Here is a 72,089-nt window from a genome sequence, read left to right on the forward strand (position 1 = left end):
TATAGATATTACGTTGTGTCCACTTGTGTCCGTCTGTAGTCAATAGTTTTTATATGTTTTATATAGAAATAACGTTGTGTCCAGCTGTGTCCGCCTGAACCCTAAGTTTTATATAAGAAATAGCACTGGGTAACTGTATCCACTCTTATTGATTGTTTATAAATAGATATAACGCTGTTTATATTTGTACTCGTCTTGAAGCCATACATACGTATCCATGTATCCCCAGACACAAAATGCATGCTAACTATATTTTGCACCGAAAAATAGGACATACCTATATGAAATGTCTGGCCTGCTTTAAAAATACTATTTATAATTTATTTTATGCTGATAGTTTTGGGTCATGTTCAGATAAACCAAGCCAGAAAGACACCTTACAATCATTACAAACACCCGGCGGGGAGGGAGTGTTACTTCCTATATTTTTAGAGGTACGCGTGTGGATCGAGCAAAACAGGGTCGCTTTTTCATGCCCTGTTGGTTAGAACAGGGTCCCTTTTCATGCCCTGCTGGTTAGAACAGGGTCCCTTTTCATGTCCTGCTGATTAGAACGGTCGCTTTTTCATGCCTTCCTGGTGAGAACAGGCTTTTACAGGGCCTTTTTTTAAACAAGGTATTTGTCTAGACCAGGATCGCTTATTTAACTGTTTAAGATACAGTCTAGAACCCCGGGTCTAGAACAGCATCTATTCTACATTTTCTTGAGCGTGTCTAGAACAGGGTATGTTTTTCAATATTTCTGTTTAGAACAGGGTATATTTTTCAATGTTTTCTGGTTAGAACAGGGTATGATTTGGCAAGTGCTGTCGGTACAGTTATACCAGAAAGGATAGTCAGTAACCCCACCCGGGCAAACACCAAATATAGTTGACCTACTGCTTATATAGTATACAAGAAACAGACCAATTAATATATATAATTAAATCATGAATACTAGACATCGATAAAAGAACCACGAAAATGAGGAAATCTGCCAGATATGTACACCTTACAATCATTCCCTACATAATTTACACCGATGCATAGGAACTATTGTTTTAAATATGTACTACTTTCCAGTATGTTCATTTTTTTTAACCGGGCCCGATTGGAATGCATCTTGCAATGTATTCCACTCAAACCGCTGCTAGGTGTTATCTTAAACTTGCAGTGCAAGTGAGGCAATTTGTGTTTGCTCTATGTTGAAGGCCTCACTGTGACTGAGATAACGAAACACAATTAAAGCTCTCTTCCTTAAGACTTTCCCAGATTAGGGGAAGGTTGAGCCCTTGTTAAACCCTGCCACTTTCTTTAAGTGCCTGTGACGAAGTCAGGAACCTGTAGTTCTATGGCTGTTGTTGGTTCATGTCTCATATTTGTTTTTCACAAATAGTTTTGTTATAAATTACGTCGTTTGAATTGTTTCATATTTTTCATGTCAGGGCCTTTTAAAGCAGACTACACGGTATGGGTTTTTCTCACTGCTGAAGGCTGTACTATTGCCTATAATGCTTACACCCACTTCATTTGAACTTTAGTTGATAGTTGTCTCATTGACAATCATACCATCTCTCCTTATTTTCATATTAACCAGGAAAACTTAACATTCAGACAAAGAAAATGAGGTCAAGGTCAGATAAAACCTGCCAGACTGACATGTACACCTTACAATCTTTCCATACACCAAATAAAGTTGAACTTCTGCTTACAGTATCTGGGAAGCAGACCAAAATATGTGACTTTCACCTTGATCAATGAGGTTGAGGTCAGGTGAACCCTGTCTGAAGAACATATAGACATTGCAATGACCCATATCAAATCCTATTACTCATCATTGAGAAATTCAAATAAAAAAAAATCTTTTTTTAAGCAGTTGCTGAACCATGAAAATAAAATCAAGGACAACAGACATGTGACAGACGGAAACTTCCAAACATATGGCATCTGTCTGTATTAATGGTATGATTAAATCCTCCAAGCCTATCAATTTCTGAAATATAAAGCTTAATACAAATAACTTCTGCCACCGCCAGATCCCAATGTCTTGCATTCTGAAGTTTTTGTGGCATGTGAGACAAAAACATTTAATACAAATATCCTTAATAACAGAGAATAACCAGAAAAATTTGCATCACATATTATTTTAATACTGAATGGAATTCAAATGTTAAAAGTTAAGAGTTAACAAAGACATTCAAAATCACAATATTGCAGAATTTAAGACACTGTTATACACAGTATAAATATATACCGAGATGATAGGTTTTATCTCAAAACATCTAAAATTGAAAGAATTCTACTTCCATTTAAACATTCAAACTTTAAGGCCATTTAAGATTTCAAAATATACCCACTTTTTACACCACCCTTAATGTTTATTATCTAGAACTCTATTTACAATTTTTTTTTTTTTACAGAGCTCTAGATAATAAAAATATTGGATGTCTGAGGTTAGAGGTATAAGCAAAGACAATTAAATTAAGAATATTGCAAATTAATGACACTTTTAGAGTGTAATAAATGGAGAAGAATAGGTTTTGTCTCCAAATATCTAAAATCAAAACAATTGTACGTCCAATTAAACATTCTGACTTTAAAGTTTTAAATTTCATAAATACATTGGTGAAAAAAAGAAAATTTAAAATATGCCCACTTTTTACACCACCCTTAATGTTTATTATCTAGAACTGTTTAAATTTTGTTTTCATATTATTTTTTACATTTTTTTTAAACAGAGCTCTAGATAATAAAAATATCAGATGTCTAAGGTTAGACACATCAACACAAGCCATGAGTTTGGTTGAAGACAAATTTACCGGTTGCAATAATTGTTCTATTTTTTTCCCCACTCATAATCATAAGTGTTCTCCCTCTCCCACTCTGACCATTCTACATCTTTCTCTCTCTCCCACTGACCATATACAATTATTAAATTTCAGTCATATATTTTCATTGCCAAGAATATTTTGTCTCTGAAGTGTTCATTGTTCAACTATGCTGATAATCTGTTAAGCTTGTTATAAGTTCATCAGTTGAGTCAGTTAGAGACCTAACCTCTGAGATGGTGATGAAGCAGCTGTTATGTTGATTATTGCTCTTGTTAATTTCAAAGTGTTGATAGTTTCGTCTACCCTTTACTCTATGAGTTAATCTTTCTCTTTCCTTATTGTATGTGGTCTGTTTTTACACTTTACTCTATGAGTTAATCTTTCTCTTTTCTTATTCTAGGTGGTCTGTTTTTCTTATGTATACCTTTCAGATGTTTCCAAGTTCATCAGTTCAAAGTTCATCAGTTCAACTGTTCCTCCTCACTACAAACAACAATTTAATTAGTTAATTCAATTGGATAACAAAAATTTTAAAAGAATATGGGAACAGCACTTGAATTTTGAACAAAAAAGTTTTACAGCAATAATGGAGAGCAGTTTAGTACTATTCTGAAAACTTAATGTCACTACCATAGAAATATTTTCCCTGATTTAGGTCCCTCAAGTAGGCTTAGATTAAAAATTCTCAAAACAGCGTCGTTTTGTTCTAATTTCAGATATGCATACAAAAAAGTGAGGTATACGGACAAAAACTAAAAATAACCAAAATACATTGACAATTATTTCATTCTTTTGACGTCTGATAATCTTTTCATAAAATTTTCCTATTTGGTCTCTTTATTTAATACAGCTGATACCTCCAGTTGGAGTCATGTTACCATTATTGCACATATAATGTTCAAGTTGACCATTGGGGTCATCTTGACATTGTTATTAAGTATAAACATTTCAGTTCATAGGTGAATACTCTACAGCAACTGTAGATGAAGAACAACAATAAAAGTAGTTACTTTAATCAACTGGTTATTTCCAGTACATCATGTTCATAAGTTGACTGAGTGAAACAGTTTTTAAGCAGCTCTGTCACATTGCCAACCGAGAAAGATATATTTGTAAACTTCCACATCATTTGGTCTCTGGTGGAGAGTTGTCTCATCGGCAATCAAACCATATCTTCTTTTTATTAGAACATTGTGACATCAGATGGACAGATAATTAATTCGCTAAGGAAGTAAGAATACCAACCTTGTATGAGGTGAGATCCTGCTCCTATGTTTTACTCTCATCAAATAATTCTGCTGGTATGATACTTGTAGCACGATTTGTCGTACATCTGAAACACAGAAAATATGTCTTAGTATTTTGTATCATCTGCATGAACAATATTTATTTATACTTTATACCTTTAAGAATTTTACAGTATTCTGAAAACATTGAGAATACCCTTACAATATTAGAAACAACTTGAGCATATTATTTGGTCTAATACATCACACATTTACCCCAGTAGTACTTTTTTATCAATCCGATCAAATTTGCAAAACAGAATGACAGAATTACAAGAAACTACTAGGTATTTTGAAAATTGACTTTTTTTTGTTTTGAATATTATTATTAATCCGATCAAACTTGAAAAACAGATTGACACAATTTCAAGAAATTACTAGGTATTTTGAAAATATTTTTTGTTTGTTTTGAATATTAAAAGCATATGCTGGCTTCTATTAGAGTGTTGCACAATGGTTCCAATTCCATATTAATTCAGGTGATTGTAATTTTCATCACAATCAACTCACCAGATTCCTTAAGGTAAACACTTACCATTAATTTATCAGAATATTCTTCACAAGTCTAATATCAATATTGTGATGGATCCTTGATATGAGATGTCCAGCATAAATTTTAAGAATTTCTCCTCTCAGGTTGAACATTGAAATCTGGAATAAAAATAATTCATTTTTATGAATTGGCAGTCACATACTTCACATAAAATAATCATTTAAATCAAAACTATTTAATTAAGATTTTTGTATGTTTTTTTTTTTTCAATTTTATAATAAGAAGATAATCAAACTAATTGATTTCATTTGGTCATGCACTGCTATATAGATTTATCCATTGTCAATCCTACCACATCATCTTAATGTCATAGCTAATATGACATTACTGTTAAATACATTTTTTTTCCCTTTTCTATCAATATTATCTATGGCTGTTATTACCCTCCATCAGTGTTATTCAATAAATGATTGTAACAAGATTCTCATTTTGCAAAGAATTCCCTCAGTTTTAACTTGCAGTAAGATGTATGCTTGGTACAGTTGCTACTTTTAAGCTTTTTTCAAGTGCTCACTTGTATTTTTCTTTCACAATTTGATAAACTATTTCCCCTTGTTAGCATTCAATTATTATTTGTTTACTTTGTTAAAAGTTCTGGCTGATTTTACAAATAACCAACAAATCAAAATAACATGCTGCCTTACAATAGATTCTAATGAAATATTAAGCTATTATTTTAATAGGCATTTTCAATGTTTTCAACTGAGGAAATATCAATGTCTTCATCTAAGGAAATGAATTGTCAAAAGTATTTATTGGCAGTTTTGATATAACTTTTCTTTTCGATACATACTAAGTATCTTATCAAGTCATACAAATTTCATAATTCTTCATGTTCAACAATAAAAAAGAAAACCAGAAAAAATTACAAAACATCATCAAAAATATATTAGCCACTAAAAATTTACCTTCCATAAATTTAAATATTCAAGAAGCATCATAAATCAGGAACAAGAAAATCATAAAATAAATCCACACTAACAGGTTTGGCCTTATAATTCAAAATTTAAATTCTGTGCAAATAATACACTTTTTACAGACTTAAACTATATCAATACCTTGTGTTTTTCTTGAGAAAACGTCAGAATATGTAATGAACTGGAAATCTAATCAACTATGTGTTCTGGATAATTTCATTGCAAAAGGAAACGCTGTCTGTCTTCTGAACACTTCATTGCAACTTAGGAACATCTGTTTGTGCTATAGAACATCTGTCTTCTCTATAGAACATTATGTAGGAACATGTCTTCTCTATAGAACATTATGTAGGAACATGTCTTCACTATAGAACATTATGTAGGAACATGTCTTCACTATAGAACATTATGTAGGAACATGTCTTCACTATAGAACATTATGTAGGAACATGTCTTCTCTATAGAACATTATGTAGGAACATGTCTTCTCTATAGAACATTATGTAGGAACGTGTCTTCACTATAAGACATTAAGTAGGAACATGTCTTCACTATAGAACATTATGTAGGAATACGTCTTCACTATAAGACATTATGTAGGAACATGTCTTCACTATAGAACAATATGTAGGAATATGTCTTCACTATAGAACATCTGTCTTCATTAATGTTATTATACAAGCATATAATTTTATTTTAATAGCTATTTAACTTTTAGCATGAGTGTGCCAGTTGTCTGACTGTACATAATCCACCAATCTCATAGAAAACCTTTTAGTATTTCTGTCTTTCGTCTCTTTAGATATCATTGAAAACTTTTGTTGGATCTTTCTTGATATAAAAAAGTCAGTTTCTACACAGAGCTATATTCTATTGTCCTCAATTGCCATGACAATCATTGAAGACTGAATATAGACATCTCAAATAAACACAGTTCTAAAGTTTCACAATTTTCGAAGACTTCACAATAAACATTTTTACAAATTATACAGTGCACTATTCATAATAATAAACAAAATTTTAAATATGCCTACTTTTTACAACATCCTCAATGTTTATTATCTAGAACTCTGTTTACAAACAATTTTGTTTTCATATTATTTTTTGGTATTTTCTTTTTTTTACAGAGCTCTAAATAATAAAAATATCAGATTTTAAAGGTTAGAGGCAAAGTCATTCTAAATCAGAATATTGCAAAATTTAAATGTTAGTTGATTTTCTCAATTTGTTGGTCCATACAGTAACCTATTTTACATCAACATCATTTGGTCTCTGCCAACTGAGAGGAGGATATGTGATATCTTTAGAAGACTTTAAGGTGGGGGTCATAAAAAATAATACAATAATCCCACCTTTTACACCACCCTCAATGTTTATTATCTAGAACTCTGTTTACAAACAGTTTTGTTTTCATATCATTTTTTGGTATTTTCATTTTTTATATTTTTTTTTTTTATATTTTTTTACAGAGCTCTAGATAATAAAAATATCAGATGTTTAAGGTTACAGGTATTAACAAAGTCATTCTAATTCAGAATATTTGCAAAATTTTAATGTTGATTGATTTTCTCATTGTTGAAGTCCATACAATAACCTATTTTACATCAACATCATTTGGTCTCTGTAGGATAGTAATGTCTCGCATCTCTTCATTTCATAACAAATCAATTTGTAGGTTCTATAAAGTGGGCCGATGACGAAGGTAAGGGAAATTTTGACTGCCAACTGAGAGGAGGATATGTTGGCCAGAAATTAAGCCTTGCAACAGGCCACCTACTGACCCCTCAAAGACTTGTGGCAAGGATTCTTTAACATGCAGAGTGGCACTGTCCCTACACATAGGAACTATATACTTTTTAAATTGCCATTCCAATTTTTTGTTTGTTTTAAAAATGATAACTTTAGAAGACTTTAAGGTGGGGGTCATAAAAAATATTACAATAATCCCACCTTTTACACCACCCTCAATGTTTATTATCTAGAACTCTGTTTACAAACAGTTTTGTTTTCATATCATTTTTTGGTATTTTCATTTTTTATATTTTTTTACAGAGCTCTAGATGATAAAAATATCAGATGTTTAAGGTTACAGGTACATGTATTAACAAAGTCATTCTAATTCAGAATATTGCAAAATTTTAATGTTAGTTGATTTTCTCAATTTGTTGAAGTCCATACAGTAACCTATTTTACATCAACATCATTTGGTCTCTGTAGGATAGTAATGTCTCACATCTCTTCTTTTCATAACAAATCAATTTGTAGGTTCTATAAAGTGGGCCAATGACGAAGGTAAGGGAAATTTTGACTGCCAACTGAGGAGGAGGATATGTTGGCCAGAAATTAAGCCTTGCAACAGGCCAACTTCTGACCCCTCAAAGACTTGTGGCAAGGGTTCTTTAACATGCAGAGTGGCACTGTCCCTACACATAGGAACTATATACTTTTTAAATTGCCATTCCAATTTTTTGTTTGTTTTAAAAATGATAATTTTAGAAGACTTTAAGGCGGGGTCATAAAAAATATTACAATAATCCCACCTTTTACACCACCCTCAATGTTTATTATCTAGAACTCTCTTTACAAACAGTTTTGTTTTCATATCATTTTTTGGTATTTTCATTTTTTATATTTTTTTTTTATATTTTTTTACAGAGCTCTAGATAATAAAAATATCAGATGTTTAAGGTTACAGGTATTAACAAAGTCGTTCTAATTCAGAATATTGCAAAATTTTAATGTTAGTTCATTTTCTCAATTTGTTGAAGTCCATACAGTAACCTATTTTACATCAACATCATTTGGTCTCTGTAGGATAGTAATGTCTCACATCTCTTCTTTTCATAACAAATCAATTTGTAGGTTCTATAAAGTGGGCCAATGACGAAGGTAAGGGAAATTTTGACTGCCAACTGAGAGGTGGATATGTTGGCCAGAAATTAAGCCTTGCAACAGGCCACCTACTGACCCCTCAAAGACTTGTGGCAAGGGTTCTTTAACATGCAGAGTGGCACTGTCCCTACACATAGGAACTATATACTTTTTAAATTGCCATTCCAATTTTTTTTGTTTGTTTTAAAAATGATAACTTTAGAAGACTTTAAGGCGGGGGTCATAAAAAATATTACAATAATCCCACCTTTTACACCACCCTCAATGTTTATTATCTAGAACTCTGTTAACAAACAGTTTTGTTTTCATATCATTATTTTGTATTTTCATTTTTTATATTTTTTTTTTATATTTTTTTACAGAGCTCTGGATAATAAAAATATCAGATGTTTAAGGTTACAGGTATTAACAAAGTCATTCTAATTCAGAATATTGCAAAATTTTAATGTTGGTTGATTTTGTCATTGTTGAAGTCCATACAGTAACCTATTTTACATCAACATCATTTGGTCTCTGTAGGATAGTAATGTCTCACATCTCTTCTTTTCATAACAAATCAATTTGTAGGTTCTATAAAGTGGGTAAGGGAAATTTTGACTGCCAACTGAGAGGAGGATATGTTGGCCAGAAATTAAGCCTTGCAACAGGCCACCTACTGACCCCTCAAAGACTTGTGGCAAGGGTTCTTTAACATGCAGAGTGGCACTGTCCCTACACATAGGAACTATATACTTTTTAAATTGCCATTCCAATTTTTTGTTTGTTTTAAAAATGATAATTTTAGAAAACTTTAAGGCGGGGTCATGAAAAATATTACAATAATCCCACCTTTTACACCACCCTCAATGTTTATTATCTAGAACTCTCTTTACAAACAGTTTTGTTTTCATATCATTTTTTGGTATTTTCATTTTTTATATTTTTTTTATATTTTTTTACAGAGTTTTGTTTTCTTATCATTTTTTGGTATTTTCATTTTTTATATTTTTTTTTTATATTTTTTTACAGAGCTCTAGATAATAAAAATATCAGATGTTTAAGGTTACAGGTATTAGCAAAGTCATTCTAATTCAGAATATTGCAAAATTTTAATGTTGGTTGATTTTCTCATTGTTGAAGTCCATACAGTAACCTATTTTACATCAACATCATTTGGTCTCTGTAGGATAGTAATGTCTCACATCTCTTCTTTTCATAACAAATCAATTTGTAGGTTCTATAAAGTGGGCCGATGATGAAGGTAAGGGAAATTTTGACTGCCAACTGAGAGGAGGATATGTTGGCCAGAAATTAAGCCTTGCAACAGGCCACCTACTGACCCCTCAAAGACTTGTGGCAAGGGTTCTTTAACATGCAGAGTGGCACTGTCCCTACACATAGGAACTATATACTTTTTAAATTGCCATTCCAATTTTTTGTTTGTTTTAAAAATGATAATTTTAGAAGACTTTAAGGCGGGGTCATAAAAAATATTACAATAATCCCACCTTTTACACCACCCTCAATGTTTATTATCTAGAACTCTCTTTACAAACAGTTTTGTTTTCATATCATTTTTTGGTATTTTCATTTTTTATATTTTTTTTTTATATTTTTTTACAGAGCTCTAGATAATAAAAATATCAGATGTTTAAGGTTACAGGTATTAACAAAGTCGTTCTAATTCAGAATATTGCAAAATTTTAATGTTAGTTCATTTTCTCAATTTGTTGAAGTCCATACAGTAACCTATTTTACATCAACATCATTTGGTCTCTGTAGGATAGTTGTCTCACATCTCTTCATTTCATAACAAATCAATTTGTAGGTTCTATAAAGTGGGCCAATGACGAAGGTAAGGGAAATTTTGACTGCCAACTGAGAGGAGGATATGTTGGCCAGAAATTAAGCCTTGCAACAGGCCACCTACTGACCCCTCAAAGACTTGTGGCAAGGGTTCTTTAACATGCAGAGTGGCACTGTCCCTACACATAGGAACTATATACTTTTTAAATTGCCATTCCAATTTTTTTTTGTTTGTTTTAAAAATGATAACTTTAGAAGACTTTAAGGCGGGGGTCATAAAAAATATTACAATAATCCCACCTTTTACACCACCCTCAATGTTTATTATCTAGAACTCTCTTTACAAACAGTTTTGTTTTCATATCATTTTTTGGTATTTTCATTTTTTATATTTTTTTTTTATATTTTTTTACAGAGTTTTGTTTTCATATCATTTTTTGGTATTTTCATTTTTTATATTTTTTTTTTATATTTTTTTACAGAGCTCTAGATAATAAAAATATCAGATGTTTAAGGTTACAGGTATTAGCAAAGTCATTCTAATTCAGAATATTGCAAAATTTTAATGTTGGTTGATTTTCTCATTGTTGAAGTCCATACAGTAACCTATTTTACATCAACATCATTTGGTCTCTGTAGGATAGTAATGTCTCACATCTCTTCTTTTCATAACAAATCAATTTGTAGGTTCTATAAAGTGGGCCGATGATGAAGGTAAGGGAAATTTTGACTGCCAACTGAGAGGAGGATATGTTGGCCAGAAATTAAGCCTTGCAACAGGCCACCTACTGACCCCTCAAAGACTTGTGGCAAGGGTTCTTTAACATGCAGAGTGGCACTGTCCCTACACATAGGAACTATATACTTTTTAAATTGCCATTCCAATTTTTTGTTTGTTTTAAAAATGATAATTTTAGAAGACTTTAAGGCGGGGGTCATAAAAAATATTACAATAATCCCACCTTTTACACCACCCTCAATGTTTATTATCTAGAACTCTCTTTACAAACAGTTTTGTTTTCATATCATTTTTTGGTATTTTCATTTTTTATATTTTTTTTTTATATTTTTTTACAGAGCTCTAGATAATAAAAATATCAGATGTTTAAGGTTACAGGTATTAACAAAGTCGTTCTAATTCAGAATATTGCAAAATTTTAATGTTAGTTCATTTTCTCAATTTGTTGAAGTCCATACAGTAACCTATTTTACATCAACATCATTTGGTCTCTGTAGGATAGTTGTCTCACATCTCTTCATTTCATAACAAATCAATTTGTAGGTTCTATAAAGTGGGCCAATGACGAAGGTAAGGGAAATTTTGACTGCCAACTGAGAGGAGGATATGTTGGCCAGAAATTAAGCCTTGCAACAGGCCACCTACTGACCCCTCAAAGACTTGTGGCAAGGGTTCTTTAACATGCAGAGTGGCACTGTCCCTACACATAGGAACTATATACTTTTTAAATTGCCATTCCAATTTTTTTTGTTTGTTTTAAAAATGATAACTTTAGAAGACTTTAAGGCGGGGGTCATAAAAAATATTACAATAATCCCACCTTTTACACCACCCTCAATGTTTATTATCTAGAACTCTGTTAACAAACAGTTTTGTTTTCATATCATTATTTTGTATTTTCATTTTTTATATTTTTTTTTTTATATTTTTTTACAGAGCTCTGGATAATAAAAATATCAGATGTTTAAGGTTACAGGTATTAACAAAGTCATTCTAATTCAGAATATTGCAAAATTTTAATGTTGGTTGATTTTCTCATTGTTGAAGTCCATACAGTAACCTATTTTACATCAACATCATTTGGTCTCTGTATGTAGGATAGTAATGTCTCACATCTCTTCTTTTCATAACAAATCAATTTGTAGGTTCTATAAAGTGGGCCGATGATGAAAGTAAGGGAAATTTTGACTGCCAACTGAGAGGAGGATATGTTGGCCCGAAATTAAGCCTTGCAACAGGCCACCTACTGACCCCTCAAAGACTTGTGGCAAGGGTTCTTTAACATGCAGAGTGGCACTGTCCCTACACATAGGAACTATATACTTTTTAAATTGCCATTCCAATTTTTTGTTTGTTTTAAAATTCATAATTTTAGAAAACTTTAAGGCGGGGTCATAAAAAATATTACAATAATCCCACCTTTTACACCACCCTCAATGTTTATTATCTAGAACTCTCTTTACAAACAGTTTTGTTTTCATATCATTTTTTGGTATTTTCATTTTTTATATATTTTTTTTTTATATTTTTTTACAGAGTTTTGTTTTCATATCATTTTTTGGTATTTTCATTTTTTATATTTTTTTTTTATATTTTTTTACAGAGCTCTAGATAATAAAAATATCAGATGTTTAAGGTTACAGGTATTAGCAAAGTCATTCTAATTCAGAATATTGCAAAATTTTAATGTTGGTTGATTTTTTCATTGTTGACGTCCATACAGTAACCTATTTTACATCAACATCATTTGGTCTCTGTAGGATAGTAATGTCTCACATCTCTTCTTTTCATAACAAATCAATTTGTAGGTTCTATAAAGTGGGCCGATGATGAAGGTAAGGGAAATTTTGACTGCCAACTGAGAGGAGGATATGTTGGCCAGAAATTAAGCCTTGCAACAGGCCACCTACTGACCCCTCAAAGACTTGTGGCAAGGGTTCTTTAACATGCAGAGTGGCACTGTCCCTACACATAGGAACTATATACTTTTTAAATTGCCATTCCAATTTTTTGTTTGTTTTAAAAATGATAATTTTAGAAAACTTTAAGGCGGGGTCATAAAAAATATTACAATAATCCCACCTTTTACACCACCCTCAATGTTTATTATCTAGAACTCTCTTTACAAACAGTTTTGTTTTCATATCATTTTTTGGTATTTTCATTTTTTATATTTTTTTTTTATATTTTTTTACAGAGCTCTAGATAATAAAAATATCAGATGTTTAAGGTTACAGGTATTAACAAAGTCGTTCTAATTCAGAATATTGCAAAATTTTAATGTTAGTTCATTTTCTCAATTTGTTGAAGTCCATACAGTAACCTATTTTACATCAACATCATTTGGTCTCTGTAGGATAGTTGTCTCACATCTCTTCATTTCATAACAAATCAATTTGTAGGTTCTATAAAGTGGGCCAATGACGAAGGTAAGGGAAATTTTGACTGCCAACTGAGAGGAGGATATGTTGGCCAGAAATTAAGCCTTGCAACAGGCCACCTACTGACCCCTCAAAGACTTGTGGCAAGGTTTCTTTAACATGCAGAGTGGCACTGTCCCTACACATAGGAAATATATACTTTTTAAATTGCCATTCCAATTTTTTTTGTTTGTTTTAAAAATGATAACTTTAGAAGACTTTAAGGCCGGGGTCATAAAAAATATTACAATAATCCCACCTTTTACACCACCCTCAATGTTTATTATCTAGAACTCTGTTAACAAACAGTTTTGTTTTCATATCATTATTTTGTATTTTCATTTTTTATATTTTTTTTTTTATATTTTTTTACAGAGCTCTGGATAATAAAAATATCAGATGTTTAAGGTTACAGGTATTAACAAAGTCATTCTAATTCAGAATATTGCAAAATTTTAATGTTGGTTGATTTTCTCATTGTTGAAGTCCATACAGTAACCTATTTTACATCAACATCATTTGGTCTCTGTATGTAGGATAGTAATGTCTCACATCTCTTCTTTTCATAACAAATCAATTTGTAGGTTCTATAAAGTGGGCCGATGATGAAAGTAAGGGAAATTTTGACTGCCAACTGAGAGGAGGATATGTTGGCCCGAAATTAAGCCTTGCAACAGGCCACCTACTGACCCCTCAAAGACTTGTGGCAAGGGTTCTTTAACATGCAGAGTGGCACTGTCCCTACACATAGGAACTATATACTTTTTAAATTGCCATTCCAATTTTTTGTTTGTTTTAAAATTCATAATTTTAGAAAACTTTAAGGCGGGGTCATAAAAAATATTACAATAATCCCACCTTTTACACCACCCTCAATGTTTATTATCTAGAACTCTCTTTACAAACAGTTTTGTTTTCATATCATTTTTTGGTATTTTCATTTTTTATATATTTTTTTTTTATATTTTTTTACAGAGTTTTGTTTTCATATCATTTTTTGGTATTTTCATTTTTTATATTTTTTTTTTATATTTTTTTACAGAGCTCTAGATAATAAAAATATCAGATGTTTAAGGTTACAGGTATTAGCAAAGTCATTCTAATTCAGAATATTGCAAAATTTTAATGTTGGTTGATTTTCTCATTGTTGACGTCCATACAGTAACCTATTTTACATCAACATCATTTGGTCTCTGTAGGATAGTAATGTCTCACATCTCTTCTTTTCATAACAAATCAATTTGTAGGTTCTATAAAGTGGGCCGATGATGAAGGTAAGGGAAATTTTGACTCCCAACTGAGAAGACGATATGTTGGGCAGAAATTAAGCCTTGCAACAGGCCACCTACTGACCCCTCAAAGACTTGTGGCAAGGGTTCTTTAACATGCAGAGTGGCACTGTCCCTACACATAGGAACTATATACTTTTTAAATTGCCATTCCAATTTTTTTTTTTTTTTTAAAAATGATAACTTTAGAAGACTTTAAGGCGGGGGTCATAAAAAATATTACAATAATCCCACCTTTTATACCACCCTCAATGTTTATTATCTAGAACTCTGTTAACAAACAGTTTTGTTTTCATATCATTATTTTGTATTTTCATTTTTTATATTTTTTTTTTATATTTTTTTACAGAGCTCTGGATAATAAAAATATCAGATGTTTAAGGTTACAGGTATTAACAAAGTCATTCTAATTCAGAATATTGCAAAATTTTAATGTTGGTTGATTTTCTCATTGTTGAAGTCCATACAGTAACCTATTTTACATCAACATCATTTGGTCTCTGTATGTAGGATAGTAATGTCTCACATCTCTTCTTTTCATAACAAATCAATTTGTAGGTTCTATAAAGTGGGCCGATGATGAAGGTAAGGGAAATTTTGACTGCCAACTGAGAGGAGGATATGTTGGCCCGAAATTAAGCCTTGCAACAGGCCACCTACTGACCCCTTAAAGACTTGTGGCAAGGGTTTTTTAACATGCAGAGTGGCACTGTCCCTACACATAGGAACTATATACTTTTTAAATTGCCATTCCAATTTTTTGTTTGTTTTAAAATTCATAATTTTAGAAAACTTTAAGGCGGGGTCATAAAAAATATTACAATAATCCCACCTTTTACACCACCCTCAATGTTTATTATCTAGAACTCTCTTTACAAACAGTTTTGTTTTCATATCATTTTTTGGTATTTTCATTTTTTATATATTTTTTTTTTATATTTTTTTACAGAGTTTTGTTTTCATATCATTTTTTGGTATTTTCATTTTTTATATTTTTTTTTTATATTTTTTTACAGAGCTCTAGATAATAAAAATATCAGATGTTTAAGGTTACAGGTATTAGCAAAGTCATTCTAATTCAGAATATTGCAAAATTTTAATGTTGGTTGATTTTCTCATTGTTGAAGTCCATACAGTAACCTATTTTACATCAACATCATTTGGTCTCTGTAGGATAGTAATGTCTCACATCTCTTCTTTTCATAACAAATCAATTTGTAGGTTCTATAAAGTGGGCCGATGATGAAGGTAAGGGAAATTTTGACTCCCAACTGAGAAGACGATATGTTGGGCAGAAATTAAGCCTTGCAACAGGCCACCTACTGACCCCTCAAAGACTTGTGGCAAGGGTTCTTTAACATGCAGAGTGGCACTGTCCCTACACATAGAAACTATACTTTCTAAATTACCATTCCAATTTTTGTTTGTTTTAAACATGATAACTTTAGAAGACTTTAATTGATTGTTGTTGCTTGGTTGCTTAACATCCAGTGGCAAATATTTCATACATATTCAGGACAAGAACAAGTTAACAATAAGTACAATAGGTAGGTTCCGTGATAGGGGCTTCCTGGATTAAGGTGAGAGAAATTTAGACTGCCACGGGAAATGAAGTTATATTGGATAGGGACAGAAATTTAGATTTGCAACAGGTCACCTACGGACCCCTCAAAGAGTTGTTGCAAGGGTTCTTAACGTGCAAAGAGCGAGGCACTCTCTTTACATGAGGCATAGGATTTAAAGTCCTCATTCTTACCGGACGTGGCTGTAAATTTGAAAATCCCGCACAGCCAAACGGACGCCCCACTTTAGCAAGGGTTTTACTGCCGGTCGGAGGAAGACCAATGGTGACCATACTTCTATTCCCCAGTCACCCTTGGGGGTTAGAAGACTTTAAGGCGGGGGTCATAAAAAATATTACAATAATCCCACCTTTTACACCACCCTCAATGTTTATTATCTAGAACTCTGTTTACAAACAGTTTTGTTTTCATATCATTTTTTGGTATTTTCATTTTTTATATTTTTTTTTTATATTTTTTTACAGAGCTCTAGATAATAAAAATATCAGATGTTTAAGGTTACAGGTATTAACAAAGTCATTCTAATTCAGAATATTGCAAAATTTTAATGTTGGTTGATTTTCTCATTGTTGAAGTCCATACAGTAACCTATTTTACATCAACATCATTTGGTCTCTGTAGGATAGTAATGTCTCACATCTCTTCTTTTCATAACAAATCAATTTGTAGGTTCCATAAAGTGGGCCGATGATGAAGGTAAGGGAAATTTTGACTCCCAACTGAGAGGACGATATGTTGGGCAGAAATTAAGCCTTGCAACAGGCCACCTACTGACCCCTCAAAGACTTGTGGCAAGGGTTCTTTAACATGCAGAGTGGCACTGTCCCTACACATAGAAACTATACTTTCTAAATTGCCATTCCAATTTTTGTTTGTTTTAAACATGATAACTTTAGAAGACTTTGATTGTTGTTGCTTGTTGGTTGCTTAACATCCAGTGGCAAATATTTCATACATATTCAGGACAAGAACAAGTTAACAATAAGTACAATAGGTAGGTTCCGTGATAGGGGCTTCCTGGATTAAGGTGAGAGAAATTTAGACTGCCACGGGAAATGAAGTTATATTGGATAGGGACAGAAATTTAGATTTGCAACAGGTCACCTACGGACCCCTCAAAGAGTTGTTGCAAGGGTTCTTAACGTGCAAAGAGCGAGGCACTCTCTTTACATGAGGCATAGGATTTAAAGTCCTCATTCTTACCGGATGTGGCTGTAAATTTGAATATCCCGCACAGCCAAACGGACGCCCCACTTTAGCAAGGGTTTTACTGCCGGTCGGAGGAAGACCAATGGTGACCATACTTCTATTCCCCAGTCACCCTTGGGGGTTAGAAGACTTTAAGGCGGGGGTCATAAAAAATATTACAATAATCCCACCTTTTACACCACCCTCAATGTTTATTATCTAGAACTCTGTTTACAAACAGTTTTGTTTTCATATCATTTTTTGGTATTTTCATTTTTTATATTTTTTTTTTATATTTTTTACAGAGCTCTAGATAATAAAAATATCAGATGTTTAAGGTTACAGGTATTAACAAAGTCATTCTAATTCAGAATATTGCAAAATTTTAATGTTGGTTGATTTTCTCATTGTTGAAGTCCATACAGTAACCTATTTTACATCAACATCATTTGGTCTCTGTAGGATAGTAATGTCTCACATCTCTTCTTTTCATAACAAATCAATTTGTAGGTTCTATAAAGTGGGCCGATGATGAAGGTAAGGGAAATTGTGACTCCCAACTGAGAGGACGATATGTTGGGCAGAAATTAAGCCTTGCAACAGGCCACCTACTGACCCCTCAAAGACTTGTGGCAAGGGTTCTTTAACATGCAGAGTGGCACTGTCCCTACACATAGAAACTATACTTTCTAAATTGCCATTCCAATTTTTGTTTGTTTTAAACATGATAACTTTAGAAGATTTTAATTGATTGTTGTTGATTGTTGGTTGCTTAACATCCAGTGGCAAATATTTCATACATATTCAGGACAAGAACAAGTTAACAATAAGTACAATAGGTAGGTTCCGTAATAGGGGCTTCCTGGATTAAGGTCAGAGAAATTAAGACTGCCACGGGAAATGAAGTTATATTGGATAGGGACAGAAATTTAGATTTGCAACAGGTCACCTACGGACCCCTCAAAGAGTTGTTGCAAGGGTTCTTAACGTGCAAAGAGCGAGGCACTCTCTTTACATGAGGCATAGGATTTAAAGTCCTCATTCTTACCAGACGTGGCTGTAAATTTGAATATCCCGCACAGCCAAACGGACGCCCCACTTTAGCAAGGGTTTTACTGCCGGTCGGAGGAAGACCAATGGTGACCATACTTCTATTCCCCAGTCACCCTTGGGGGTTAGAAGACTTAAAGGCGGGGGTCATAAAAAAATATTACAATAATCCCACCTTTTACACCACCCTCAATGTTTATTATCTAGAACTCTGTTTACAAACAGTTTTGTTTTCATATCATTTTTTGGTATTTTCATTTTTTATATTTTTTTTTTATATTTTTTTAGAGTTTTGTTTTCATATCATTTTTTGGTATTTTCATTTTTTATATATTTTTTTTATATTTTTTTACAGAGCTCTAGATAATAAAAATATCAGATGTTTAAGGTTACAGGTATTAACAAAGTCATTCTAATTCAGAATATTGCAAAATTTTAATTTTAGTTGATTTTCTCAATTTGTTGAAGTCCATACAGTAACCTATTTTACATCAACATCATTTGGTCTCTGTAGGACAGTAATGTCTCACATCTCTTCTTTTCATAACAAATCAATTTGTAGGTTCTATAAAGTGGGCCGATGATGAAGGTAAGGGAAATTTTGACTCCCAACTGAGAGGACGATATGTTGGCCAGAAATTAAGCCTTGCAACAGGCCACCTACTGACCCCTCAAAGACTTGTGGCAAGGGTTCTTTAACATGCAGAGTGGCACTGTCCCTACACATAGGAACTATATACTTTTTAAATTGCCATTCCAATTTTTTGTTTGTTTTAAAAATGATAATTTTAGAAGACTTTAAGGCGGGTCATAAAAAATATTACAATAATCCCACCTTTTACACCACCCTCAATGTTTATTATCTAGAACTCTCTTTACAAACAGTTTTGTTTTCATATCATTTTTTGGTATTTTCATTTTTTATATTTTTTTTTTATATTTTTTTACAGAGCTCTAGATAATAAAAATATCAGATGTTTAAGGTTACAGGTATTAACAAAGTCGTTCTAATTCAGAATATTGCAAAATTTTAATGTTAGTTGATTTTCTCAATTTGTTGAAGTCCATACAGTAACCTATTTTACATCAACATCATTTGGTCTCTGTAGGATAGTTGTCTGGCATCTCTTCATTTCATAACAAATCAATTTGTAGGTTCTATAAAGTGGGCCGATGACGAAGGTAAGGGAAATTTTGACTGCCAACTGAGAGGAGGATATGTTGGCCAGAAATTAAGCCTTGCAACAGGCCACCTACTGACCCCTCAAAGACTTGTGGCAAGGGTTCTTTAACATGCAGAGTGGCACTGTCCCTACACATAGAAACTATACTTTCTAAATTGCCATTCCAATTTTTGTTTGTTTTAAACATGATAACTTTAGAAGACTTTAATTGATTGTTGTTGATTGTTGGTTGCTTAACATCCAGTGGCAAATATTTCATACATATTCAGGACAAGAACAAGTTAACAATAAGTACAATAGGTAGGTTCCGTAATAGGGGCTTCCTGGATTAAGGTCAGAGAAATTTAGACTGCCACGGGAAATGAAGTTATATTGGATAGGGACAGAAATTTAGATTTGCAACAGGTCACCTACGGACCCCTCAAAGAGTTGTTGCAAGGGTTCTTAACGTGCAAAGAGCGAGGCACTCTCTTTACATGAGGCATAGGATTAAAAGTCCTCATTCTTACCAGACGTGGCTGTAAATTTGAATATCCCGCACAGCCAAACGGACGCCCCACTTTAGCAAGGGTTTTACTGCCGGTCGGAGGAAGACCAATGGTGACCATACTTCTATTCCCCAGTCACCTTTGGGGGTTAGAAGACTTTAAGGCGGGGGTCATAAAAAATATTACAATAATCCCACCTTTTACACCACCCTCAATGTTTATTATCTAGAACTCTGTTTACAAATGATTTTGTTTTCATATATTATTTTTTGGTATTTTCAATTTTTATATATTTTTTTTTTATATTTTTTTACAGAGCTCTAGATAATAAAAATATCAGATGTTAAAGGTTAGAGGCAAAGTCATTCTAATTCAGAATATTGCAAAGTTTTAATGTTAGTGGATTTTCTCATTGTTGAAGTTCATACAGTAACGTGCAACTTCATTTGGTCTCTGTAGGATAGTTGTCTCACATCTCTTCATTTCATTACAAATCAATTTGTAGGTTCTATAAAGTGGGCCGATGATGAAGGTAAGGGAAATTTTGACTGCCAACTGAGGGGAGGATATGTTGGACAGAAATTAAGCCTTGCAACAGGCCACCTACTGACCCCTCAAAGACTTGTGGCAGTTGTTCTTTAACGTGCAGAGTGGCACTGTCCCTATACATAGGAACTATATACTTTTTAAATTGCCATTCCAATTTTTGTTTGTTTTAAAAATGATAACTTTAGAAGACTTTAAGGCGGGGGTCATAAAAAATATTACAATAATCCCACCTTTTACACCACCCTCAATGTTTATTATCTAGAACTCTATTTACAAACAATTTTGTTTTCATATATTTTTTGGTATTTTCAATTTTTATATATTTTTTTTATATTTTTTTACAGAGCTCTAGATAATAAAAATATCGGATGTTAAAGGTTACAGGTATGAACAAAGTCATTCCAATTCAAAATATTGCAAAATTTTAATGTTGGTTGATTTTCTCATTGTTGAAGTCCATACAGTAACCTATTTTACATCAACATCATTTGGTCTCTGTAGGATAGTTGTCTGGCATCTCTTCATTTCATAACAAATCAATTTGTAGGTTTTATAAAGTGGGCCGATGACGAAGGTAAGGGAAATTTTGACTGCCAACTGAGAGGAGGATATGTTGGCCAGAAATTAAGCCTTGCAACAGGCCACCTACTGACCCCTCAAAGACTTGTGGCAAGGGTTCTTTAACATGCAGAGTGGCACTGTCCCTACACATAGGAACTATATACTTTTTAAATTGCCATTCCAATTTTTTGTTTGTTTTAAAAATGATAACTTTAGAAGACTTTAAGGCGGGGGTCATAAAAAATATTACAATAATCCCACCTTTTACACCACCCTCAATGTTTATTATCTAGAACTCTCTTTACAAACAGTTTTGTTTTCATATCATTTTTTGGTATTTTCATTTTTTATATATTTTTTTTTATATTTTTTTACAGAGCTCTATATAATAAAAATATCAGATGTTTAAGGTTACAGGTATTAACAAAGTCATTCTAATTCAGAATATTGCAAAATTTTAATGTTGGTTGATTTTCTCATTGTTGAAGTCCATACAGTAACCTATTTTACATCAACATCATTTGGTCTCTGTAGGATAGTAATGTCTCACATCTCTTCTTTTCATAACAAATCAATTTGTAGGTTCTATAAAGTGGGCCGATGATGAAGGTAAGGGAAATTTTGACTCCCAACTGAGAAGACGATATGTTGGGCAGAAATTAAGCCTTGCAACAGGCCACCTACTGACCCCTCAAAGACTTGTGGCAAGGGTTCTTTAACATGCAGAGTGGCACTGTCCCTACACATAGAAACTATACTTTCTAAATTGCCATTCCAATTTTTGTTTGTTTTAAACATGATAACTTTAGAAGACTTTAATTGATTGTTGTTGCTTGTTCGTTGCATAACATCCAGTGGCAAATATTTCATACATATTCAGGACAAGAACAAGTTAACAATAAGTACAATAGGTAGGTTCCGTAATAGGGGCTTCCTGGATTAAGGTCAGAGAAATTTAGACTGCCACGGGAAATGAAGTTATATTGGATAGGGACAGAAATTTAGATTTGCAACAGGTCACCTACGGACCCCTCAAAGAGTTGTTGCAAGGGTTCTTAACGTGCAAAGAGCAAGGCACTCTCTTTACATGAGGCATAGGATTTAAAGTCCTCATTCTTACCGGACGTGGCTGTAAATTTGAATATCCCGCACAGCCAAACGGACGCCCCACTTTAGCAAGGGTTTTACTGCCGGTCGGAGGAAGACCAATGGTGACCATACTTCTATTCCCCAGTCACCCTTGGGGGTTAGAAGACTTTAAGGCGGGGGTCATAAAAAATATTACAATAATCCCACCTTTTACACCACCCTCAATGTTTATTATCTAGAACTCTGTTTACAAACAGTTTTGTTTTCATATCATTTTTTGGTATTTTCATTTTTTATATTTTTTTTTTATATTTTTTTACAGAGTTTTGTTTTCATATCATTTTTTGGTATTTTCATTTTTTATATTTTTTTTTATATTTTTTTACAGAGCTCTATATAATAAAAATATCAGATGTTTAAGGTTACAGGTATTAACAAAGTCATTCTAATTCAGAATATTGCAAAATTTTAATGTTGGTTGATTTTCTCATTGTTGAAGTCCATACAGTAACCTATTTTACATCAACATCATTTGGTCTCTGTAGGATAGTAATGTCTCACATCTCTTCTTTTCATAACAAATCAATTTGTAGGTTCTATAAAGTGGGCCGATGATGAAGGTAAGGGAAATTTTGACTCCCAACTGAGAAGACGATATGTTGGGCAGAAATTAAGCCTTGCAACAGGCCACCTACTGACCCCTCAAAAACTTGTGGCAAGGGTTCTTTAACATGCAGAGTGGCACTGTCCCTACACATAGAAACTATACTTTCTAAATTGCCATTCCAATTTTTGTTTGTTTTAAACATGATAACTTTAGAAGACTTTAATTGATTGTTGTTGCTTAACATCCAGTGGCAAATATTTCATACATATTCAGGACAAGAACAAGTTAACAATAAGTACAATAGGTAGGTTCCGTAATAGGGGCTTCCTGGATTAAGGTCAGAGAAATTTAGACTGCCACGGGAAATGAAGTTATATTGGATAGGGACAGAAATTTAGATTTGCAACAGGTCACCTACGGACCCCTCAAAGAGTTGTTGCAAGGGTTCTTAACGTGCAAAGAGCGAGGCACTCTCTTTACATGAGGCATAGGATTTAAAGTCCTCATTCTTACCGGACGTGGCTGTAAATTTGAATATCCCGCACAGCCAAACGGACGCCCCACTTTAGCAAGGGTTTTACTGCCGGTCGGAGGAAGACCAATGGTGACCATACTTCTATTCCCCAGTCACCCTTGGGGGTTAGAAGACTTTAAGGCGGGGGTCATAAAAAATATTACAATAATCCCACCTTTTACACCACCCTCAATGTTTATTATCTAGAACTCTCTTTACAAACAGTTTTGTTTTCATATCATTTTTTGGTATTTTCATTTTTTATATTTTTTTTTTATATTTTTTTACAGAGTTTTGTTTTCATATCATTTTTTGGTATTTTCATTTTTTATATTTTTTTTTATATTTTTTTACAGAGCTCTAGATAATAAAAATATCAGATGTTTAAGGTTACAGGTATTAACAAAGTCATTCTAATTCAGAATATTGCAAAATTTTAATGTTGGTTGATTTTCTCATTGTTGAAGTCCATACAGTAACCTATTTTACATCAATATCATTTGGTCTCTGTAGGATAGTAATGTCTCACATCTCTTCTTTTCATAACAAATCAATTTGTAGGTTCTATAAAGTGGGCCGATGATGAAGGTAAGGGAAATTTTGACTCCCAACTGAGAAGACGATATGTTGGGCAGAAATTAAGCCTTGCAACAGGCCACCTACTGACCCCTCAAAGACTTGTGGCAAGGGTTCTTTAACATGCAGAGTGGCACTGTCCCTACACATAGAAACTATACTTTCTAAATTGCCATTCCAATTTTTGTTTGTTTTAAACATGATAACTTTAGAAGACTTTAATTGATTGTTGTTGATTGTTGGTTGCTTAACATCCAGTGGCAAATATTTCATACATATTCAGGACAAGAACAAGTTAACAATAAGTACAATAGGTAGGTTCCGTAATAGGGGCTTCCTGGATTAAGGTCAGAGAAATTTAGACTGCCACGGGAAATGAAGTTATATTGGATAGGGACAGAAATTTAGATTTGCAACAGGTCACCTACGGACCCCTCAAAGAGTTGTTGCAAGGGTTCTTAACGTGCAAAGAGCGAGGCACTCTCTTTACATGAGGCATAGGATTTAAAGTCCTCATTCTTACCTGACGTGGCTGTAAATTTGAATATCCCGCACAGCCAAACGGACGCCCCACTTTAGCAAGGGTTTTACTGCCGGTCGGAGGAAGACCAATGGTGACCATACTTCTATTCCCCAGTCACCCTTGGGGGTTAGAAGACTTTAAGGCGGGGGTCATAAAAAATATTACAATAATCCCACCTTTTACACCACCCTCAATGTTTATTATCTAGAACTCTCTTTACAAACAGTTTTGTTTTCATATCATTTTTTGGTATTTTCATTTTTTATATTTTTTTACAGAGCTCTAGATAATAAAAATATCAGATGTTTAAGGTTACAGGTATTAACAAAGTCATTCTAATTCAGAATATTGCAAAATTTTAATGTTGGTTGATTTTCTCATTGTTGAAGTCCATACAGTAACCTATTTTACATCAACATCATTTGGTCTCTGTAGGATAGTAATGTCTCACATCTCTTCTTTTCATAACAAATCAATTTGTAGGTTCTATAAAGTGGGCCGATGATGAAGGTAAGGGAAATTTTGACTCCCAACTGAGAAGACGATATGTTGGGCAGAAATTAAGCCTTGCAACAGGCCACCTACTGACCCCTCAAAGACTTGTGGCAAGGGTTCTTTAACATGCAGAGTGGCACTGTCCCTACACATAGGAACTATATACTTTTTAAATTGCCATTCCAATTTTTTGTTTGTTTTAAAAATGATAACTTTAGAAGACTTTAAGGCGGGGGTCATAAAAAATATTACAATAATCCCACCTTTTACACCACCCTCAATGTTTATTATCTAGAACTCTCTTTACAAACAGTTTTGTTTTCATATCATTTTTTGGTATTTTCATTTTTTATATTTTTTTTTTATATTTTTTTACAGAGCTCTAGATAATAAAAATATCAGATGTTTAAGGTTACAGGTATTAACAAAGTCATTCTAATTCAGAATATTGCAAAATTTTAATGTTGGTTGATTTTCTCATTGTTGAAGTCCATACAGTAACCTATTTTACATCAACATCATTTGGTCTCTGTAGGATAGTAATGTCTCACATCTCTTCTTTTCATAACAAATCAATTTGTAGGTTCTATAAAGTGGGCCGATGATGAAGGTAAGGGAAATTTTGACTCCCAACTGAGAGGACGATATGTTGGGCAGAAATTAAGCCTTGCAACAGGCCACCTACTGACCCCTCAAAGACTTGTGGCAAGGGTTCTTTAACATGCAGAGTGGCACTGTCCCTACACATAGAAACTTATAATACTTTCTAAATTGCCATTCCAATTTTTGTTTGTTTTAAACATGATAACTTTAGAAGACTTTAATTGATTGTTGTTGATTGTTGGTTGCTTAACATCCAGTGGCAAATATTTCATACATATTCAGGACAAGAACAAGTTAACAATAAGTACAATAGGTAGGTTCCGTAATAGGGGCTTCCTGGATTAAGGTCAGAGAAATTTAGACTGCCACGGGAAATGAAGTTATATTTGATAGGGACAGAAATTTAGATTTGCAACAGGTCACCTACGGACCCCTCAAAGAGTTGTTGCAAGGGTTCTTAACGTGCAAAGAGCGAGGCACTCTCTTTACATGAGGCATAGGATTTAAAGTCTTCATTCTTACCGGACGTGGCTGTAAATTTGAATATCCCGCACAGCCAAACGGACGCCCCACTTTAGCAAGGGTTTTACTGCCTGTCGGAGGAAGACCAATGGTGACCATACTTCTATTCCCCAGTCACCCTTGGGGGTTAGAAGACTTTAAGGCGGGGGTCATAAAAAATATTACAATAATCCCACCTTTTACACCACCCTCAATGTTTATTATCTAGAACTCTCTTTACAAACAGTTTTGTTTTCATATCATTTTTTGGTATTTTCATTTTTTATATTTTTTTTTTATATTTTTTTACAGAGCTCTAGATAATAAAAATATCAGATGTTTAAGGTTACAGGTATTAACAAAGTCATTCTAATTCAGAATATTGCAAAATTTTAATGTTGGTTGATTTTCTCATTGTTGAAGTCCATACAGTAACCTATTTTACATCAACATCATTTGGTCTCTGTAGGATAGTAATGTCTCACATCTCTTCTTTTCATAACAAATCAATTTGTAGGTTCTATAAAGTGGGCCGATGATGAAGGTAAGGGAAATTTTGACTCCCAACTGAGAGGACGATATGTTGGGCAGAAATGAAGCCTTGCAACAGGCCACCTACTGACCCCTCAAAGACTTGTGGCAAGGGTTCTTTAACATGCAGAGTGGCACTGTCCCTACACATAGAAACTATACTTTCTAAATTGCCATTCCAATTTTTGTTTGTTTTAAACATGATAACTTTAGAAGACTTTAATTGATTGTTGTTGATTGTTGGTTGCTTAACATCCAGTGGCAAATATTTCATACATATTCAGGACAAGAACAAGTTAACAATAAGTACAATAGGTAGGTTCCGTGATAGGGGCTTCCTGGATTAAGGTCAGAGAAATTTAGACTGCCACGGGAAATGAAGTTATATTGGATAGGGACAGAAATTTAGATTTGCAACAGGTCACCTACGGACCCCTCAAAGAGTTGTTGCAAGGGTTCTTAACGTGCAAAGAGCGAGGCACTCTCTTTACATGAGGCATAGGATTTAAAGTCCTCATTCTTACCGGATGTGGCTGTAAATTTGAATATTCGCACAGCCAAACGGATGCCCCACTTTAGCAAGGGTTTTACTGCCGGTCGGAGGAAGACCAATGGTGACCATACTTCTATTCCCCAGTCACCCTTGGGGGTTAGAAGACTTTAAGGCAGGGGTCATAAAAAATATTACAATAATCCCACCTTTTACACCACCCTCAATGTTTATTATCTAGAACTCTGTTTACAAACAGTTTTGTTTTCATATCATTTTTTGGTATTTTCATTTTTTATATTTTTTTTTTATATTTTTTTACAGAGCTCTAGATAATAAAAATATCAGATGTTTAAGGTTACAGGTATTAACAAAGTCATTCTAATTCAGAATATTGCAAAATTTTAATGTTGGTTGATTTTCTCATTGTTGAAGTCCATACAGTAACCTATTTTACATCAACATCATTTGGTCTCTGTAGGATAGTAATGTCTCACATCTCTTCTTTTCATAACAAATCAATTTGTAGGTTCTATAAAGTGGGCCGATGATGAAGGTAAAGGAAATTTTGACTCCCAACTGAGAGGACGATATGTTGTGCAGAAATTAAGCCTTGCAACAGGCCACCTACTGACCCCTCAAAGACTTGTGGCAAGGGTTCTTTAACATGCAGAGTGGCACTGTCCCTACACATAGAAACTATACTTTCTAAATTGCCATTCCAATTTTTGTTTGTTTTAAACATGATAACTTTAGAAGACTTTAATTGATTGTTGTTGATTGTTGGTTGCTTAACATCCAGTGGCAAATATTTCATACATATTCAGGACAAGAACAAGTTAACAATAAGTACAATAGGTAGGTTCCGTAATAGGGGCTTCCTGGATTAAGGTCAGAGAAATTTAGACTGCCACGGGAAATGAAGTTATATTTGATAGGGACAGAAATTTAGATTTGCAACAGGTCACCTACAGACCCCTCAAAGAGTTGTTGCAAGGGTTCTTAACGTGCAAAGAGCGAGGCACTCTCTTTACATGAGGCATAGGATTTAAAGTCTTCATTCTTACCGGACGTGGCTGTAAATTTGAATATCCCGCACAGCCAAACGGACGCCCCACTTTAGCAAGGGTTTTACTGCCGGTCGGAGGAAGACCAATGGTGACCATACTTCTATTCCCCAGTCACCCTTGGGGGTTAGAAGACTTTAAGGCGGGGGTCATAAAAAATATTACAACAATCCCACCTTTTACACCACCCTCAATGTTTATTATCTAGAACTCTCTTTACAAACAGTTTTGTTTTCATATCATTTTTTGGTATTTTCATTTTTTATATTTTTTTTTTATATTTTTTTACAGAGTTTTGTTTTCATATCATTTTTTGGTATTTTCATTTTTTATATATTTTTTTTATATTTTTTTACAGAGCTCTAGATAATAAAAATATCAGATGTTTAAGGTTACAGGTATTAACAAAGTCATTCTAATTCAGAATACAGTGTATTGCAAAATTTTAATTTTAGTTGATTTTCTCAATTTGTTGAAGTCCATACAGTAACCTATTTTACATCAACTTCATTTGGTCTCTGTAGGATAGTTGTCTCACATCTCTTCTTTTCATAACAAATCAATTTGTAGGTTCTATAAAGTGGGCCGATGATGAAGGTAAGGGAAATTTTGACTCCCAACTGAGAGGACGATATGTTGGGCAGAAATTAAGCCTTGCAACAGGCCACCTACTGACCCCTCAAAGACTTGTGGCAAGGGTTCTTTAACATGCAGAGTGGCACTGTCCCTACACATAGGAACTATACTTTCTAAATTGCCATTCCAATTTTTGTTTGTTTTAAACATGATTACTTTAGAAGACTTTAAAGCGGTTGTCATAAAAAATATTACAATAATCCCACCTTTTACACCACCCTCAATGTTTATTATCTAGAACTCTGTTTACAAACAGTTTTGTTTTCATATCATTTTTTGGTATTTTCATTTTTTATATTTTTTTTTTATATTTTTTTACAGAGCTCTAGATAATAAAAATATCAGATGTTTAAGGTTACAGGTATTAACAAAGTCATTCTAATTCAGAATATTGCAAAATTTTAATGTTAGTTGATTTTCTCAATTTGTTGAAGTCCATACAGTAACCTATTTTACATCAACATCATTTGGTCTCTGTAGGATAGTAATGTCTCACATCTCTTCTTTTCATAACAAATCAATTTGTAGGTTCTATAAAGTGGGCCGATGATGAAGGTAAGGGAAATTTTGACTCCCAACTGAGAGGACGATATGTTGTGCAGAAATTAAGCCTTGCAACAGGCCACCTACTGACCCCTCAAAGACTTGTGGCAAGGGTTCTTTAACATGCAGAGTGGCACTGTCCCTACACATAGAAACTATACTTTCTAAATTGCCATTCCAATTTTTGTTTGTTTTAAACATGATAACTTTAGAAGACTTTAATTGATTGTTGTTGATTGTTGGTTGCTTAACATCCAGTGGCAAATATTTCATACATATTCAGGACAAGAACAAGTTAACAATAAGTACAATAGGTAGGTTCCGTAATAGGGGCTTCCTGGATTAAGGTCAGAGAAATTTAGACTGCCACGGGAAATGAAGTTATATTTGATAGGGACAGAAATTTAGATTTGCAACAGGTCACCTACGGACCCCTCAAAGAGTTGTTGCAAGGGTTCTTAACGTGCAAAGAGCGAGGCACTCTCTTTACATGAGGCATAGGATTTAAAGTCTTCATTCTTACCGGACGTGGCTGTAAATTTGAATATCCCGCACAGCCAAACGGACGCCCCACTTTAGCAAGGGTTTTACTGCCGGTCGGAGGAAGACCAATGGTGACCATACTTCTATTCCCCAGTCACCCTTGGGGGTTAGAAGACTTTAAGGCGGGGGTCATAAAAAATATTACAACAATCCCACCTTTTACACCACCCTCAATGTTTATTATCTAGAACTCTCTTTACAAACAGTTTTGTTTTCATATCATTTTTTGGTATTTTCATTTTTTATATTTTTTTTTTATATTTTTTTACAGAGTTTTGTTTTCATATCATTTTTTGGTATTTTCATTTTTTATATATTTTTTTTATATTTTTTTACAGAGCTCTAGATAATAAAAATATCAGATGTTTAAGGTTACAGGTATTAACAAAGTCATTCTAATTCAGAATACAGTGTATTGCAAAATTTTAATTTTAGTTGATTTTCTCAATTTGTTGAAGTCCATACAGTAACCTATTTTACATCAACTTCATTTGGTCTCTGTAGGATAGTTGTCTCACATCTCTTCTTTTCATAACAAATCAATTTGTAGGTTCTATAAAGTGGGCCGATGATGAAGGTAAGGGAAATTTTGACTCCCAACTGAGAGGACGATATGTTGGGCAGAAATTAAGCCTTGCAACAGGCCACCTACTGACCCCTCAAAGACTTGTGGCAAGGGTTCTTTAACATGCAGAGTGGCACTGTCCCTACACATAGGAACTATACTTTCTAAATTGCCATTCCAATTTTTGTTTGTTTTAAACATGATTACTTTAGAAGACTTTAAAGCGGTTGTCATAAAAAATATTACAATAATCCCACCTTTTACACCACCCTCAATGTTTATTATCTAGAACTCTGTTTACAAACAGTTTTGTTTTCATATCATTTTTTGGTATTTTCATTTTTTATATTTTTTTTTTATATTTTTTTACAGAGCTCTAGATAATAAAAATATCAGATGTTTAAGGTTACAGGTATTAACAAAGTCATTCTAATTCAGAATATTGCAAAATTTTAATGTTAGTTGATTTTCTCAATTTGTTGAAGTCCATACAGTAACCTATTTTACATCAACATCATTTGGTCTCTGTAGGATAGTAATGTCTCACATCTCTTCATTTCATAACAAATCAATTTGTAGGTTCTATAAAGTGGGCCGATGACAAAGGTAAGGGAAATTTTGACTGCCAACTGAGAGGAGGATATGTTGGCCAGAAATTAAGCCTTGCAACAGGCCACCTACTGACCCCTCAAAGACTTGTGGCAAGGGTTCTTTAACGTGCAGAGTGGCACTGTCCCTACACATAGGAACTATTCCGTAGTGCATAGTTCTGAATCTCTGTCAAGGTTTTTCTATATTTTTGGTTTAAAGTCCTTAAATGATCGTATTGGGTTCTTGACTTTCCAATACTTTAGCCTCAAAAATCACTGTCTGGAGAGATTTTGTTGAAATAATTTCAAAATGAATTTCTCAAATGTTTTCTGATCATTTTTGGTTAAAAAATATTCACATTTCCTTAAATAACAGTTTTGTTGACTGAGTGCTCACGTCAATAGATATAAACAATTCACCAAAGTTTCATGCAAATTGGTGAAAGTGTTTTTGAATTAATGTCGAAGACGGAGGGACAGACAGACAGACAGACAGATGGACGGACAGACGGACAGACTGTCAACGGTATACTATAATACGTCCCTTAAACGGACGTATAAAAAGTCAAAAAGAAACAATGAACAATGCCTTGATTCCCAAAAAAAGTAAAACATTTGTATAAATTTTAGACTAGATACCATCAAATTAAATCTTGAGAATATGGCCTCTGAAGTCTGCAGATGTTTATATCAAATGATGTACACATTAATTTAAAAAAAAAAGTCTGCAGATGATCATATCACATGATGTACTCATAAATACAGACAAAAACATGCAATGGTATAGTACCATTTGAATTAGTCGGTTTGATTTCATGTCAAAGATTAAAAATTTCATAAGGAGTTGTGTGGAACCTAATGTATTGCCTGCTATAGCTGCTGTCAGTGTAATATAGAATTTAAAAATAGAGAGTCTATTTATCAGTAAAATACAGAAATTAAAAAAAGATCAAACTTTTGTCTTAGATGCTTATAAATAATTTACAAACTTATATTTATATTTGTATCTATCATACACCATTATAAGGATTTAATATTTGAATAATTTTTTTATTTCTAGAATTTTGGTTAATCATGTATAAATCATACAAAGAAATGAACATGCACAAGAAGGTCATGGTTTTCTCCAACTGTTAATGATGTCTTTACACTAAATCCATTGGTGTGGATGTGTACTGATTGATATTTTAGTCTTAGATGCATAATTTTTTTATTAGTTGTTATTGTCTTTGAACTAACTGTCAGCAACTACTTAAAGCTTGTACTCTTATCAGATCTGTACACGGTAGTGTTTTTTTGTTGTTGCGAGAATGTACAAGTACCCTTCTCCTTCCGGTCAGTTTTGTGTATTAATAATGTTAGATGTATTTCTGCTTTGTATCAATCTGATGAGTTATTAGCCATCTTCAACTGATTTTAATAGTTTGTTATGTTGTACTGTTTCACAACTGTCTCAGGTAAGGGGAGGGAGGGTACTGGAACCTTAAAACTAGTTTAACCCCTAACCCCTTGTTCTGTATATGGCTGTCCCACATCAGGAGCCAGAAATTCAGCAATTGTCATTTGTCCATGCTATATATCATGTTTGTTTTTCGTTCATTATTTTGCTTTCTCGTTTTAATTGTTTTATAGCTGTAATTTCAGGGCCTTTCATAGCCGACTATGCTCATTGTTGAAAAATTTCACATTTACAAAGGTAAAAGTGACGACAACCAAATTTAAACTTGATCTACGTTTTGTAGTAAATTAATCGTTGTGTACACATTTTATAACATAAGGTCCAGTCAAGCTAAAGTTAGGAGAATGGAGACCAATTTTGGAATGAATGTACAGCGGGTGAATAAATAATATCTAAAATAATCCCACTTTTTTCACCACCCTCCATGTTTATTAGCTAAAAATCTGTTAACAATTTTGTTTTCATTTAATTTTTGGTATTTATTTTTTTAAATTTTTTTTCATATTTTTTTTTTTAACAGAGCTCTAGATAATAAAAAGATCAAATGTCAAAAGTAAAGGGAGGGTTGGTGCTTTTGCTCATTATTGAAGGTCGTACGGTAACTTATAGTTGTTAATTGCTATGTCATTTTTGTCTTTTCTATGCATGTTCCATTAGTGTTTATTTTTGTTGCACTTCAGTGTTTCTGTTGTTTTCCTCTTGTAGTTGATATGTTTCCCTCAGTATTGGTTTTGTTACCCAGATTTGTTAATTTTTCTCTCAATCGATTTATGACTTCTGAACAGCAGTATACTGTTATCTTTATTCATTTTGGTCTCTTGTGGAGAGTTGTCTCATTGGCAATCATACCACATGTTCTTGTAATTATGTTTACAACTTTTATCATTAAGAACCCTTGGTTCAGTGATATCCTTTAAAAACAGCAAACATTTTATTAAGGAAAAATGTCCTACAGCACATGCAAAGAGTGGAATAATCAACATGGTGATACAAAATCCATATATACAAGTATACCTGGATTCATGCTACATAGTAATAGACGGTTCACAATCAGAAAAAAGAAGTCTCCTTTGTTGTAATTTTTTATAGTTCCCAACTGACCTCACCAACAACCCCCAGGCTAAGGTCAAGCTATGAGCCAGTTCCTGTATCGGATGCTCCTTATAACTAGCTATGTAGGAATTACAGAAGGATCGAATCAATAATGTCAACAAACTTTGAAAAAAGAAATGCCTAAATTGGGAAATAAAAGTGAAGTAAAAGTACAATGCAAGTTCCTCTGTCTTCCCCAAGAAGCCCCTGAATCAAGTCTACTTCATATGTAAAAATGAACGATAGGGTGGATATCTAAAACCAGCAGCATACTTGTCCCAATGGCAATCATACCACATCTGATGTTTATATGTAAATGTGATTTGAATATGAAATATTAGGTCATTGCTCCATTGTTAAAGACCCTGTATCAATCTCTGTCATTTGGTCTTGATGAAGAGTTTGTCTATTGGCAATCATATCACATCTCCATATTTGTATTCTAGAACAGCATTTTATTGTTGAAGACAGTATGTTAACCTAATTATTATGTGTCTTGGCCATATTTTGTTGTTGGTAAGTAAATGCTGTCTCATTGACGTTAATTATCCCACAAATCCTTTTATACATATGCTGAGTCATTTTTAGAACAATTCACTAGATAAGATAAAGACTCCTTAAGAAAAAGATCTAGTTTTTCTTCAAAGCCAACTTGTCTTTGCTCTTTCTCTTTAGGTTTTTTTGGGTAGTGAAGGAATATAGCAATACCAGTTTTGAAGTCTCTACTTTTGACTCAGCTGGGGCGGGGAATAAAGGATTATTGAGACTGCTACAGGGGGATGACCAAGACTAGAAGAGGAGCATACTGTGAACCAACTCATTTTTTGGACAATTTATTTAATAGACTTGAAAGAAAAGAAGTAAGCCGAATATAAATCACGAGAATTTCAACATAGAAATGTCTGTTGTATGAAATAACCCGAAGAATTAGATAATCACGAAACATATCCATGTGAAATATGCTAAAAATGGCTATATGGTTGTTAAGTCTTTTCGTTTGAATTGTTTTACATTTGTGATTTCTGGGCCTTTTATAGCTGACTATGTGGTTTGGGCTTAGCTCATCGTTGAGGGCCGTACAGTTATCTATAGCTGTTAATGTCTGTGTCATTTAGTCTCTTGTGGAGAGTTGTCTCATTGGCAATCATACCACATCTTCTTTTTTTATATATACATGTAAGCAGAAAAAATCCTATGTGAAATATGAGAGAAATGGTGATACGCGAAAAAAATTATCAGCTGCAAATTATGATAGAAATGTCTATATGGTCGTTAAGTTTTTTTTTTTGAATTGTTTTACATATGTGATTTCTGGGCATTTTAAAACTGACTATGTGGTTGGGGCTTTGCTCATCGTTGAGGGCCGTACAGTTACCTACAATGTATAGCTGTTAATTTCTGTGTCATTTAGTCTCTTGTGGAGAGTTGTCTCATTGGCAATCATACCAAATCTTCTTTTTTATATATACGTGGAAAAACTCCTATGTGAAATATGATAGAAATGGCGATACGCGAAAAAAAATATCAGCTGCGAAATATAAAAGAAATGTTGCTACGCCAAAAAAAATATCAGCTGTGAAATATAAGAGGAATGGCGCAACACAAATTGTCTCATTGGCAATCATACCAAATCTTCTTTTTTATATATACGTGGAAAAATTCCTATGTGAAATATGATAGAAATGGCGATACGCGAAAAAAAATATCAGCTGCGAAATATGAAATGTTGCTACGCCAAAAAAAATATCAGCTGTGAAATATAAGAGGAATGGCGCAACACAAATAAAATGTCCATAAAATAAGTTGGTTTACAGTAGTTGGTTCCTATAGAAATGTCAACTGTGTTACAAAAATAGGACATTAAATTGGTGATAAACTGAGTTTAAAAGGAAGGTGGTCATTCATCTGTTCCCCATTAAATTGAAATTTGAATATTATAATAATGGTCAATCGAAATGCAAAGAACAAATTTAAAAAAACTAGAGGCTCTCAAGAGCCTGTGTCGCTCACCTGACTCTACTTTGGTTTTAGAAATCATGTAAAGATAGATAAAAATCATAACAGATACCCAAATAATGATTGAGGCCAAATTTTGATTAATATTGGTCCTGTTATTTAATAAAATATCCTGGTGGCCATCTTGAACAGTAAATCGGCAACAAAGTAGCAACACTTGGTCAGCACTTCATAAGGAACATTCATGCCATGTTTGGTTTCATTCCATTCAGTGGTACTCTAAAAGAAGACATGTGTATGTATTTCCCATAGGGTCCTATGTTAAACTAAGTTCCCCGATGGCGGCCATCTTGGATGATGGATCGGCTACAAAGTAACAACACTTGGTCAGCACCTCATAAGGAACATTCATGCCATGTTTGGTTTCATTCCATTCAGTGGTTCTCTAAAAGATGACATTTGTATGTATTTCCCATAGGTCCTATGTTAAACTAAGTTCCCCGATGGCGGCCATCTTGGATGATGGATCGGCTACAAAGTAACAACACTTGGTCAGCACCTCATAAGGAACATTCATGCCATGTTTGGTTTCATTCCATTCAGTGGTTCTCTAAAAGATGACATGTGTATGCATTTCCCATAGGGTCCTATGTTAAACTAAGTCCCCTGCTGGCGGCCATCTTGGATGATGGATCCGCTACAAAGTAACAACACTTGGTGAGCACCTCATAAGGAACATTCATGCAATGTTTGGTTTCATTCCATTCAGTGGTTCTCTAAAAGAAGTCATTTGTATGCATTTCCCATAGGGTCCTATGTTAAACTAAGTCCCCTGCTGGCGGCCATCTTGGATGATGGATCGACTGCAAAGTAACAACACTTGGTCAGCAACTCATAAGGAACATTCATACCATGTTTGGTTCAATTCCATTCAGTGGTTCTCTAAAAGAAGACAATTGTATGTATTTCCCATAGGGTCCTATGTTAAACTAAGTCCCCTGCTGGCGGCCATCTTGGATGATGGATCGGCTACAAAGTAACAACACTTGGTCAGCATCTCATAAGGAAGATTCATGCCATGTTTGGTTTCATTCCATTCAGTGGTTCTCTAAAAGATGACATTTGTATGTATTTCCCATAGGTCCTTTGTTAAACTAAGTCCCCTGCTGTCAGCCATCTTGGATGATAGACCGACTGCAAAGTAACAACACTTGGTCAGTACCTCATAAGGAACATTCATGCCATGTTTGGTTTCATTCCATTCAGTGGTTCTCTAAAAGAAGACATTTGTATGTATTTCCCATAGGTCCTTTGTTAAACTAAGTCCCCTGCTGTCGGCCATCTTGGATGATGGACCGACTGCAAAGTAACAACACTTGGTCAGCACCTCATAAGGAACATTCATGCCATGTTTGGTTTCATTCTATTCAGTGGTTCTTTAAAAGAAGACATTTGTATGTATTTCCCATAGGGTCCTATGTTAAACTAAGTCCCCTGCTGGCGGCCATCTTGGATGATGGATCAGCTACAAAGTAACAACACTTGGTCAGAACCTCATAAGGGACATTCATACCATGTTTGGTTTCATTCCATTCAGTGGTTCTCTAAAAGAAGACATTTGTATGTATTTCCCATAGGGTCCTATGTTAAACTAAGTCCCCTGCTGGCGGCCATCTTGGATGATGGACCGACTGCAAAGTAACAACACTTGGTCAGCATCTCATAAGGAACATTCATGCCATGTTTGGTTCCATTCCATTCAGTGGTTCTCTAAAAGAAGACATTTTTATGTATTTCCCATAGGGTCCTATGTTAAACTAAGTCCCTCGCTGGCGGCCATCTTGGATGATGGATCGGCTACAAAGTAACAACACTTGGTCAGCACCTCATAAGGAACATTCATGCCATGTTTGGTTTTATTCCATTTAGTGGTTCTCTAAAAGAAGTCATTTGTATGCATTTCCCATAGGGTCCTATGTTAAACTAAGTCCCCCGCTGGCAGCCATCTAGGATGATGGATCGGCTACAAAGTAACAACACTTGGTCAGCACCATATAAGGAACATTCATGCCATGTTTGGTTTCATTCCATTCATTGGTTCTCTAAAAGAAGTCATTTGTATGCATTTCCCATAGGGTCCTATCTTAAACTAAGTCCCCCGCTGGCGGCCATCTTGGATGATGGATCGGCTACAAAGTAACAACACTTGGTCAGCACCTCATAAGGAACATTCATGCCATGTTTGGTTTCATTCCATTCAGTGGTTCTCTAGAAGAAGTTCAAAATGTAAAAAGTTAACGCCGACGACGGACGACGCCGGACGACGGACGCCAAGTGATGAGAAAAGCTCACTTGGCCCTTTGGGCCAGGTGAGCTAAAAATTCTAAACGTGAAATTCGGTCTGAGTTTTACATTTCATCACCCCAAAGAGATTCCTTATTTAACTGTCCCATTCTGAATTTTAGGTATTAGGTACATATTTATCTGAAGTTATAATCATGTTAGACTAAATTTATGGCACTTTCTTTTTTTTTGAAAGTTATTTACTAACGACAGTAAGTCTCAGCCCAATAAATTTTATTGTGCACACGTACTTAATAAATACAAAGCAACCATATCCCTCCATCTGATTAGTACCCCAAACCCTTATTAGAATGTCATACATCAATCTCTCTCTCCCTTGCGCCATCTATCACGCCACTAATACCTAACAACCTATTTAGGAAGTATCATGTTAGTAAACCCCCCCAGGTTAGTGTTGATACTTCAAAAAATAAAAAGATTTTTAAATGAAGTACTAGACATGGAGGGACAAGTATAATTTTTTAAAGAAATTAAAATATTTCATAAACTTAAATGAATGGATGTTACAATTTTCAGTGTAGCCAACTGGTTAGTGGAATAACCTTCATTAAGATTGCCAGAGACCAAAACTTTGTGGAGCCAAAAAACAAAGTTTTTCACGATCATTAAAAAGCCAACCAAAAGAGATAATATTTCATTATCTCATAATTAATAAACTGGAAATTTAGAGGAATAAAAATAATATTTTAAATTTCTAAAAGCATTACTGCAGACCTTAATACTGATTCAGAATGAGAAAAAGGTTATAATTAATTAAATAATGAAATAATATCGAAGAAGGAGAAATTTTTTTCATCTGAAAAAAGGAAAAAATGGCATAAGAAAACAATTAAAAAATTTAAAAAAAGAACTAAAACAAACTAGAGGCTCTCAAGAGCCTGTGTCGCTCACCTGATTCTACTTTGGTTTTGGAAATCATAATGGATACCCTAATGATGATTGAGGCCAAATTTGGTTTAATATTGGCCCCGTAATTAAACAAAAAATCTTGGGGTATGACTATTTCCCATAGGGTCTTATGTTAAACTAAGTCCCCTGCTGGCAGCCATCTTGAAGGATGGTTCGGCTACAAAGTAACAACACTTAGTCAGCACCTCATTTAAGGAACATTCATGCCATGTTTGGTTTCATTCTATTCAGTGGTTCTCTAGAAGAAAACATTTGTATGTATTTCCCATAGGGTCCTATGTTAAACTTACTCCCCCTGCTGGCAGCCATCTTGGATGACAAATCAGCTACAAAGTAACAACACTTGGTGAGCACCTCTAAAGAAACATTCATTTCACATAGCTTAGGGTCCTTTGTTAAAATAAGTTCCCCTCTGGTAGCCATCTTGGATGATTGCATGGCTACAAAGTAACAACACTTGGTCAGCACCTCATAAGGAAAATTTATGCCATGTTTGGTTTCATTCCATTCAGTGGTTCTCTGAAAGAAGACATTTTATGTATTGTCCATAGGGTCCTATGTTAAACTAAGTCCCTCTCTGGTGGCCATCTCGGATGATGGATCGGCTTCAAAGTATCAACACTTGGTCAGCAGATCATAAGGAACATTTATCCTATGTTTGGTTTCATTCCATTCAGTGGTTCTTTAAAAGAAGACATTTGCATGTTTCCCATAGGGTCCTATGTTAAACTAAGTCCCTCTCTGGCGGCCATCTTGGATGACTAATCGGCTTCAAAGTAACAACACTTGGTCAACACCTCATAAGGAACATTCATGCCATGGTTTGGTTTAATTCCATTTAGTGGTTCTCTAAAAGAAGACATTTGTATATATTGTCCATTATGGTCCAATGTTAAACGAAGTCCCCCACGGGCGGCCATCTTGGATGATTGATCACCTACAAAGTAACAACACTTAGTCAGCACCTCATAAGGAACATTCATGCCATGTTTAGTTTCATTCCATTCAGTGGTTCTCTAAAAGAAGACATTTGTATGTATTGTCCATAGGGTACTATGTTAAACTAAGTCCCAAGCTGCTGGCCATCTTGGATGATGGATCGACTTCAAGGTAACAACACTTGGTCAGCACCTCATAAGGAAAGTTCATCCCATGTTTAGTTTCATTCCATTCAGTGGTTCTCTAAAAAAAGACATTTGCATGTATTGTCCATAGGGTCCTATGTTAAACTAAGTCCCACGCTGGCGGCCATAAGGAACAATCATGCCATGTTTGGTTTCATTCCATTCACTAGTTCTTTAGAAGAAGTTCAAAATTTAAAAAGTTAACGACGACGACAGACAATGACAACGGACGCCAAGTGATGAGAAAATCTCACTTGGCCCTTTGGGCCAGGTCAGCTAAAAATGTTGACATTGCTATGGGAACCCTGCCCCTTTTAAGACAGACTTCATACAGGCACTTATCAAGGATAAAAAGAATCAAGCATTATCCCTTAATTTCACATTCCACATTATGAAGGCGATCTCTTTTAATATAGATAACTCAAAAGTTGATCACACCTAACCCACTGAACCAGAAGAAGGATACAACAGATACGGATACTGTGCTTCAAAACTTGCCGTCGCCCAGAAACTATCAGCAAGGACCAGCTGAGAGCTAATAATTTGACAAAAGAGACTTCAATTTCCTGATTGTGAACTTTTCTTATGTAGCAGCAATCCAATTATACCTGAAAATGAATTTCATGTCTCCTTGCTGATTATTCCACTCTTTGCATCTCATGCATGTAGGTAATTTCCTTAAAAAAAACAGTTGCTGCTTATGCTTAAAAAAGAAACTTCTAAAACAATGGTTGTTAATGATCAAGTTGATTGAAAATCACTCTTTACATGATTTATTGATTACAAAAATTCTAGATGTGAAAAAAATAATCATATACAGTCAAACCTGCCTTAAGGTCACCCACCACCTCGTTTAAGAGGTCAACTATCTCTAACGGTCTCTTGGTGACCCTCTCAAGCATTTTCTCTATATATTTAACTCATTTCAGAGATCACCTGTCCGATGCAGTCACCTTATTTTATGCACGAAATCATCATTTTACTGTTTTTAATTACAATTATAATCATGATGAAAAATATATGTGTTCAGTATCAAAATCAAAATGAGAATCGACCCGTTTCACTGTTTGCAACAGATCTTGCAATAGGAAGTAAATTGGTGAATCCTTGTATTCCACTCCCTTCAATTAATACCATTGAAAAGCATTTCACAGACTTGTTTATCCAATTATATCAGCACCTTTAAATCAATAAATGTCTTCTTCAAATTGACAGTGCAAGAGTCAAACTTTTAACATTTGTCTGCTCACAGGAAGGAACAAATGAACGATAAATCTTCCAACTAAAACACTAAACCAAGTTGCATTCCCAGCCACAGAAACTTTTTTTAAAGGTCACTTTTCTCGAGCCGTCCCTTTTGATACTTCCCGTGAGTGACATGCTTAAAACAGGTTTGACTGTACAAGATCCTTAATACTTATATCTCTATATTCAAATTTTATAAAAAGTCAAATCCCACAAATTTTCAGCAGTATCATATTTTTTTCTCCATCTTTTTTTTTCTTACATTTTTCTTAAATATACTGCCGTCCCAACAAAAGATGTGTAATATAAAGGCTAGATTCATGGGAAATTCTAAAATTTCATATTTTATCAAAATTTTTACCTTAATTGCAATGGCTGTTTAAAATATACTGAATAAATAAATTATAATTAGGGTTTAAAAGATAAAGTTGAAAGTCAATTCTTCCCATGATTCCTAAACTAAAATTCAGCATGTAGTTAAACTGCAATTAGTCATCTGCAGACTTCATTTCTGGGAACATGTATATTTAGAAAATAAAGGAAATGGATCATCGGCCCTTAAAAACATCCTTTTTTTTTAAATGTCTAATTTAACCAATCTCATTACCAGTATCTTTAAGTCAAATTTAGAGAATCTCAAACCTCTACATCACAAAACTCCCAGCAGAACTGTCTTCTCGGAGTACAACATTAGATCTTCTATCTCAAAAGTTTCATCTACGTCTGTCCCCTCCATTATAGTTCCGCTCTATACCAAAAACATCATCTACAATATAAAAATAATTCAATTATTGAAAACTTTAGATTTGTAAACTACTGATATTCTATAATTGTAATAGGTGCCATATCCAACTTAGAATATTAGCATCCGATTATAAATATCACTAGAACACACCCGCGAAATCGAGGGTATTTAGAGCTTGGTTGAAAGTATGTAAACTGTTATAGGATGAATTTTTGTAAAAGATTTTATGTCTGGCGTATTTCAGAAAAGATATCAAACTGAGTCATAGACACTTGGAGACAGGACAATTATTTTAAGTCCTCTTCCTTTTTTTCAAAGTCCGTTATTTTTTTGCTCTCTGTAGTCTCTATATATTATAGAATTATAATCATAGTATACATGCAGAATAACGCGAAAATAATTATCCTGCCCCCGAGTAATTATGAAAATTATGTTTAAAGAGGGGAGTAAGGGGAGGGGGGGGGGGGGTATCTGCACTAAAGAACGCGAAATAAAATTGCCATTTATCGATGAGCGAACAATTAAAAATTTCTTGCACGTTGATCTTTTTATCGATTTCAAGAAACACGGTGAATAACGAACCTTTTTCATGGCTGCACGTGAAATAAAAAGTGGCAAAACATGAAAATAACCCTTTACCCCCGCTTTTAAAGTTTAAAATCGGAAGTCTTGGGTATGACTTAAAAGTCAATCTGATGACGGAAACAATATACGGATGCCTTTTTCTTCGTTTTTCTCCCAAAATAACCCAAACTGAATAATCATCAGAATGGATGACAAATGCGACTATGCATGGTACCTATAGGACACAGAGGCATGATGATTAATTTATTGGGGAAGGAAGAGAAGCGACACACAAAATGAGGTCTTCTCGTTTAAAAGTATAGATATAAAGTAAACAATATGTTTAAGCCTATCCATGTTAATAATGACTACACATTTTATAAAAACTTAATTGATCAATTTAAACAGAGTTAAAAGTATGTCAAGTTTAAAATGATCTCAACACTTACAGATATTTAAACTGTGCTATGATATGAAGAGCCTTCGATATACCAAAGTCAATAAAGGAAATAACACAGGTATTTTTTTTATTTCTAAGGTACGTTATGCTGTTTTCTGCAGTTGGGCCAAGTTTTGCTAAAAAATTTGAGAAACTCATATGCAATGCTCAGAACCAAAACTCGTAAAAAGTGTTTTGAATTTGAGCTGTGATTCACTTATTGTTCTAGAATTATGTCCCTTTATAACCTGGAAAATTGCACACTAATAGTGACATCAAATGCTCTCAAAAAGTATATTTGCTTAATCATACAACACGAAATATGTGAAAGTTTTGATTGATAAATACTCTTCATTAGCCACAGACAAGAATAAGTCAGTTTTAGACAAGCGTAACAAGAATAAATATGAAAATCAGAAGAAGTGGTATATTGCCAATGAGACCATTCTCCACTAGAGACCAAAAGACGTAGAAGTTAACAATAATAGCTATTGGTCACCAAATAGCCTTCAACATTATGACAAATGTAAAACAAAAAAATTCAGATGAGAAAACTTACAGCCTGATTTATATGTACAAATTTAACAATAGATGATAAAACAAATATGATATACAGCAAAAAAAAACACCCCTATATTACAGGCTCCTGAATTGGGACAAGCACATTAAAATGTAGTGGGGTTAAACATGTTTGCTGGCATCCAATCCTCCCACTTACTTAATTGGGACAGTGGTTTAACAGCATAACATTATTATATTAAGAACAAGCTATAAGTGGTTTAACAGCATAACAAGAACAAACTATAACTAGAGGCTCTTTGTCGCTCACCTTGGGTCTATATGTATATTCAACAAAGGATACTCTCCAACATTGTAGATGAGAATAGAATTAATGACAAAAATCTTGGGTTTTTTTTTTATCTTATATTGCTGATCATTGAAGTCTGTTTAATTTCTCTCTATCTAATTTAGCTTTTGCTCCAAACAAATAAGAGGGTAAAAAATAATTTCCAAATTTAAGGGCAACAACTCCTGTAAAGATTTATAAACTACTAATTATATTAGCAAAATTTGACTTGTTAGTAGGTCTTGTCTTGCTAATCATTTTTGATTATTTAAGTTTCTATCTATCTTTTATAATTTTTATCATATAATGCAAAATGGTAAAATTCGTCATTAAAGGGCAATCACTCCAATAAGGAGTATTTTGACAACTTCCGCCATTCGTCTTAATTGTAGATCTTGTCTTGCTGATCATTTTTTGTTTATATAAGTTTCTTTTTATCTATTATAAGTTATAAGATATAAAACAAAAATGCAAAAAAAATTGTACAAATCGTCATGAAAGGGCGTTAACTCTAATCAGAAGTCAAATGACTACCCTTCTGATCATTTTTGCAGTTTAAAGTTTCTCTCTGTCTATATAGTTTTCAATATAATAGGCAAATATGAAAAAAATCAAAACAAGAGGCTCTCAAGAGCCTGAATCGCTCATCTGTAATTTTTTGCTTAAATCTTTCATCAATGATTATTTTTGCCTTTCAATATATATTAATGAATGGCTTAAAACTTCCATTGAAATGTTCTAAGTATCTGTCATATTTTCTTCAAAATCAAAGAAATACATTTTACACAGATGTTTCATTTTAGCCACAGTGGCAATGTTTCTTGATGTACAAGAAAATAAAATACAAAATTTATACTAGATACTCTGAAACTCATTCATCCCATGTTTGCTTTCAAAGGAGATTTCTTAAAGTAAGCAAACATTATCACTGAACTAGTATATATATTTGTTTAGGTGCCAGCTGAAGCACGCCTCCAGGTGCGGGAGTTTCTCGCTGCATTGAAGACCTATTGGTGGCCTTCAGCTGTTGTCTGCTCTATGGTCGGGTTGTTGTCTCTTTGACACATTCCCCATTTCCATTCTCAATTTTAAACTAAATAAATAAATTGTGAAAAATTGATTTTAAAGGGCAATTACTCCTTAAGGGGACAATTGACAATTTTGGTCATATGAACTTATTTATAGATCTTACTTTGCTGAATATTTTTGCTGTTTACAGTTTATCTTTATCATTAATAATATTCAAGAAAATAACCAAAATCTGCAAAATTTCCTTAAAATTACCAATTAAATGGCAGCAATCCAACAATGGGTTGTTAGATTCATCTGAAAATTTCAGGGCTGACAGAGCAAGGCCTAATAAACATTTTTACCTCCATCAGATTAGCTCTAAATGCTTTGGTTTTTGAGATATAAGCCAAAAATTGCATGTTACCCCTACGTTCTATTTTTAGCCATGGCGGCCATGTTTTTTTATGAAACAGAAAATAGAACACAAACTTTCTTCTAGACACCCTTAGTATCATTCAGCTTATAATAAGTTTGGTTGGAATTGGTTCAGTAGTTTCAAAGAAGAAGATTTTTTAAAGTAAGAAAACATGATAAACAAATTGTGTAAAATTGTCCTTAAAGGGCAATAACTCCTTAAGGGGTCAATTGACAATTTTGATCATAAAAAACTTATTTGTAGATCTTATCTTGCTGAACATTTTTGCTGTTCACAGGGTATCTTTATCATTAATAATATTCAAGATAATAACCAAAAACTAAAATTTCCTTAAAATTACCCATTTAGTGGCAGCAACCCAACAATGGGTTATCAGATTCAACTGAAAATTTCAGGGTTGATAGAACTTCACCTAATGAACACTTAAACCTATGTAAGATTTGATCTAAATGCTTTGGTTTTTGAGATATAAGCCAAAAGCTGCATTTTACCCCTATGTTCTATTTTTAGCCATGGCGGCCATGTTATTTGACGAAACAGTAAATAAATCACAACCTTTATTCTAGATACCTAAGCATCATTCAGCTTAATTTTGGTTGGAATTGGTTCAGTATTTTTAGAGAAGATGTTTGAAATAGTTTACACCAGAAGGACGACGACAGACGCCAAGTAATGACAAAAGCTCACCGTTCCGAGCTAAAAACTGCATAATTTCCTTAAAATTACCAATTCAGGGGCAGCAACCCAACAACAGGTTGTCGAATTTGTCTGAAAATTACAGGGCAAATAGATATTGACCTATTGAACTATTTTACCCTGTCAGATTTGCTCTTATAATACTTTGGTTCAGTGATATAAGCCAAAATCTTCATTTTACCCAGACTTTCTAGTTTTAGCATGGCGGCCATCTTGGTTGGCGGGCTGGGTCGTTGGACACATTTTTTAAACTAGATACCCCATAATGATGATTGTGGCCAAGTTTGGGTTACTTTGGCCCAGTAGTTTCAGAGGAGAAGATTTTTGTAAAATTAACGACGGACGACAGACAACCAACGCATGTTGAAAGGGCTGAACTCATCAGATGGATACAAAGCATGAAAACACTAAAGACACAAACTACAGATCTGAGATTTATCCTCATTACTGAAAGCTAGTTCATAGCCAATAACTTAATTAATAAACTGCATGTTGACACAGATATGTCACCCTTTTTGTAATTTTGATAGTTAAATGCAAATGTTAAAATTAAAATGGTTACCGTTAAAAGGCTTGTATAGTCTGCGGTTTTATTCTCCAAAATTGAACCTGCCGGACAGGGGTGCGGACTATAGAGTACAATAAGCAAGAAATAAAAAAAAATTGATTTCGCGAGGTGGCTTATGTTCCGCCATGTTTGTTTTTGATATTGTAGAGGGCACTCTTATCATTTTTAAAACTTATAATTTTACCTTATCTAAATTTAATAAGTTATTTTTATTCAATATCAAATTAATACTGATAAATTTAAAAATTAAATGCTTCATTACGAATTTCTCGTTTCTAAATTTCACTGCATTGCTTAATATAAACTGGAATCTGCTTGAATGAAAGGGAACGAAAAGAGTAAAAAAAGTCAACCGTAAACCAGCTTACAATGTGTAAACTACAAAACGTAATTGGTTATTATAACCCGTTTACTTATAATAAATCTTCAGAAAATAATTCTTAAAAATTCATTTTTGCAAATAAACAATTTTTTTCTTGATGTATGTTAATGATGATATATACAAACTCTGACTATGAAAATTATAATTTTGGGCCAATAATCAAAAAAGTTATCCATTAGGTCTCTATGTTACTTCTATTTTTGTCTATATAAAATACTTGATGGAGTAAGTATGAATAGTGTAACAGCCTTTCATGACATGTATAATGTCCTTTGATATTTAAATGAGTTAAGTCACATGGTACAATGAAACAGGTTTAAAGCACGTCTTATGTTTTTGTTTTGAATGGAAAGCTGTTACACTATTCATACTTACATTGTACTCCATTAAGTATTTTATATAAAGAAAATAGGAGTAACAAAGAGATTTTTTTGATTATTGGCCTAAAATTATGATATTCATAAGTCAGAGTTCGTATATATCATACATTAACATACATCAAGACAAAATTGTTTATTTGCAAAAATGAATTTTTAAGAATTATTTTCTGAAGATTTATACCCAGCAAACACACAACATTTTAAAAACATTTTTTAAATGTCATATGGACTTCTCTCACAAAATATTTCAATAAGATATCATTTAAACATAAAAAAAATGTTTATTTTATTGTTTTTGAAATGTTTTATTTCTAACATTTAAGTAAAATGTTTTTACAACATTAACAAAATATTAATTGCTAATATCTTTTATTCATGAGCTCAAACATTGTTCTAAAATATCCTGTAGATATTTTATAATATAAAAAATAATATTTTCTTCAATTGGTATTTTATATTTTAACAACATTTAAAGTAAATATTTTCCAAACATCCAAAAAACATTCTGCAAAAAAATGTTTTACAGAAAATATAGTTTTGCTATTTGCATAAAATGTTTTAAAACGTAAAATTAAAATGTTTTACATAAAACATCTGAAAAATATCAGCTAAATGTTTTCTATAAAATATTCTGACCTACACATTATTTAATAGTCTTACTGATATTTTATTCAACATTTTATGGATATAAAAATAACATTTTATTTAAACTTTATTCAAAACACCACAAACAACATTTTGTGGAATTAGCTCGTTTTTAGGATAAGATATTTTACTACATTTCATCAATATCATGACAAGCAAGATACTATGGTTGAAATCCTTACTGAATTGATATCTTGAAGATCCTTGAAGTCAGATTTTATTCCTTCTTATATTAAAATTCAAAAGAGTCAACATTAAATTAAGCAATAATGTATTAATAAACAATCACCTTTCTTTAATGTTTATTCATTTCGTTCGTGTATATTTTAGAAATTAAGAAATGAAAACTGTAACTGTACTAAGTTCAATTTTCGTATCGTTTATATGTCTTACGGAAAACGGACCTTTTCCGGAATCGACTTTTGTTTTATCACCGGAAATGATTTTGAAATTTGAATTTCGAAAAGGAAGACAGGATATCAACAAAGAGAGCCAAGAAAATTGTTTGTTACGCGATATATACTCACTTGGTAAGAATGATTAATCTGTTAAGATGAAACTTGTGCATTCATTGTGTGTGTTCAATCATAATCGGAACCAAATTACATCTGTTTCTGGAGCAGTGGAGGTGCGGATCAAGGTTTTGAAAAAAGGGGGCCCCTGCCCAAGGCAAGCAAACGTTTGGAGTGATACTTGTAAATAGTCTATACATTTATCTTATAAGTAGTACCATAAGGGGGTCGGGGCCCCTAATTCCGCCACTGTTCAAGCATCTACGTACACCAATTATGAATTTGTTCATTGATATAAAAAAATTATAAGGATATGTGGCTTGTGTGTTTGATTGCCAATACACCTTATTGCTATTTGTCCGCCATGACTGGCCATGGACATCACAAAAGTTCCCGTAAAATGTTGACGTCATATTAGAAAATATTTGACACCACAATTGAAAGTAATACACCTTATCGCTATTTGTCCGCCATTACTGGACATCACACAACTGTCACAAGTTCCCTTAAAATTTTGACGTCATCATAAAAAATATCTGATGCCACAATGGAAAAGTGATTGTTGTTTGACGTCAAAAGTTCAAGGAGGATAGATTCTCGGGTCAAGCGGGAATAGTGATAAGGTGTATTATTGTATGACGTATGCTGACGTAAAAAGTTCAAGCGGGACAGATTTCCAAATACTGAAATAGCGACAAGGTGCATGAGACAGCTATTCACCAGAATTTAAATGACTTGGATAAAAGAAATTATAGGTCACTGTACGGCTTTCAAAACTGAGAAAACCAATGCCATATAGTCCACTTTGAAGCCTTGACAAACAAATGTTGAATTTTTCTCAACACAATTGAAACAAAACAACTAACTGCCTACATTAAATACACATTATGAAAAAGAAATTTGACAGACTTAAACCAACAACATCTATTGCAATAAGCATGACTCAATACCTTGTTTCCGAGGCACACAAACAAGTTACAATAACACTAATATAAGCACCATTTGAATATGGAGATTTTTTTTTCTAGTAAAATCAGTGTATGTATGTATTTGCAAAACAGTAAATTAAATTTCCCTTAACAGCTTAATGAACATTACAAAGACTATGTAAGACTTCAGTACAAGCAAGATAATATAAACTGTTGCTTAAAATTATATTTATTGCTTCATACACACAATGTACATACAATGTATCTTTTAATTTTTAACAGGAGCTAAAAGAAAAGCCACAAAGGACAAGTTCAATATGCAGGTTTACAATTTGGAAGTGGCGCAGGTTCTTTGGAATGTCTACAACCATTCGGGAGAATTTTTTTTTGAAGTAAGATTTTCATACAGAATTACTGTTATTCCATATTTAATTCAAATATTTAGCATAAACAATGCATTACGTTCAAGATTAAGGGCATACAATACAGAAAAGATATCTGGATATTTGAATAAATTATTTTTTTTGTGACAAATTTTTTTTTTATTTAAATCAATCTTTTAGTCCAACAGTGTGCTTTCATAAACAACATATTTGCTTTCCTTTGAAGTATTTCAAATGCATATAAACAACTCATTTAATGACATCTGTGTGTTTCTCGGAAGTTATATTATTATCATCATTGCGAAAACAATGCGTAACACTTCGATAAATTATGATGTGCCTATAGTATACTTCTAGGACTGTATCATATGCCCTTAGATACAAATGACAAGTTATAAACTATGTCACTCTACAGAGTTTAACACTTAAAAAGGACAATAAGATGTTTAATGACATTATGTAGCAGGGCTTTTAAAGGCCCCTACATGATACAATGCATTTAATGAAAACTAAAAAAAAAACAAGAAAAACAACAGCCTGATTTATACAAAACAATAAAAGAAAAAAAAATATGATAGACAACAATCAATGAGTATAATGAAATAAGACTCTTGACTGGACACATATCTAGTCTAAAGTTTTTTATGTGTTTTTTTTTTAATAACTAAATGAAGTTCAGCGTGGCATATTGCTCTCTCTTAACACGGTCAGCCATTTATCGTCCCCTTCCCACAGACTATCATCGTTATTTGTTTCAAAACTTTAAAGGGGAGGGGATGTATATCCTTCAGGCAACGTGAATCGTTCTATAATAAAGGAATGTGCAAGAAGTTTATATATGAATGTAAGATTAATTTTTTTTCAGCGGCATGGCACAGCAAGAAAAAGATATAAGACACTACAAGACATTCCAAGTGATTTTGAATAAGACAATTGATTGACTTTTTCAATGTTTTCTTAAATAAATCAAATAGTTGATGTAAAATGGTGTTTTGTTCTCATCTCTTCAGCCAATTATCAATGATTATTGACTTAAGATGTAACCCTATTAAAAGTGTAGCGTTTTAGTTTAGAAAGAGAAGTTGTATTGAAAATTCTGAATTTGGGACACAAGTTTTAGTCAATGTAACTTGAACTTAAAAATGTGTATAATGTTTGTATAATGCCCAATGGCATATATGTCATGCATGTTCATGTTGACATATGCCTGATGTGTGTAAGATAGGTAATAAAAGTTGAGAGTGAAAAACTAAACATTATAACATTGTGGTTGGAATGTGGGCTTTCTTGCACTGTCTGCATGTCGTCTGTCCACCTATATTTGTTGGATTTTTTCCAACAAATATTTTCATCACTGTTTTTCCCAAAACTGCTGATAAAGATGAGTTCATATTTAATGAGCTGCTTGATAGTGATGAACTGTGATGTGTGAACATTTTTGTATCTGGCACCTGTTTCCTGTTTGCTTATACATTGTTTTTCAAAATGTTGAATGTTCTCAAATTTTTCATTACTTTAATTAGTAATGCTGATGAACAGAATGACTTCATATTTGGTAAGTGGCTTGACCATGATGAGTTGTGTCTGCCATTTTGGATGTGTCAAAATTTGTAGATACTTCTTGTTTTTAGAGACTTTGAATTGTGAATTTCATATGCTTAGCAAAACAACTGATTTATTCTTGTTTGTATATAGAATTAATCACTGTGTATAAATTAATTTAACTAATGATTTGTTATTTAAAAAAGCAGGAAACTCAATGAAAAGTACAGAAATTTTTATATTGATATGATCTAGATATCAACCAAAAACATCTTCTTAAAACATTTTGAAAACATTTTTTAGGCACAGTCTCACTTGCAAGAAAACATCCAAAAAACATTTTTATAACATTATTTGATGTTCATGATGTTTTTCAAACGTTCAGAAAATATTTCTAGAAAATATTTTTTAAAAGATTATCAAAATGTTTTATACGCCATTGTTTTTCACATTATCATGATATTTCTTTACAACATTTTAATTATATTATGCAAATATTTTAGAAAATATATTAGAAAAAGTTTTAGCGATATATATTCTACCATACATTTAATGTTTTTCTCACGTTTTTTGTGATATTTTCATGACATTAGACACAACATTTTAAAAACATTTTAAAGATGTTTTTGTGTTTGCTGGGTCAAACGGACTATATTCGTTCCATTTTGGTGTTTCATACAGACGAATATGTTTTGTATTAGCTTAAGACCCTTCAAACATTAATGTGATAGATATATTAAACATTGTTTTACACATTTAGGATATGCATGCATGGAACTGTTTTACTTTCAAAGTTGTATTATAGTGATATCTGTTAAGTACGGATTTCGACTCTCACCGTTTTTATTTTCTTTTACATGTGCTATTCAAACTTCTGGTTTAAACATACACAGGTTTCTAGGGAAAACGGTACTATTTATTCTGCCAAAGGCGACAATACTAACATTTTCTAAATTTACCACTTTTTATAATAAAAACCCGGATAAAACAGTTATGTGTGGTGTTAGTACTTTATTATTCTGTTTTAAAAATTGAAGCCAAATAGTATCACGACCAACTTCCAACGGAGCTTGTTAATGTTATCCATGCCCACCGTCATTTTACACCAAATTTATGAAATTTTTTAAGTCTTTTCGAATAATTTTCTAGAAAATATTTCAATAGGTTTCAAAATTTATATTGTAAATATACACTCTGCAGTTATTCATAGATAAATAAAAAAATATATTGTACCCTAACATCCAATCACAGCGCTCCTAAGTTGACTTCCTTCACCTGCCTTGGGTACACAAAAGGCCAACCTAATGCTGGGAAAATGTAATAGTACCGTTTTCCCTATACTGTGACATAAAGATATAAAGAATTCTTATGACACCATTAATGCAATACTGGGTTATTGTGAAAACCTTGGCTGTAATAAATACTTGTATGTTCCCATTACTTAAAGAAACATGGATCATTTAATGTCCCCACCCCTACATGCTGGTTTACCTCTTTCTCTGCTTCTTTCAGATAAGGCTTAATAAACAACCTGTATCCAATCATATCTTATCTTATTTAAAAAGAATAATAAACAGTTCCATTTAAACAGATAAAAATGACGGTTCCATTTAATTTGTATTCATTTTATCCAAAATTTACAACATAAGCACAAATTCAAGATTGTTCATACTAATCGCCATTCCATGCTTTAGTATATGCCATATTGTGGTTCCAAATTTCAGTGCTTGTTATAAAATCCATTATTCTGTCTTGAGATGATGAAAACAAAGATATTAGACACTTTAAACATTAGATATGCAAAATACTCAGCTGTAAAGTTGCCTTTGTTGCCTGTATTAATCTATGAAAAAGCTGAATTATGTCCCTTGGGAGTATTAATTTCCAACAAAAGTCCTTTCAAACAGTAGAAAATGAAAAATTATACATGCCTGATATAATTAAAGATAGAAACTACAAAATGAAGCACTATAGAAATATTTGTTGCATGAATTGCCAAGAATATGACCAATTCTTTACACAGGAGAGTATAAATTCTATCTAAATTTAGCCTCAAGTGGGCCTCTTTTTTTCTTAGATGGACAATTTTAACACTGAAAATGCTTCTAGTATGACCAAATATTGCCTTACTCCATAAACAGTACAAACTTAACCTGACAATTTCCCATTTTAATAGATTATGTATACAGAAATACACAAGTGATACATTTAGGGAATTACACAGCAAAAAAGGCAAATGTTTCAGTTAAAAATATTTGTCGCGACTTGAATTCTGGTGTTTCCAATTGAATTAATCATTGCGAAAGGTGAAAACAAATACAAAAGAACTATAGTTTGGTGCATTTTATACAATATAGTTAATATTGAAATCCTAGAATAAAGTTTTATATCAGTACCCATCGATTTGACTTATTATGATGACTCAGCACGTTTCTCAACACAGTATTGTTCTCAGTGAAAAAATTCTATTCTTTGTGATAAAAATCAAATGTACTTATCAAAAGCTTCAAAATAGTATACTTTAACTGAAGTCTGATTGATTTTGATTTCCCTTGCTATCTTCAGTCTAAATTGTTTTTTGTGTGATTTTGACTTACTTTAACAATCGTGAAGTGTACTAGAATGAATCATTTACAAGCAGTTTCAACTTCTGTTTGATGATGGAAAATGGGTTTACCATGAAAATACCGCAAACAACCACACACAATTTGTGAAACTATCGCAGTTTCATTAGACATTTTCCAACAGTTACAAATAGTTTTTTTTACCTGAAATTTATTGGGGAGATTAGGGGGTGCCGACAATGTACTAGTGCAAACATGACTGAAGGTGCAGGGCCAAATATAAACCTCCATGGAAAAGAGAAATGCTAATGCTTATATTAACTGCAGGCGTAACAGTTGACACGGGAGACATGTCTTGCCTTTTAGCATAAAATTCAGAAAAAGACAATTTGATGGACAGCAAGATTGCTTATTAAATCAGTCACTAGACCAAGATCAAGTGGGCAGGGCCTGGAAATCATGGTCGACAAACACAGAGATGGACAGACCGTTATGTAACTTTATAGAAAATATCGTTGTTTATTGTACCTTTGAATTATTTAGCAATTTTCAGTGTTACGACTTTCTGCTTAAGTTATATATATATATATATATTGATAGGAACTGATAGAAATGCGACTTCATACAAAATATCATTGATCTACTCACAAATAGATTCTATCGTTTAACTGACTTAAGCAGAACAACTTAATTAACATAGAAAATTGCTAATTAATTCAAAGCCCCTAGGATCTAGGGGCAGGGCCACAAAATAGTCGTCAAACTGATATATGTCCTGATAGTAAAGCGACTTCATACAAAATATCATGAATCTAGCACAGTTAGTTCCTTTCAAATTAACTTGAGCAGAAAACTTGACAATTGTTGACGCCAGAGCCGAAACTGTCATTGTCGCCAGAAAAACAATCCCTATGTTTTACTTTCCATGACTTTCGTCACAAGAGAGGCTTTAATGCACATTTACAGATAAGACAAATTAACTGTGCAAAATTTTGTTTGGTTTGTGCGTTCACAGAAAATTGTGGACAAAAAACACAGATGGACAAATTGAAAAATAAAGGGATCCCTCGTCCTATTAGAAGGCCCTAATAATAGTTTACACATCTCTGTATTGCATGCTCAATTGAAGCTTGATACTGTCTAAATTTCAGAATTAAATTTGGTATTCCAAAGACTGATAAAAATGAGGACAGATGAACTGACATATTTAACCAACAAACCCTCCTTCCTTCCATTGGACGTGGAAATAAATTCATATTTAATACTTTGATAATATACGTTATTGAGTAAATAGAGAGATTGTTACTCATTTAAAGTATTATATACCCTATTTGGCAGGTTGTCCCTATTACTGACCAACCTGGAAGACTTTGATTAAAGTTAGGAGATAATGAGTGAATTAATCACAAAAGATGCTTACCATGAAACAACCTGCCATTTCCATCATCTTAAATTGTCTAGTGTTGCCTGCCACAGTGTTTTGTCTAGTGTGGCTCATTACAAACACTGAACTGGAAGCCTGAAAACAACGATTCAAACAGTCAGTAAATATTGACACAAATAATGAAATTATTCTATTATTATACAATTGGAGACAATTCTTTAATTTCCAACACTCTGTAAAAGGTTGGGACCAAACCCCATATATGGTGACAATATTTGTATAATGATTTCCTTAACCTCCTACAGCTGATTAAAATTATCCCTCTGTAATGAGATATATTATTTGTTGAGCCTGTATTTAAGCAGAAAATGGCAAAAGAGCATTTTCTACTTATTATGGCAATAACCTGCAACATTCGATGCACCAATTGATTAAGAAATGATAACAAGAGAACCAAAAGAACAGTCGTGCAGGGCTGCTGTCAGAACAGTACACTTTCAAGTCTTAACAGTTTTTTTAAATATAATTATTGTGATAATTTCACATTAAATAATTATAGAATAACTAATCGAAGAATTCAAATAGAGAAAAATATTCAACGAGTGACCGAACAACACATTAATTCACGAATGCGCGAAGCGCATGAGTTAATTATCAGTGTTGTTCGGTCACGAGTTGAATATTTTTCGATATTTGAATTCTTTGATTAGTTATTCTTTTTATTACATTGGCAAATGGCTTTTTTATGAAATTAAAGTAGAAAACGTAAGGAACTATATCTTTTTCTACGCATTCACAATTTGTTTTGATCCGACGTTTTCGACGTCTTGACAACGCCTATTGTTGTATGACGTCAGAGGATTGAAATAACCACGTTTATTTCACATGTGAAATTATCGGTTTTTATTTCACTGGGAAATCAATGTAATTCATTGCAACCAATGTAATAAAATGTTTTAACTTATTTGAACAATTTATTTCTAATTATTGAAAATTAAAGACCATAAGATAATATACAAGGAAATACAGACAATGTAAATCCGGAAAAAAATATTGCTGGATCCAGAAGCGTTTTTTTTTTTGTTTATTTTATTTTAATTCTCAACTTAAAACATTAATTATCACTAATGCACATAAAAATGTGAAAAACATGACCATAGGATTAAATTTTACGCAATTTAATTGATTTTATTGTGTAACATTACTATTTTTCTTAAGGGTAAGTGGTCTTTTTGGGTGTTCGGTGGTGAAAAGACCGACCCCATGTGTTATTATAAGTATTCTCAGATGTAGTTTGTTTGCATGGTACAACATGTAACTCGTTAAATGTTGAATTTGTTAATATTATTTTCACTTTTAAATTTGGACACCTTAACAAATGATTTAAGTTTCCTGCATTTTGAGTTGCAGAATAGCTGAAATTTTTATCTCGTCTTGTGCAAGATTATTTACTTTCAGCTTTAACCAGGCCAGGATTTTCATTTTCAAAATCCTTCTGCCCCTGCTGCACCCCCCTTTCCCACCCCAATTTATCTGGGCCATGCAATCAAATTTTCCAGATGCAAATGTTTGTCTGTAATCAAAGAATAAAACTCAGCCATTTCAGCCTTTAGGGAGCTACCATTTGATTGTTATGGGGGGGCTAGGATGAAATTTGAAAAAAATAGGCAGAACAAGAGTTTTGAGTAAAAAAAAAGTCTGGATGAGACACTTTGCAAAAAAAAAGGCAGGATGACAATTTATAAAAAAAAAAAGCCAGGATAAACTAAAAAAAAAAAAAAAGGCAGGACCAAATAAAGAAAAGTAAAAAGGCAGGACAGAGATTACAACTAAAAAAAATGCAGGACAAAATAAAATAAATTTTTCATCCTACACCCCCCCCCCCCCCCCCCCCCCCACCCATAAAAATCAAATGGCAGCTCCCTTAGAACTTTTAGCTGATCTATAAACTTTTAAGATGAACATTAAAAATAAACAAAGTTGTCAAAACATTGGATGTTGCAATGGTAAAATGTTCCGTTTCATTTAATAAACTCACTGTAACTATGTATTTGTCACTGAATCTTCGTCATAAGCCTTTTTATCTAGGAGCAAAAGGTATAACATCTTTCTCGTATGTCATGAAATACAATATGGACGACGTTTGAAGCGCGCGAAACAGGACAGCCCGGGGCTAGATTTGACCAAAATTTTTATTAATTATCATTCATTGATTTTAACCAATAATAAAAAATACAAAATCAATCATTTTTGCTTACACAAATTTTTTTATATTTTTTAAATCGTTTCTTTCTTCTTTTCAGTTTTTCATCGTAAAAAAATATAATTTAGATTTGACCTTGAACTGTGCACGCAGCTCACCTGTCCTATGTTGTCGTTGTTAAGAAATCGCAATTTATCCAGGGACAACCTTCTTTGATCTATGGACATTGGTTAATTGTTCCTTCAGCCACGAGGGACAAGCTAGGCAAGCGTAAAATGGGGGTAACCGACCATTTATCTTTTTTTAGGGCATGGGTTTGTTTTGAATAATTATTTCTTGACGGAGAGAAAAAAAAATGCAGAAGGGATGCATTTCCATCGAAAATTAGTTTACGGAAATAATGAATTCAACATCGAGCTTAAATAAATTTGTTCCTGTGTTATTGAAAAAATATCGAAAGAAATGTGTGTCCCAAGATACAAAACCATGCACCCCATATATAAAAGATAACTTGAATGGTCGTTGCCTAAAGAAGATGCTTCACGGTTTTCTGTGAAACTAGTTTTATTTTAGAGAAATGATAAATGTTATATAATTATCTAGACAGACTGTACAAAGTATATGATCGTATATATGTGCATGAACAGAGATGGAAGTTTTTAATGAATCACAAAAACGTCATCAACATCAGAAATATTTGTCGTTGGGTGGACTTGCAGAGATAGCTAGAATGGGAGTGGTATTAAAACATGGTTAGGGAGCTACCATTTGATTTTTAGGGGGGGGGGGGGGCTAGGATGAAATTTTAAAAAAAAGCAGGACAGGAGTTTTGAGTAAAAAAAAAGGCAGGATGAGCAACTTTGCAAAAAAAAAAAAGGCAGGATGGCAAATTATGTAAAAAAAGTCAGGATAAATTAATAGAAAAAAAAGGCAGGACCGTATAGAGTGAAAAATAAAAAGGCAGGACCGAGATTACAACTAAAAAAAATGCAGGACAACATTTTTCATCCTAGCCCCCCCCCCCCCCCCTAAAAAAATCAAATGGTAGCTCCCTTACCGGCAAAATAACACAGCTTTTCGTGGTTATAAAAAAATTAAGCATGCAGTCATCTTGCGCATGTATACGGTATATTATCCATGTAGTATTAAGTTCAGTCAGGTCAAGACGCATAATACGTTTTCAAGAAAGTCTTACTTTAACCTAAGAAAAAATACCTTTAAAATATGTATGGCAGACTATTAAAAACATTACAGCTTTTCGCGGTTATAAAAAAAGAGTGCAGTCCACTGGCACATTTATACGGTATCTTATACATGTAATATAAAGGTCAAGCAGGTCATGTCAGATCTAGGCATAATTACGTTAAATAATTTAGAATGTATTATGACCGTTATTTTATTGAAATGTTGAATTGTGTGACATCAGTGGTGTAGCTTCTATTAGGACATTGAGCCGACAACCTCGAGGAGACAACTGCCTCACTTTAGTATCACAGGCGCTCGTCACTGAAAAAATCATGACCTATATACTGTTATATCAAAATAATATAATATGCAACACATTTTTCAGAGACAAGTGCCTGTGTATTAATAGTATGTATCACGAAATAAAGGAGAAGGATACAATGTATTCAACAATATTTCATAAATATGACCGAAGTTAATACAAATTAATGTCTTGATTTAGGATCGGGCATATTGTACTTTGTATAAAAACAACGTATCAAACAAGAGATTAGAACTATTAAACTACGTTATGCTTTAATTATAAAACATTTGTAACGTTTTAAAGCAAAAGTTTCTAACAGAAAAAAATCTGAATTGCAATGTGATTCAACGTTGCTCTCCTGTTCACCAACATGTTCACTTTTATTCATATAGTTCGTCCAATTATAATCTATCCATACTTCTTGGCAAATATCATAAATGACTTATACCATAAACGGTACCAAATTTAATGCACTAGATGCGCATTTCGACAATCAATGTATCTTCAGTGATGCTTGGGGCAAAAATATTTGAATATCCAAAATCTTATACAAACGTTGAAGAGAAAGGACATAAAGTAAAGCCAATTCTGGATAAGGAATTCGAGCTTTGCAGGACGGAGATATATTCCTTAGTCTAAAAATATTTAAAAATAAAATTGTAAAAAGCTAATTTTCATCAATCAATATCAGAATTTGCATGACTTTGGTACTGGCTACTGGGCTGGTGATATCAACGGGGACTGACAGTCCACCAGCAGATGAAGTATGACTTTGTGCCAGTGTAATTACCATTAGAAGTCCATATTTCCTTCCCGAGAAATAACATATCATGTTTTTGAATCCCATCGACCCATTTTGCCGAACAGAAATGGGAGAGATTACTCACTCTCTTTCCCTTATAACCTAAAGACTTGTATACCTTGTGCTATCAACTAAGCTTAAATATGATATTCCGACAATTCAGAGCTCCAGATAAGCTGCGTATTTGCGTGATCACGCAATACAAATAATTAAAAACCCAATGCAATTGCCCATTGCAGGGTTCAAAAACCCAATTCATTCAAAGGAAAACCCAATTATATGCCAAAACCATGAGTTCTTAAGTAAACGCTTTTATTCGCTATCGTTTGCGTTATTTACCCTTATCTGATTACAGTCGTCGCGTAAATCTATTTTTATAATATTTATAATTGGAAATGTCCTTTTCGTTCTAAAAATAGAGCCCTGCATCAAGTAGCCGAAATGGGTCCCTGTTGGAATTTTCCGTTGCTCAAAAGGTACACGTGTTTATGAAAACATTTCGATCTTCTCGGCGTTTATCCAATTAGCGTTTGTCTTGTTGTCATATTTTTTTTCGAATTGCTCGGGATTTATCATAACATACAATGAAGTAAAACGAAAGTAAATATCCGATAAAAATATTGAATAGAAGCATGTTTTCAGCTTCTTTTTGATACTTTAGGGAAAGTTATTATGATGATAACAAGACCCGTTTGCGTACCTTAACGAGAACATTGCTAGAACGATAAACACGGGGTTTTGTCAAGAACGAAATCAGTTGGAAAAAGTGAAAGGCCAAATCAATACACCTTATCGCTATTTGTCCGCCATTACTGGACATCACACAAGTTCCCGTAAAATTTTGACGTCATAATAGAAAATGTCTGACGCCACAATGGAAAAGTGATTGTTGTATGACGTCAAAAGTTCGAGCGGGACAGATTCTCGGGTCAAGCGGGAATAGCGATAAGGTGTATTTACAATTACGACATGATATATGTAGTTGGAAAGCATCAGAAACCAAAAGTTCTAATCAGCTGGGACAACTTAACCCAGATTTATGTAAATTAAATTAAACAAAAACATTCAAGTATAATTTTAGTTTATATATTATTTTTTTCATTTTAGTTGATGAGTGAATACATTGACATATATCCGTTTTTTACGTCAATGCATCTTGACACTTTCTTTGTTTTGGTCTTATTGTTCTGTATGCTTATGATAGTTGTCTTATTGGCAAGTGCAGATTAACATTGTCATTTATTTATTTGATGTTGCAGAATTATTTGTAAATTTAACTCTGTAAATTTAAGTTGAATGTGGTCTCCATCATTAAACCTATAAACCTGGTCAAGGTTTTGGGGTATATCTTAAATCTGGGAAATACTTATTATTATTATTAAAAAGTAGGTGAAAGGACTGGCAAAACTTTCTTACAGCACCTAAATTTCACATATATTACATAAAAATCTAAACACTTAGCCACGCCTACCCCAACTAAACTGTAGGGTGATCATATGGGATCTAGAAAGGTAATTAGTAACTGTCCAACTAGTGACACCAGCTGCAGTTTATATAAGTTGTGAGAAAATACAAAACTGGCAGAACGTTTAAAATCGGACACAAATTAAACGTACAATTTCTCGTCAGTGAATAAACCAAATAAAACAGCTAGCATATATACAAAGAAAGAAACACATTTAAGATGGAAAAACATCTGCATGGGGTTGATATAATGTGATTATAACATGCCTAAACATTCAATATTGTGTTGATGAAAAAACCCAATACATTAAGGAGCTTGGTGGTGAAAAACCCAATTTGATATTTGCTTGAGGGGTGAATTGGAATTGATAATGCAAGTTAAAAACTTTATCACCCAATTACATAAAAAAAATGGTGGGTAAAAACCCCAATTTGTGAATTCTTATCGTGAGCTCTGCCGACATAGATGACAAGTTCACAGAGCATAAGGTTTAAAAAATAGAAACATGAAAACACAAGAAAATGTTAACCGCTTCCGCAGACAACCCATGTATATACGTTTAGACAGTAAAGTTAACAGACAAGTTGTAGATATTCGTATAGGTACCAATTGTGCCCTATAAATTTAAGACTTTATCTGTATTGCCAAGAATCAAATTTTGTAACCACACTCAGTAAAAATATCCGTCTAAATTCAATTTAATAGAGAAAAATAATAACACTCACTGTTTCTTAAGTGATTACATTTTGCTTTAAATTAAGAATTTTAAATAATTATGCTGCAGCAATTTACCCAAGGTATTTTTAATATAAACAGCAATACTTTCCCCTTTTTGGATTTATATATTACTGTCCCACACGGGAAAACGGTTTGCAACATAACAGGCTTATTTTTCGCTCCTTGTTGTTAATTTTCCGTGTTTCCGTCTTTCGTTCCTTCTTATGGTGTGTATATTTCCTTACTCGTTCGATATGCTTGTGTTTGTAGTAATGTTTTTAAATTTCAATGAACGTAATCTATTATAACATGTGTTAAAATAAGTAAATTATTTAGCCGGGGATTTTGTTATCACTCTTGAGACCGATACCAAATTATTACATAAATACAACGATTTAATTTGGAGGTTTGTTGACTGAGACGTAGAATCATTATTTCAAACTGGATATCACATCTAAAAGTTATGGTAATGTTGTTTACAGATCCCGTCAATTTAGATGCGATCTATGTTAACTTATGCATCCTTTAAATTAACCTTGTTTTAAAGTGTATCAATGTAACACTGTAGTCAAATATTCAAATATTGAATTTGTGTGTTTAATTGATTAAAGCATGACTAATTAAAATATGTATTGTATACAGTTATATGTACTTATGTTTCTACATCCTATTGGTCATATTTTGACATTGCACAAAGTCTTGCTTTTCTCAAACTATTTATGACGTCTTTACAATAAATTCATTGGATGTGTTCTGTTTGGTACTTTTGTCTAACTCATAATAAAAAATGGGATATCTATTAGATGAAATTAGCGTTGAACAAGCTTTAAGTATACGTAGATTCGAGTACTCTTAGACCAGGACTTAGTGCTTTGTTTGTACGCGCATGAAAAGTTCACAATTGGAAAGCTTGAATCATCTCTTTTGTCTTAAAGTCTTGTTCTCAACCGACCCTTATTTTCAATTTCTAAATGTAAGTCGAGCTATTAGGTAGACATAACTGTATATGTGGTATCTAGATAAACACCATCGTCCTCTAAACGTAACAAATATGATGCAATCAAGAAATCAAACATTTTGATAATGTTACTTTCAGAGAATTTGAATCATAGTGATTTTTACAAAATACGACTAATCCCTCCGCCTGTAGCCCCCTGTTTCTGTAATTTTTATATATAAATAGCACTGTGTCCAGCTGTGTCCGCCTGTAGCCAGCAGATTCTATACGTTTTATATAGAAATTACGTTGTGTCTACTTGTGTCCGCCTGTAGCCCCCTGTTTCTGTAATTTTTATATAGAAATATCACTGTGTCCAGCTGTGTCCGCCTGTAGCCAGCAGATTCTATAAGTTTTATATAGAAATTACGTTGTGTCAACTTGTGTCCGCCTGTATCCCCACATTTTGTAATTTTTATAAAGGAATTGCACTGTGTCCAGCTGTGTCCGCCTGTAGCCAGCATATTATATAAGTTTTATATAGAAATTACGTTGTGTCCACTTGTGTCCGTCTGTATCCTCCTGTTTCTTAAAGTTTTATATAGAAAAAGCACTGTGTCCAGCTGTGTCCGCCTGTAGCAAGCAGATTCTATACTTTTTCTATAGAAATTACATTGTGTCTACTCTTGTCCGCCTGTATCCCCCTATATCTTAAAGTTTTAAATAGGGAATAGCACTGTGTCCAGCTGTGTCCGCCTGTAGCCAGCAGATTCTATAGTTTTATATAGAAATTACGTTGTGTCCTCTTGTGTCCGTCTGTAGCCCCCTGTTTCCTAAAGTTTTATATAGAAATAGCGCTGTGTCCAGCTGTGTCCGCCTGTAGCAAGCAGATTCTATACGTTTTCTATAGAAATTACATTGTGTCTACTCGTGTCCCCCTGTATCCCCCTATATCTTAAAGTTTTAAATAGGAAATAGCACTGTGTCCAGCTGTGTCCGCCTGTAGCCAGCATATTCTATACGTTTTATATAGAAATTACGTTGTGTCCACTTGTGTCCGTCTGTTGCCCCCTGTTTCCTGAAGTTTTATATAGAAATAGCACTGTGTCTAGCTGTGTCCGCCTATAAGCCAGCAGATTCTATAAGTTTTATATATAAATTACGTTGTGTCCACTTGTGTCCGCCTGTATCCCCAGTTTTTATAATTTTTATAAAGGAATTGCACTGTGTCCAGCTGTGTCCGCCTGTAGCCAGCAGATTCTATAAGTTTTATATAGATATTACGTTGTGTCCACTTGTGTCCGCCTGTATCCCCAGTTTTTATAATTTTTATAAAGGAATAGCACTGTGTCCAGCTGTGTCCGCCTGTAGCCAGCAGATTCTATAAGTTTTATATAGAAATTACGTTGTGTCCACTTGTGTCCGCCTGTATCCCCAGTTTTTATACGACCGCAAAAATTTTTGCGGTCGTATATTGGTATGACGTTGGCGTCGTCTCGTCGTCGTCGTCGTCGTCCGGCGTCGGCGTCGTCGTCGTCGTCGTCGTCCGAAGACACATTGGTTTTCGCACTCTAACTTTAGTTTAAGTGAATGGATCTCTTTGAAATTTTACCATAAGGTTCAATACCACAAAAGGAAGGTGGGGATTGATTTTGGGGGTTATTGTACCAACAGTTAAGGAATTAGGGGCCAAAAAGGGGCCAAAAATAAGCATTTTCTAGTTTCCAGACAATAACTGTGGAATGGTGTATGGATCTCTCTGAAATTATACTACAAGTTTCCATACCACAAAGGGATGGTAAGGATTTGTTTTGGGGGGTTATGGCTCAAACCGTTTAGGAATTAGGGGCAAAAAAGGGGGGAAAACAAGGTTGTCCTGGTTAATGGGCAAATACTTTAGTACAAAACATATAATAAGCAGTGTAAGGGAGATAAATCAAATACGTCATTGAAATTATCTACCTTACACTGCTTTTAAATTATGTATAAAGTAATGGTTAATGAACAATTAAGATAATTTAAAACAGTGTAAGGGAGGTAATCCAAATACGTTTTGGTTACTTCCCTTACACTGCTTTTAAATTATGTTTAAAGAAATGCATATTTATAAAGGAAGACCAGTAAAAATATCTGCAAATGTTGCATCTTTTTTTTTTACAAAAAAATCCATATGAAAGATTTGACACTATATTTTAAATTCTATTATAAAATAGATTAAGTTAGCACTATGGTAAATTTAAATGGGTAATTATGGTTGCAAACTCCATTGGAAATTTGATTGAGATTATGACCATATCTTGAGGGAAAGAATTTTTTTGGGGAAAAAAGGGGGGGGGGTAAAAAGAAATTGTGGGGGGTCAATTTTTTTCTCATTTCAGATTTCAGAAATTAAAAAGAATTATTCTTCAAATATTATTTTTTTTTCAAATTTCAAATATTGAAAAATTTCAAGAAGTAATCTTTAATTGCACAGTATGGCGCATTAGATTTGTAAAATCTTTGACCACATTTATTTATTTGTTATGCCTAATCTAACCGTGTATTAAGATTTTTAATTTTGGGTCCAGTTTTCAAATTGGTCTACATTAAGGTCCAAAGGGTCCAAAATTAAACTTTGTTTGATTTTAACAAAAATTGAATAAATGGGGTTCTTTGATATGCTGAATCTAAACATGTATTTAGATTGTTGATTTTTGGCCCAGTTTTCAAGTTGGTCCAAACTGGGGTCCAAAATTAAACTTTGTTTGATTTCAACAAAAATTGAATATATGGGGTTCTTTGATATGCTGAATCTAACCATGTATTTAGATTTTTTACTTTTGGACCCCGCTATCAAATTGGTTCATATTGAGGTCAAAAGGGTCCAAAATAAAACTTTGTTTGATTTCATCAAAAATTGAATTATTGGGGTTCTTTGATATTCCAAATCTAACCGTGTATTTAGATTTTTAATTTTGGGTCCCGTTTTTTAAATTGGTCTACACTAAGGTCCAAAGGGTCCATAATTAAACTTAGTTTGATTTTAACAAAAATTGAATTCTTGGGGTTCTTTGATATGCTGAATCTAAACATGTGTTTAGATTTTTGATTATTGTCCCAGTTTTCAAGTTTGTCCAAGTTGGGGTCCAAAATTAAACTTTGTTTGATTTCAACAAAAATTGAATATATGGGGTTCTTTGATATGCTGAATCTAAACATGTATTTTGATTTTGGACATTGGACCATAATAGGTAAATTAAAAAAATTCAAGTTCTTAGACCACATTGTTTCTGTGTCAGAAACCTATGCTGTGTCAAATATTTAATCACAATCCAAATTCAAGCTGCTCCCAGCGAAGCATTTTATTATAATTTTTATAAAGGAATAGCACTGTGTCCAGCTGTGTCCGCCTGTAGTCAGCAGATTCTATAAGTTTTATATATAAATTACGTTGTGTCCACTTGTGTCCGCCTGTATCCCCAGTTTTTATAATTTTTATAAAGGAATAGCACTGTGTCCAGCTGTGTCCGCCTGTAGCCACCAGATTCTATAAGTTTTATATAGAAATTACGTTGTGTCCACTTGTGTCCGCCTGTATCACCAGTTTTTATAATTTTTATAAAGGAATTGCACTGTGTCCAGCTGTGTCCGCCTGTAGCCAGCAGATTCTATAAGTTTTATATAGATATTACGTTGTGTCCACTTGTGTCCGCCTGTATCCACTTATATCTTTAAGTTTTATATAGACTATAGCACTGTGTCCGCCTGATATTACGTTGTGTCAACTTGTGTCCGTCTGTAGTCACTAGTTTTTATATATTTTATATAGAAATAACGTTGTGTCCAGCTGTGTCCGCCTGAATCCTTAGTTTTATATAAGAAATAGCACTGGGTAACTGTATCCACTATTATTGATTGTTTATATATAGATATAACGCTGTCTATATTTGTACTCTTTTTGGTGAAGCCATACATACGTGTCCATGTACCCCCGGACACAAAATGCATGCTAACTATATTTTGCACCGAAAATAGGACATATCTAAATAATAAACAAGGACAGCGGTACAATCGTGATTTATTTAACAAGACAATAAACACAGACAGAGGTACAATCGTGATTAATAAGACAATAAACACAGACAGCGGTACAATCGTGATTAATAAGACAATAAACACAGACAGCGGTACAATCGTGATTAATAAGACAATAAAGATGTCACTTTTTTAAATGATTAAGTCTGTTTGATTCCAGTATCATGTTCTGTATCACGATAGAAAATAAGCAGATGTGGTATGATTGCCAATGAGACAATTTTCAAATCTTTGAATACTTTTAATAACATTGAGTTATATAAGTACTTTTCTTTGTCATTTTTGTTTATAGTTTTGTCTCCCCTTCTTCAACTTATGATTTTTATTATTCCTCTGGTAATGTTTTTATTTTTAGTTTAAACAGTCATTGTGAGCTTTTGCCATCACTTGGCATCAGTTGTATGTTGTTAATCTCGTCTTTAAACTTTTACAAAAACATTCGTCTCTGAAAACTACTGGGCCAAATAAGCACCAAACTTAGTTTTAAGAAAAATGAATTTGACTATTCCCCCAGTCACAACCTACTTGGCCATCGTCTAAAATTGATCTCAAGGATAAAACACAATAATAAAAATGATCAGCAAGACAGAATCTACAAATAAGTCAACATGACTTGAATCCAGGGCTCACCACACAACATTAATTAAGATTATTGCTCTAGGACTTTGCTTTAAAGAAGCCAGGCCATATGATTGACACATGCTACTACATTTAGCCATGGCAACAATGGGCCTTAATTACTACACATTTATTGCATAAAAGTTGTGTGTCATTGTTTATTACCGGTCAACAAGGTAAATTCCAGGGTACTGTTCACCTCTCAAACTCGGGGGGGGGGGGGGGGGGGGGGGGGGGGGGGGGGGGGGGGGGAGGGTCCTAGGTTCTTGCTGTATTAAATGTTACAAAGCAAAATCGTGGTCAAACCTAAACAGACTTTAATGTTTTAAAAAACCTTTCAGAAACAGCAAAATTTGATCAATACATCATTTTTCAATATCACGAAATTATTAAGACCACGTGGCAAGGAAATGACACATTGAGATTATAAAACAATGTTGACTGCTGTACCCCAATTTTTGACATTTTTACCTATTATGTCTGTTTATTTTGTTCACACATCGTTAATTTGTCAATATAATGGAATTTTATGCGACTGTCATACAGGTGAGAGGTTTAGCTAGCTTTAAAACCAAGTTTAATCCATCATTTCCTTCATAAGAAAATGCCTGTACCAAGTCAGGAATATGACAGTTGTTATCTTTCGTTTGATGTGTTTGAGCTTTTGATTTTGCCATTTGATTACGGACTTTCTGTTTTGAATTTTCCTCGGAGTTCGGTATTTTTGTTATTTTACTTTTTGTCATGCAACATTTTTGCAAAGTTTTAGAGCTTCTAAAATAATTAAGAAGGTATAGATCACGGTGGGTAAGGTTGTCCTGCGAGAGAACTTTCTGTGCTGATGATTCGGTCCTGACTGGTGCTGGTGATCATTGAAAATATGTAAACAAAGACGAAAAATGATGATTTTTGACGTTTTCTCGCATAGAAAATAGAAGGAAACAGTTGAAATGTTTTAATTTTGTTTATTATGGGTTAATAGGCAAACAATTAAAAATTGACCCTTTGAACTGTTTCAGTAAGCGTAACACAAAAGTGCTAATTTTTAGAAAATCTAGAACTGAAAAAATAAAACAAAAATGCTCCTGGAGTCCGCTTTCTATATCCAAATCCACACGTCAAAATTATTTTGTGAAAAACCTGTGCAATTTATTAAAATTGTGCATTTTCTCAGTTAAGACACATGTCCTGATTCTGTTCTGGTGGGTCCTGATACGGTCCTGGTGATTTTGGGTAAAAAGTTGGTCATATTTGAAATAAACGTTACATAATCAATAAAATTGGGCAGATAATTGTATTTAATCGGATATGTGACTCATATTTTTACGTTTGTGCATTCATTTGGCTGTTTAATAAGCGTTTTCAAATAATCGTAACTTATATTACATAAAAGGGCAACATCTTCCGTCCAATATCAGATGAAAATATCTAATTTGAATAGTTTTATTTAAGATATTAAATGCCTTGGATTGATGATTCTCTACATAATATGCCAACTAAAACAGTTTTAAAAGGTGCCTCAGGTAAAGCGACATTTTATAACGACAATAAACGTTTGACTGGTCTATTTCAGTTAAATATACGAGGTTAGATGATCTAACTACTGGTGCCTCTAATTTCTTCCTTATTATATACACTGTCTCCAATACATTTCGACTGGATAAAAAAAAAAGACATAGACTTGCTTTTCATACATGGCTGATAAAAACTTACTAGAATGGAACAAGGTGTGAACATTGCAAGTCAAAGTATGACCTTCAACAACGAGCAAAAACCATAACGAAAACTAGCTATAAAAATGTAAACGATTAAAAAATTAAGACCTTCGACCTGATTTAAAATACAACTTTTAACAAAAAACAAATATGACAGATAGCAACCATCGACAACCACTGGTTTTTGGGCATTCGTGACAAGGCTTAACATGTTTGCGCTCCACAACCTCTCCCACCTCCACCCACCCAATCCCACCTCATTCACTCCTTCATTGGTACACTGGTGTAACAACACAAAACTTAACACACAAAATAATAACATAAAGACACAAATTTTTGAACCACGAGTACTCGCAGCTACTGAAAACTAGTTCAAAGCCGCATTTCAACTAATAGATAAACCATGTTCTCTTAGATTAAAATCTCAATCGGTACACATCAAACAAATTTCGCAAAACTTAAGTTCACATTTTAATTTTTGGTTTGGCAGAACTTTAAAACTGTGCAGTAAATCTTGTCCTCACAACAGTTATTGTCATAAATATGTATACATCAGACATTATAAAGTCATGTGGAAGATACTAAGTAGTATTTTACAGTTCAATTTATTGATCATAAAGGGATGGAGATTGCATGGAGGTTAACATAGGATAAGAAGAAATTGATAGTATTTTTTGGCGAAGGACTTTCTTGTTGTCGTAAATGGTAAAATCCTCAACAAAATCTTAATAACTTTGTTGGAATGATGAAAGGTTTTAAATCAAATTTTCATGGACTTTGTATGATCCACTTTTTGGCTCACACCCTGACGAGCTATGTGAGCTGTCGGACTATGCTGTTGCACCTACTGCCCGTAAACTTTCACATTTCCATCTTCTTTTCTGAAATATTTAACCAAATTCATACGCGACAGGATTATTATCCTAGTAACCGGTGTTATCAATGTATCGAACATTTTAAGTTAAAACATTCCACAATACTATATTCATTTTGTGTGTCAATTTGTTTAGACAAAACAAAACTGCAAAAACTTCGAATACAAGGGAGTATTTTTTTTTTTAAATGTCATTATTATCTGTCGATTTCTAGATCTATGCATAGTATTTATTTTAGATGACATGGATTTCACACCCTGGTGACCCTGCTACCCTTCATATATTCATATACATATATAAACAAGTTGCTTTCTTTAAAAAAAGAAATGCAATCGTAAACCTAAATGCTTGTTTGGCATTAAATATCAGATAACTGTTTAATAAAGATGCAATGTTTTACATTATTTTTGTTGTATAAGAATTAGAAACTGACATTGATTGTTCATGTAACTACTGTTCAATGAGGGGTGAAATATTCTTGTTAAAGGAATCATTTTTTGTATCTCCGCTCTCCCGATAGACAACATGCTAAGTCACCTACTGGATGTTCCATTCTGAGGTGCTGTTTTTTTTAGATAAGAGTTAGTTTTCAGGCTAATTTAAAAGTTCAAATGCAAATGTGAAGAAATTTAATCAATTAATCATGATCATTATTTGTTTTTGTAGCCAGTTTGAAAATAGTTAAAAATTCTAAGCTGCATTCTTTTTTGATAATCCCAAACTAAAACCATTTTTTTTTTAAACGTATCAAACTGGTTTATAAATATATATATATATATATATATTAATATTAATGGTTTATATACATATAACTACTCTAAATATCATAACAACAATGTTCAATCTGCAAATTGCGGAAGCAAATTTTTGTTTTTTCCTCGCCGAAATACTTATAGATAATTACATTAAAGTTTTCTTTTTTTAATATTGCTTTTGTTTTGTTGTTTGGTCATTGGCTATCATATTCACGATTTTTTTGATCAATTTATAAATACCATGCACGGGCAACAAACTCAAACCAAGCTTTTAGAGTAAAACAGTTTGAAACCGGAACTTTATACTTTTTCAAACGAATTTCACTTTTTTATTTCTAGCTTGTCCTTTTGTAAATTTGCACAAATAAAAAGAAGCTGTAGCTTTGTTGTTTTTATACGACTGTGTGATAGAAACTGAGAAGGAAGGAGGAATGAAAAGGCTAATGCAGTATACATGTAGTTCAGTACGCAATTTAAAAAAAAATGTTATTTTTGCAATCGCCTGTCCGTTGAATACGGATATTGATTTTCATTTTAAGAAAAATAATTTTTACTAAGCTGGGTTTTTTATGTGTGTTTTTATTTGCTTATAACATATCGTCCTAATTTTTCGCCAAACACGCTCTGGGCCTCTGTCAACTAGACCCTCTAACTTGACTTAGGAATACAGATTGCCGCAACTCCTTGTAAATGAATTGACGGAATTCCCAAAACTTCATCTATAAGACTTATAAGACACAAAGCTGTGCATCTGCTGCATTATGTTTTAACTAGCTTTATTTGGGGAGGGGTTTCACATGACAAAAACAAAAGAATGCGCTTCTTTCTATAAATGTGTACACGATCAACACTTTTACAACCCTATCAAATTGCTAAAAGAAGCATTCATTTCTTATTTATAACTATATTTTTTGGAGAGGGTTGTCGACACAGGTCAGTGTCCCTTTGAAACCCCCCCCCCCCCCCCCCTCTTCCCTCCCCCCCCCCCCAAAACAAAAGAGAAGACAAACGGATCTCTGACTTGATAAGATAATCATCACTAAATAAGTACGTAAACAATATTGCTAATCTTTTCTCAAAAACAACATACCGGTAG

General features: G+C 33.3%; 4 long non-coding RNA genes across 19 annotated transcripts; 2 read left to right on the forward strand and 2 right to left on the reverse strand.

The window, feature by feature from the left end:
* Nucleotides 1-2,107: 2,107 nt before the first annotated feature.
* On the reverse strand, nucleotides 2,108-28,883 carry LOC127705909 (uncharacterized). 5 transcript variants are annotated; one of them, XR_007984089.1, is made up of 12 exons: nucleotides 28,782-28,883; nucleotides 26,818-27,671; nucleotides 25,362-25,779; nucleotides 19,589-20,381; nucleotides 16,624-16,862; nucleotides 14,748-14,925; nucleotides 13,306-13,482; nucleotides 11,624-12,042; nucleotides 5,708-7,339; nucleotides 4,632-4,747; nucleotides 4,056-4,143; nucleotides 2,108-3,293 (listed from the first exon to the last, which is right to left on the reverse strand). It is a non-coding gene; the product is annotated as an uncharacterized LOC127705909 (long non-coding RNA). The 5 variants fall into 5 exon arrangements; XR_007984090.1 differs by lacking the exon at nucleotides 16,624-16,862 and adding an exon at nucleotides 17,654-17,891 and having other exon boundaries at nucleotides 19,589-19,765; nucleotides 25,185-25,779; XR_007984088.1 differs by lacking the exons at nucleotides 14,748-14,925; nucleotides 16,624-16,862; nucleotides 19,589-20,381; nucleotides 25,362-25,779 and adding an exon at nucleotides 21,975-23,074.
* On the forward strand, nucleotides 7,203-17,183 carry LOC127705910 (uncharacterized). 10 transcript variants are annotated; one of them, XR_007984102.1, is made up of 6 exons: nucleotides 7,203-7,268; nucleotides 9,699-10,093; nucleotides 11,952-12,127; nucleotides 12,791-13,212; nucleotides 15,074-15,276; nucleotides 16,971-17,183. It is a non-coding gene; the product is annotated as an uncharacterized LOC127705910 (long non-coding RNA). The 10 variants fall into 10 exon arrangements; XR_007984094.1 differs by lacking the exons at nucleotides 7,203-7,268; nucleotides 9,699-10,093 and adding exons at nucleotides 7,346-7,482; nucleotides 8,672-9,025 and having other exon boundaries at nucleotides 11,526-12,127; XR_007984095.1 differs by lacking the exon at nucleotides 7,203-7,268 and adding an exon at nucleotides 7,666-7,858.
* LOC127705913 (uncharacterized) lies at nucleotides 18,681-22,986 on the forward strand. Of its 3 annotated transcripts, none has more exons than XR_007984105.1 (2): nucleotides 18,681-18,900; nucleotides 22,805-22,986. It is a non-coding gene; the product is annotated as an uncharacterized LOC127705913 (long non-coding RNA). The 3 variants fall into 3 exon arrangements; XR_007984104.1 differs by lacking the exon at nucleotides 18,681-18,900 and adding an exon at nucleotides 19,360-19,495; XR_007984106.1 differs by lacking the exon at nucleotides 18,681-18,900 and adding an exon at nucleotides 20,375-20,533.
* Nucleotides 28,884-41,693: 12,810 nt separating the features above from the next.
* Nucleotides 41,694-57,523, reverse strand: LOC127705915 (uncharacterized). Its single transcript, XR_007984110.1, has 3 exons — nucleotides 57,382-57,523; nucleotides 55,380-55,478; nucleotides 41,694-42,082 (listed from the first exon to the last, which is right to left on the reverse strand). It is a non-coding gene; the product is annotated as an uncharacterized LOC127705915 (long non-coding RNA).
* Between the last annotated feature and the right edge of the window lie 14,566 nt (nucleotides 57,524-72,089).

Source organism: Mytilus californianus, unplaced genomic scaffold (assembly GCF_021869535.1).
Source record: "Mytilus californianus isolate M0D057914Y unplaced genomic scaffold, xbMytCali1.0.p SCAF_6, whole genome shotgun sequence".
In the NCBI taxonomy this organism is placed as follows: domain Eukaryota; kingdom Metazoa; phylum Mollusca; class Bivalvia; order Mytilida; family Mytilidae; genus Mytilus; species Mytilus californianus.